Consider the following 72,089-nt stretch of genomic DNA (forward strand, 5'->3'; position numbering starts at 1 on the left):
GGTCATGCTGCTGTATTTTAAACACCTAATTGGCTTAGTTCAGCAGCCCTGTGCTACCAGCAGTGGGTGGCTGTGTAGGTTGTAATCTAGACATGTTGTTAACTCTTTCTGTTATAGAGAAATGATATTACTCTGGAGACTCTGGACTATTATTGTAAGGTCCCTCATCACCGACAAGAGCTCTGTCTTAAAATCTTGTTGTAGTTTCCATCTCATATATAGATTGTTTGTGTAGAGACACTAATACACTGCATCTAGTATTTTGTGGCAGTGTAACACCTTTGAATTTCAATTCATCCTGAAAGATTATCTTTGTTTTGTATATATATATTTTTTTGATTAATCTTAATAACTATGATGAATCATTCATCGGTAATAAGATTTTTTTTATTATTCTTAATTGTTCATCTTATGCTTCCAGCATCAGCTAGATCACTGTTCCATCTCGTTAACACTTCCTTAGTGAAGTAGAGATGGGCAGGCCTCTGCATAACCATGTAGATACTGAGTATACATATTTCCTATTTTTTAAAAACAAATAAAATATTAATGATAAATAAGTAAATAACCAACTGCATCATTAAACCAAGGAGACTGGAATAATCATGTTTTGTTGGCCGATCGTATGTGCTTGATGTCAACGGGGTAAACGAAGAAAGTTGAGATAAAAGTAGTAAAAATAGCAAATAGTAACAAAGGAGTGGGAATTGCTTTTCAATTAAGGAATAAGATATCATTTTTAGCGTTTCTTTGGAGTATGACATGAAGTCACCTGATCAAATCCTATAATGCCCAAAGGGCATTATAGTAGATTTGATCAGGTACCGACTTCATGTCATACTCCAATGAAACCCTACAAAATGATATTTTATTTCTTATATTTATATTTTACTTTTTTATTGGTGTTACAAAGAAATATAGGCACTATTTAGACTTTGCTATGGAAATGCAACATAATGTACCTACGACGTCATGTGACATCACAATCGGAACTTTCCAAATGACTCATGCAGTTTGGTTTCCAAACGAAAGAAAGTCTGATCATGTGACCAACTGCATGTCATTAAAAATTGAATTTCAATTTAATTAGTATTGTTATACAAGGAAAGACATTGGCAAATGTAAATACTAAATGTTGAACATAAACTGTAGATTAAAAACAAAATTAAATGGAAAGGGTGTTTTGGGGGGTGTAAGAAACTTTTTAAGAATAGTAAAATGTAGATTAGATGTTTAGTGTTTTTTGGATATATGATATTGTAAATTTTTCAAGTAGCATACTGAAAAACTCATACTCAACATTAAGCAACAATGTAGATTTGATAAATTATGTCTCCCCTTCAAATGGGAAACATTGTTTTTGTCAGTTTTCTTCTTATTCTTCAACCAAATTTTGTCCATGCTGTAATTGGAGATAATTTGACATTAAGAAAAATACATTCATGCCATAAAACAAGTATGTTTTGAAATTAAGATATTAAACTGAAAAACATGCAGAGGTTATATAAAGGCGAGGTGCACATCACCAACACTTTTGACCTTGACCTATATATAAAGCCATAAGCCATGACTTGAGAACCCTTTGATATTAGGATTTCAATTTTAGACATAAAAGGATGTCATTAAGACAATTGAAGGTGAACTACACAAAATCTGATGACCCTGGCCCATTGCTTTGTTCAAAGTCAAGTTAATAAAAACTTTAAGCCAGGCAATAACTAGAGAACCTTTTGACACAAAGACTTAAAATCTTGGAACGTGGAGAGGTAGTATAGAGGAGAGGTGTTCACCACTAAAAAATTTAAATTTGACCCATTTATAAGGCCAAGGTCAATCATTAAAATCAAAATATAGTCATAAAATATACAAATATAAAATATAACATGAGAACCCTTTGACAATAGGATTGCAAACCTGGAACATGGAAAGACATGCAACATTAAGTTTACATACACTGCACAAAAATATTTGACCTTGACCCATTCCTTCTTTTAAGGCCAAGTTTAAAAAAGAACAATGCCAAACCATAACTCAAGAATTTTTTGACATGAAGACTTGATGGAGAAAACAAACAAGAATGTAGACTTGCTCATTACCCACTTCATCATGTTGCACTCTTTAATGTTGCCCATAAAGGGGAGACAAAAACAATATACACTAGTTATTTTTAAAATATCAATACTATACATATTTCAATTAGCTCACTGAAATACTGCCAACTCAGCATTAAGTAATTAAAATTGTCAACATAATTGCCCATCATCATTATCAGAAAGGATTCTTTCCGTTTGGAAGTTTGCCATCGAATTAGCGAATTCTGTGATATCTAAGTAGCTAGAATTTGCAGATGGGTTTGAAAGTGATTTTAAATAAATTTGGGGGTCTTGCCAAGAAAACGTACCTGTATTTTCTAAGGCTTGCACTCCACTTCCACCATAAGACGGGGGCTGATGTCCTGACTGTTGCGCGGAAGACAACTGTCCGAGAACGTTTCGGATGAAGTTGTCTGATGATTGGTCACACAGTGGTGCCGGAGCTTGGGTTGAGGCGAATTGATCTGTCGCGGACGGTCCTGGTGTGCATGGAATACTAGGAGTTTCACTGGGTTGGCTCGTCCCGGCTGCGGGTCCGAGTGGAAAAGTGTTTTTAACACAGTGTAAGACCAGATTCCTCTGGCCTACCGGAATCTCGGTTTGCAACAAGTCTTCTTTTGTCAGTAGAGATAGGGCCTTAATACTATCGTATCCGATCTGGATGAGGGTGGCGGTAGTCCTACTTGACAATTTTTTGGCCGTAGCCCACTTGCGGACGGCTTCTTCGCCGATCGTGATTGAAACTTCGTTTTCTCCCTCGGATTCCATTTTGTTACGTCACCGGAAGTTAATAATCACATGAAAACACAGCAAAAACGTGATAATCACAATTAATGAACTTATGCACTCCTGGGATGCCTAGGAATACAGGCGGGCAGTGGAATAATATCCTCGGGATCGCAGAAAATACATCCGTTGCACATGGCGGAGCAGTCCAGCGCAATGTCAGATAAGGCTTTGGCAATGTCGAAGTCACAGTCTACCAAAATGGCGTGGATGCGCATGGCCTCATAGTCGTAGAGAATGTACCACGTCAGAAGTCCAAAGAACTGTACGACCCTGGTAGTTACGGCGTCCATGGTAAGTCACAATGGCACGATTAAAACATGTACTTGATCGGCCTTGGACGGTCACACGGAACACACACACACACACACAAAAATTTTTTAACAAGTTTAAATCACAGAGTCAAACGACATGGATTCTGCCTCGGAGGATTTTCTAGGAAAGTGATGCTTACTGGCCAAAACATGGGTTGAAATAGATGAATAAAGCGATTTGATTGGATGAAACAGTGGTTGGATTTAAAAATAGTGCAGCCCGCAATTTGATTGGATAAAAATGACGTAAATAGGTGGTGCTAGTTAGCCACCGATAGAGGGGGTTTAAACAGAAATAGAAAACCCCAGGATATGATTGGATAATTAATAGGATCGTCCTCCGGGCAGAACCCATTTTTAAATTTAGCAATTAGACCCTTCCAGTGGAAGATTCCATTATGGTTAACGTAAAATAAACAAAGAGCAAGTAGATACTGAAGAATACAATGTAAATTAATAATAATTAAACAACTTTAATAACACAAGGAACTCGCATCAGGTGATAGTCCCTATAACTCCATGCATGCAGGTTTGTTTTAGTAATTAATTGGTCATTATAAATTCTAGCACAACAAACCTGTCCTCACCATTTCTGGTAGATAAGTATTCTAGTGTATAAACAAAAAAGTGTTTGTATAATATATAATGTATCTTGCACTAAATTTTAATTCTCAAGTTTATAGGTACTCGCCTTTAATCTTCTATATTCTTCCATATTGAAATACATCATGGTGATTTGACTGTTCCTTGTGTGGGTTTTAATTTTCTATACAACTTTTGGACACTACATCTAACATGGGTCTTAAGTGACAGCGTTAGCTGTTGCATTATTGGTTTGCGTAGCTGTTTGGCTTTGGGGAGAAGTTTGACGTATGGAGTGCATTAACAAACGTTTTTATCCCACAGGAATAGTGGAAGGCAAGTCGTCTTCTGATAGCAGTGATAGAGCCTCCATACTGTCGTATCCAAGTTCTATTATGATATTTGCAGTACAGGTTGATAATTTTTTTTCGATCTGCCCACTTTGCTACTCCTTCCTCGCCGACGATCAATTCAATTTCACCGTCTGACAACATGATGCAAGGTGATTTCAATATAAACAGATGAAAAGTCAAATGCATATAAACAACAGTCTAATACAATCTACTGCAATTGCTGATTGCGCAGACGGCACACAGGAATTTGAACAAAATCCTCAGGGGTTGCAAAATTGCAGCCATTGCAAAAAGGGGAACAGTCCATTGAAATGTAGGACAGAGCATCGACGAGCACGTGATTGGCCTCCTGGGTAATTGCAAAAAGTCTGTCAATTTCCTCATCAGACATAACATACCAGGCTGGAATATTGAAAAACAAATGAACAGAAGAAAGCCTCAGCACCATGTTGCAAGTATTCACAGTCCAACAGGAAATACCTGAATTTTGTCGTCTAAAATTAGAATGGAAATTCAGCAAAAAAATTTTGTGGCCTTTCCCCTTTGCCCTTTTTCAAAAAAGTGATGCTTTCTTGTAAAGTCGGGAATAGTAAATCTGTAATTGTGCTTTCTGATTGGTTATTAAAATTTGGTTATTTAAAAAATGGTTTTTTAAAATTTCCTAATTATGAGCCCTGAATGGCTTAAAAGGCTCCAGCCCACAGGAGGTGCCTGGTACCAGGCCATTGACCCAATTCCCTAGAGGGTCCCCCCTATTGCCTTATTACATAAACAATCTGATTTACACCCTAGATAGTACCCCTCAATTGGTATCAATCATTGGGGAAATTGACCTGCATTTCATAACAAGCAAAATGGCGTCAAATAAAACTAATAAAAATAGACACAATCTAAGACATGCAAACACGTATATTATTGCATAAATTAATAACCACTTACACTGCATATACATATTTCATAATAAGCAACAGCATCATAAGAATACAAGCTAATGGTGACATAGACACAAAAGCATGAAAAGTAGGTTACATAAATTAATAACAATTAAACACTGTTTAATAATATGTTTGAAAGTATTTGAAGGTCTTTTAAATTCTAGTCCTGGTCATAATAAATGGTATACTAGGCATTTCGGAGGGTCAGGTTGATTTCCATGCCATTGTATAAGACGGCAGAGCAATTCTTGAAACCATTTATTCTCTTACTTGTTTTCTTGCATAGCTAATTTTTCTGTGATGGCCTTTTTCATGAAGCCATCTGAAGGATCTTGTATGCCATTTGCCTTACACCAACACCTTACATAATCTAAAATAGAGAAATCACGAATTAATGGTATTTTATGGGTTAATTGTTTAAATTGCATTTCAAAAACTTGACTTTTTGAAAATATTAGTTAATTGACAATGTCTGCTCTCTCAGCACTATAGAAGTCTTAAAATTAGAACCATAATGATATAAGATGATTTTAACTTAAATTACCTTTTGATGTAGACACCTTTTCTTTATCCAATACAGGCCTCAGGTCTCCCTTTTTCTCGAGTCTGTCTTGGCCCCGTGATTGTGCCATTTCCTCTGTTTTAAAGAGTCAGAGAATTGGTTTCATTGTCAAGGTGTAAGATGCATTAGTTTTGGAGACCTTAATTTTGTAAGTCTGCTTGCTGATGCCAGGATTTCTTTTGGTATCTTTACATTTCTGTTTTCCAGTAGTTCACTAAGCCATAAATTATGTTTTAAAAAGATCTATTATATGAATGTCTTGACTTTGTTTACATTGTTACTTTATTGGAGGTGTTCTTGCAGCTCAAAATTCACCTTGAATTATGTCAATTCTTCAATTCATACAAGTTCTTATTTTTTTAATGAGTAAAAAAGAAATTTCTGAAGAAAAAAAAACATGAAGGAAAAAAACTGACGCAGAATATGTATATAGAACTAATAATATTAGCAGTAAAATATGATATTAATGTTCAACCTAAGATGCATCCTTGTCATGTGCTTCACAGGAGTTAGGCAGGTGTGACTGCAGGCTGCTGTCGTGTGTGTGTGTCTGTGGATATGTTGATGGAGCTGGTGACTGTAGATATGTTGAGGAAGGGTATGTTGCTGAAGCAATCTTTTTCCTGGGAGATTTTGTGCTTTAGGTGAAGAAATGATTTGTTGACCACTGGGTCATATCTCTGAGAAACCCTTGGTCTTAAATGGACCATTTGTAGGTGGGGGATATCTGTGTCCCAGTGAAACTTATGTAGAGATTGCAACTTTCTATACTCCCTATCATACAGGAACACTGACCTGGTGTCATGGACTGATAATAATTGGTAAACCCGAGTGGTATAAGACAGGTAATCCAGGAGACTTGTATGGGTCAAACTACCCCCTTGCAGCAATTTATTCATGATAGCCAAGTTGGCAGTGGACCATTGGCAAATAGATGTACTTTCTAATTTTGGCTTAGCTGGGCCAGATTTGTATATCAATTGCCCCTCACCATCTTTTGACACCACCCTTTCTTCAGTTGCATGCGAATAGTTAACAAAATCTGTTATATCTAAATAATTGTTGTCCCCCAAACCCACAGAATCTAATGATTTTAGATAAACCTGAGGATCTTGCAATGAGTACATACCTGGAATGCTCTGAGTGGCAGACGCTTGATCTTGGGACTGTAGATTTCGTAAGACATCATTCACGAACTGATCTCTGTCACCCATGTTTAGGGGCTGCCCTAAGTCCTCGGTAGCGGGGTTACTGCTATTGATGTCGATCGGCTCCTTGGTTTTGGCAGCGGCGGCTCCCTCAGGAAATGTGGATTTAACCGCGTGCAGTAGGAGTTTTTTCTGACCTCTAGGGATGTTGGTATCATGCAGGTCATCCTCCGTAAAAAGGCTTAACGCTTCCATCGAATCAAAACCTAATTCGAGAAGACTTTCAATAGTTTTTTCCGATAGTTTATTGGCTGCTGCCCATTTCTCCACTTGCGTTTCAAATCGGACTTCTTCGTCTTGTCCAGGCATCATTAATAAGTCTCAGTCACTGCTTAAAGTCAAATGGGGACACCGATCAAAAGTCTAATTGGATCTGTGTGCAGGTAGCGAGCACGCGCACATGGGAGAAACAGGTTCACAAAAAAAACATCCTTCACAGAAAGCTGAACAATCTAAGCTGATATAAAATAACACTTGGTCTCGGGCTCCGTTGCACTCAACAATGTAAGAGTCAAAACGTTTAGCCTCATCACTGTATATCACATACCAATTGGGAATGTCGAAGAACACTTGGAGATGTTGGTAATCCGCCATTTTGAATTCGAGTCAATGTTTTTTCCAGTCTATAAATGGCACAGAAAGTTAAAAGGGCATTGAAACACGTCACCAGTTTCACTTTCGATTTCCGATTTACATTACAACATGGGTAAGGTTAGTTGGTATAGTTTACATATTAAAAATACGCGACAAATGGCTGAAAAATTTTAATGAAGTCTTTTTGGGCAACGAAAAATTTTTTGAAAGTGACGCTAAAGTGGTAGGTCTTTCCTAATCTTACGAAAATACAGCAATCTCATTGGTCAGAATTTAAAAGACGGTCCAGCGTTAATTTCATTGGCTTAAGGATGTAAAAAACAAGATTTAATTGGCTGGTGCAACTTGTTTTTCTGAGGGCACTATTGCAACCCTGGAAACCAAATAGGACTGGGGCTTACCCCTAGGGGGCACTACTGACCGGAAGTAAACAAACAACAAAAATAGCAAAACAAAATGGCGTCGCTTCAGATTTGATTAATAAATATTAAATTACTTTAATCTATCCTGAATCTCATCTTCTCCATAATGAATGAAATTGACTCAATTCTTTGGCCATTTGTAATGAGAAAATACTGAAAAACATCTTTCCACACCTAACATCTTCATGCATGATAGCCTCTGCATGATTGCATCTGCATTGTGTCTGACTGTATATGCAGTGATGCGATCACTACCTAACATATGCTAAGGACTTCATGAAGCTAAGCTGATGACATTATCTTTGTATTGTTTATATCTTCAAGCAACACTGACAGCATGTTGTTGATAATCTTCTGCTTTTAATCATACACTTGTGGTGAAATATTGTGCAAGAAGTTTGCCAACAACACTTACCCATATACAGTTGAACTTTCCCACCATTTCTGTAAGCTCTGAAATGTTACATGCCACATTTTAAGTCTTGCTGATAAATTAAAAATGTTATTCCCTCTGATCTGTGCATAGGCACTCCCAAGCTTAATTGTTAAAAAAAATATATCTACTATACTATATACATAACATAGTAGATATTTTTTTTTTAACAATTAAGCTGGGGAGTGCCTATGGATCTGTGGTATAATCACCACAGGTCTGAAGCAATGTGTCATGAGATCCTAATTTCAAAGCAAACTTCTGCTCAGCGGTATAAAGAATTTAGCAAGTAGATTGACTTTTCCACAGATTTGGTTTCCTTGTAAAAGTCAAAAGACTGTGGAACTGGCATAAGAAATTAGATCTGTTAAAATGAATTTCTGTAAACCACTCTGCCACTTAAACTAGTTGTATAAACAACAGACAATCAGAATTAAGAATCAAATATATTATTGAGTCGCCCGTGTGGCGCAGTGGTTAGAGCGTCTGCTCTAGAGTTGCGGAGTAAAGAGTTGATCCTTACGTCGAGGGGAGACCAGTCCCGTGTTGCAGTAGGTGCTGGCATGAAAAAGATCCCTCACTACTCAATGGCCGTAAGTGCCGAGTATAGGACAAAATTTGCAGCTCTCCACTAGCAAGTGGTGGTGTCTCCATATGAGTGAAAAATTCTCGAGAGGGACTTTAAACAACAAACAAACAAATATATTATTGGAATTGAATTAATATAATAGATGTTAAAGTTACAACTTTATTTTTGTTATAAACATGGCTTATTCTCATACGCCTTAATTTAATATCACTTTCTGGAAGCATTTTGGTTTGCAACTTTAACTCAAAATCTAAATATGTCCACAGAGGTTCCCAGTTTCTCACACACTGCACTATGTGGTACAGATGGGAAATCCAAACCAGGAATATGCTCACAGAGGTTCCCAGTTTCTCACACACTGCACTGTGTGGTACAAATGGGAAATCCAAAGCAGGAATATGCCCACAGAGGTTCCCAGTTTTTCACACGCTGCACTTTATGGTACAAATGGTGAATCCAAAGCAGGAATATGCTCACAGAGGTTCCCAGTTTCTCACACACTGCAACATGTGGTACAAATGGGAAATCCAATGCAGGAATATGCCCACAGAGGTCTTTAGTTTCTCACACACTGCACTATGTGGTACAAATGGTATAATTGCATGTTGCTCCTCTTTTGACATAGGCCGACTAGGTAAGCGTCAACAACAGACACCTTATTAGTTAATACTCTTTTTTTTGTTGACTGATGTTGTTTGTCCATCATTCTATGGAAAAAATCCTGTTGACAGCCTCCACATTGTAAAGTTTTGGCCATCTTTGGTAGAGATTGATGCAAATGCAAAGAATTGTTTCTAAATACTTTGAGTCCCATTGAACATTCATTTAAAATTGGCATTGAAGTCATCAAAATTAAAACATGACATGACCAGAGTGAACCCAGATCAACAACCTGTCTGTCAGATGATGAAGAAGATGGACATTAGAAGTTGTGTATTTGTCACCATACAGGAATGGGACATTCAACACAAATTCCAACAGCATTCTCCTGCACTAAACAGACCCAAAGCAATGGATTCAGAAGTGATGGGGTGGGGGCACTTCCTACAAAAATGTGTCAAGCAAAAATATAAAAAGAAACCTAAACTGTTGTCCAAAGGGGAGGGAGGGAAGGGGGGGGGGGCAACTTCCTAAAATAATCTGACAAGCAAAAAAAAGTTTTTAATTAAATTGTCTACAGATTTCAATTCCCTGGGATGTATGGGATACCTGAGGCTGAGGTGGGAAACCTGAATAAAACTGTGAGTTTTCCTTGGTTTGTTTAGAGGGAGGGGCATTTTAGGTCTTAACGACAGTCTGATTTTTGCAAAGTGGCTGGATTAGCTTCTGACCATTGAGAAATAGAAAGAGACTCAAGTTTTGGTTTTAAAGGACCAGACTTTAAAATCTTTTGCCCATCATCATTATCTGAAAAGATCATTTCCATCTGGAAGTTTGCTGTCAGATTTACAAAATCTGTTATGTCTAAGTAATTAGAAGTTGTGCAATAAGTGGGAAAATGTTTTTAAATAAATGAGGATCTTGCCAAGAAAACATACCTATATTGTCTATTGCTTGGACACCACTTCCACAATACAAAGGGGACTGTTGTCCAGGTTGCTGTGTGGTCACTAATTGCTTTAGAACATTGTGTAACGTTTTTAGGTAGCTGTTGTTTTTAAATATTCTTTTACCCGCTTAATGGATAATGTTACAGATATTGTTTGTGGGTCTCTTATGTCTGAAATTTACCCAGTAAGAAAAGATTTTAAGTTTTCTATAAATTTATTTAGAATTAAAAATAATGGGATATGATTACCATTCTGATGGGCTCTGATAGCTCCATATCTGAGTGAGCAGTGTAACACTACTCCCGTTTGTCTGTCTGTTTTATACCTTTCAGTGTACTGGATACTTAAGAGAGCTGTTGATGCTTTGGCAGAAAACAATTTATGATATAAAATTATTTCCCCAAGTAGTATAAACATCAATGATGTGGGAAAGATATGCATACAACTCCCTACTTTGATGAGGAAAAGTTTTGAACATAATAGTTTATATGTTGTGAAAGCCTTTACAAATTCACCGATGGATAAATTTCTGTTGAGACAATTGTTCTTTTCTTCTTTCTTAGTTTTTGGGGCTATATAATTAGACAGCAAGATATATATAAGTTTGTGTATGTTAATGTCCTTACCAGTTGAACAAATTTGAGTGTAATTGTGCAGCAGCTAATTAATCTGGAGATCTATCTGTGAATGGCATGTTGCTCCTGTTGTTGTAAAATTTTAGTAACTAGTAGTCCTCCTTCTCTCTCTCTCTTTATTCATTTGTTGAATGTATTTAGCAGTCTCCTGTAGCCATCAACACAGGATTTCCAGTGACTGCATTATTCTCCGGAACTGTAATACTTGCTTATGCATGCGTAGTTCTTGCAGTGTAGGGAGGAGCAGTCCCCACCTGTAGAACTTCTATGGAACTCCATGGATATACCATCAAAATCCATGGAAAAAAAGTGTCCATGGAAAAAGCCTGGAGTATTTTGACTCCTTTTCCAGGATTTATTTGATAAAATAAGGGTGGAAAATAACTAGAAAATGTCCATGGCAATATAGCAAAATATTGCTTGGACACTTTGACTAGACATCCATGGCATTTCCCTGGTAGTTTTTTCATGGAAAGTCCATGGAACTAGCCTGGAAATCAATACATGACAAGTCCTGCTTGACATTCTGGTACATAAATAGCAGTATTGTCCAAGAATCATACAAATCTTCTGTAATGATGGGAAAAAGAAACTCCAAAAGTTTAAATGATGTATTTTTGTATTCTTAAATTTTTAAAAAAATTTCAATATACAGTTTTTTTTCCAGAACATAAATATGCCAAATCTGAGTTTTATTGAAATAAAAAGTAAGCAAGCTCACATACCCCAGCTCCCCTATTACATGCCAATGCTACACATAATGAACGACAGGGTTAATGCATTAAATAAAATACACAACATAATTTGATTTTAAAATGATCATAACTCCCAAAAAAAATCATCACATCAAAACTTCCTCAAAGTATACGTTCTACACTTTTGTCTTAAACAACAACAAAATTATATATTCAAAAGTGCCAAACTTTGTAGAAACATAATGGAATGGGAATATCCTGGTTATTTGCACATCTACACAATGTGTCCTAATTAATACCTAAAAAGTTTCACAAAATTCTGTGCAGTGGTTTAAGAGGAGGTTACAAACTGTTCTTTACATGTACTATATTCAATAACTTCTTGCTAGTTCAAAGTTACAGACTTACACCACAGGCTGTGTACTGGCCTAAAAAGTCACTTGTTTCGGGAAGGCTTTAGTACATCTTGTATTTTATCCCAATCTTGAAGTGCTGAAATAGCGTATTTCTCAGTTATGATTTCTGCGGAAGGAAAATAAATAGCATTCATGGTAAAGAAAGAAAAATAGCCTAGTGTTTATTTTTAAGCTCCTCCAAAAAAAATGTAATCAAGGAGAAGAGTAGTTGATTTCTTTTTCAAACATGACACATAGAATGAAACAAATATTTATTAATATATAACTCTTACCATAAACGACAGTCAACTTTGAGGAGTCTTCAAAACCCTTTCGAGCTGAAAGGCCACCATTTGCTTTGGCTCCAGTGAGACACCTCTCCAAAGTCTCCTCAGTAGAGTTAAGGCAGCAAAACAGGAATTTCGCTGCCTTACCATAGTCTGAAATGGAACCGTCATCCAAGCATCCTTTAGGATGTGATGGATGAGGGTCATTTTTCGAATTAGCCGAAGACTACGAGGGTTTAAATGGAATATCATGTCATACTTAGTCCACTTGTACCTTCTTTTAAAGTGATCAAAATAAAAGATATTTTTTCTCACCTGAGTAGTTCTCCTCATACCTTATATATACATGTAACTGACCATTGTCCGTGTCTTTTTAAAGTAATCGCTAATTTTTTCAGGATATGCAGAGGGAACAAATAATACAAGAAATATTATATGAGAAAGGGAAGGTATATATTTTTAAACTCTCGTAGCCTTTCGGCTAATTCGGAAAATGACCCTCATCCATCACATCCTAAAGGATGCTTGGATGAGGGTTCCATTTTCCTTCATTGAGCCTCCAGGCTTTACTCTGGTTTAAATGGAATCTTTTAAGCTTTTCAAATTTAGAACCTGAAAAGAATTCTTATAACTGAAGAAAAATTATTTTACTAAATTAATAACCAATAAGACAACAATTATGCTTAATAATTATTTTTTCAAATACTACAAATATTCAAAACACTTTAACATATTACTTATTATATCATAGATGACAAACTTAATTTCATAAATTAGTGAGGTCCTCGTAAATGTCCATTGTCTTATACAACAAATGAATCCACCATTCACCACTGTGAATGTCTATCCAAGTTAATCACACAATCCAGAACAGAATACTCTAATTCCTCACAATCCTTTGATGCTACATCCTAGAAAAAAAATAATTTTTGTCCTTAATAAGGTATCAGAAAAAGAATTAACTGTTTCTTTCCTATAATAAGTATAAAATGTCTTTGCTTTAGCTCAATTAGCAGTTTGTAAAATCTCACTCAATTGAACACCTGTAAATGCTGCAGAGGTTGATGCACTTCTAAATGTGCAGAGAGAACTGATTCATTAATAATGGATCGTTTTAATACCTCTTTAGCCACCACCTGGCTACTGTAATGTTGAGATATCTTTGTGGGTTTTAAATGATACAGTGGGACTCATTATTACAATGTTCATTTTGGCACGGTAAAACATCGTAATACCGAGGGCAACGTAATAAAAGTTCCTAAGAAAATTCATATAAACATCGTTTTGAAAGCTTATGTTATCCGTGTATGGGGGTGTATTTTTTCCATTAAGTTTTCTTTTTCCGTTTTACCTTAAATATCTTAGTTTAAACACTTTGACACTTTAATTTATTGACAACTTACCTTGTATATGCATATTTCTTCATGCTGTTGAAATTGTTTTGCTTTATTTCTAATGCTGCATTCATATTTTGTAGTAAACACCGGCTTTATACATTCATTCCCGCCATTTTCTTTTACTTTTACTTCAATACATACTTTCATAATGTGTTCGTAAAAATTTAACTGAAAAAACAGTTTCGTATACAATAGACATTTAAAATAAACGCAATAATTGGAACTATTGATAGCCCCATTACTTTCTGAACTTCTTGCAAAGTTTTATCTCTTTGCTGTACGTTAGGGAATAAATTATTCCAAATCTTGGAATTTATCATTGGGGGAATCAGATTTTTGCAATTTTCAGGGATTTTTATTTCTTCAATGTACTTTGAAATGTTTGCTTTTTGTGTACAGCCCATTTTTATGAACTTAGACATGTTTTCTTAAATAGGTTCACAGAACTTAGTTTCATCCTCAAAAATTTTTGGCATGCTAAATTCAACTTTTTCATCCTCAAAAGCAACTGCAGGATCATTATCCGGTGAAAAAATTTCATAAGTTTGATTTTCATTCTCTGCGTCTGGAATTAATTCTTTCATAGAAATTTGCATGGTTCAAACCTGAAGTGCTACATTCTGCACTCTCTTATTCTTGAAAGTCATTATTGTCTGAATGACGTAACAACTTGTGTAGAAGTGAATAAATTTGAGATCGATTAAAATCCTCTTTTGTTTTTTATTTGATGTAAGAATATCATCCTTTTGGGGTTTTGTCGCTTTTTTCACCGGAGCCTTACTTTTTTTACTTTTCCCAGGGCATTTGCTCGTCAAAGTGGAAGCATTGTTACTTCTTGTATTTGGGCGGCTCGTATTTTCTCGAGCTGTTGCTTTCTTGTTATTTTCAAATTCTGATTATTGTTCAGAAGCAAAGAGCTGAATCACGTCAGCCTGAATAGTATGTTCGTCCTCTAAACTAGATTCTGATAATTTTGGCGTTGTAAAGATGTACCATGTAGAGTTTTTCAACTAAATATTGGTTGTTACACTCGTAACATGGAATATTATTTTCATTTTTCCAATTTTTAGCCCTTTCAGACATGTGACAAAGACAATTGTCATCTTGAAAAATCCGTGGGGAATTACCAAAATGTTTCGGGATAACTTGCCATAAATGGTTGTCCAAAATAGTTACATACTTCTCTGTATTTAAATTACCATGTATGGGGGTTAGGGTACCAACGCCAGAATAGGAAATGCAGCCCCAAAATGAGATGGCGCCGCCATTATGCACTGAACGCAGTCCTGAGCACTCTGGCTTCCACTTTTCATCCGCTTTCCTTGAAACGTACACATCTTGATCAGATCCAAGAACAACTTGCGTTTCATCAGAAAATATTGTTTTTCCATTGATCATGTAAAGTCCAATGTGTATGGATTTTACACCAATCGGTTCATCTTTTTCTGTTGACAGCTGATATGGTGAGGGTTTTTGCTACAGCGCCATAGCAAAAGTATTCGTGATTTTTCAAAATGGTGGCCGTAAACAAGGACGCGCAAAAAAACTAAACTATTAAAAAAGTATGAAAAACTGACTTACTTTTCTCAATATTTTGTGAGTTGACCTTTGGATCTTATTACGGCCTGGATCCGACGGGGAATCGATAGGTATAGGTTTTTTTTACATACTCAGGAGCGATGTTTTGTCAAATGTCAAGTATTGCATTAAAAAGTTCATCTCGGGATTTGATGTCTCTGGCCGTGTTTTGAAGTGATCGTTTTAATTTCAACCAAATATTTTCAATTATATTGATGTCCAGGGACTGTGCCGGCCATGTGATGGAAGGAATGCTGTTGTTTGTCTTATATTGACACGTAATCCTGGCTCTGTGCACAGTGCATTGTCATCTTGAAATAGGTAAGCTTTATTGGGAAAATGCCTCGCTATAACTGGCCACAAATGTTCGTCGAGAATGTCAATATACTTTTGAGCAGTTATATTGCCATCAACAAGGCACAAAGTCCCTACACCATTATGTACTGCAGATTTCTTTTTGAAAAACTAATCTCAGTATATCTCATTACATACACAATGTATTGACATTCACTCTTGTTATTGTCACAATTACTCACAGTATTACGACTTTAAAAGCATAATTATGAATTACTAAAATTCAATGTTTTCTCCTCAAGAACTTGTTTAATAGAAACAAAGTGGAAAGCTGTCTATGTGACAGAAAACCGGCTTTTCTTTTGTGTGAAGCTGAACAGTACTGGTAATAATATTTTCTTGCATAAATTATAAAAACCTTTCTGTTCTGAAAACTGTTGGAGGTGACATCCCAACAATATCAATGTACCCTAGCTATGAACATATTTTGCATTAAAATGATTTAATTTATTTTACTCATAAATTACCAAAATCAAAGTATTTTATACATCTATAATATATGCATAATTGATCTGCAAAATAAGAACTTCCTATCTCGAAAACAGTAGGATCGAGTTATCTGGACAAATGATGTACCCTATATGCAATATTTTGCAAAACAAATGAGCTGGTATTTTTCTCATTAATTACCAATAATCAAAATCCAAGTAATATGCACATGTCTGATATATGTACAATTGATGTACAAAATAAGAACTTCCTATCTTGGAAACTGTAGGAGGAGTTATCCAGACAAATGGGGTACCCTATAAGCAATATTTTCCTTAAAAAAAAAAAAAAAAAAAAAAAAAAAAAGGACCAAGTTTAAAAGCTGGTGTTTTCCTGATAAGCTGTCAAAAATTAAAATCCAAGTAATATGCACATTGCTAATATATATACAATTGATTTCCAAAATAAGAACTAATCCTATCTTGAAAACTGTAAAAGGAGTTATCAGGACAAATAATGTACCCTTTTGGCAGCCACCCACAATTTTCACCATTTCAATAACCAGATTTTTCCAGTAAAAATTTTTAGAATCGTTCATTTATCCTTAAATTGAAATTAAATATCACAAAAGGAAACAATCATTTTCTCCAGAATAATAAAGAAATCTAGATACTTAAAATATATGGTCATATATATCTAAAAGATAGAATAAACTGCAATTATAACTTGACATGTAATTTTCTCAGTTGTTGAATCAGTTAAGAAATTTTCTAATTTATATGTTTTGTTGGTACATCATTCCTAGTAATCGCAACCATATTTTGAAAATAGTGGTAAAAGGCACTCTAATAAACAACAAAAACTGGTTAAAATATATAAGTGTAAATAATGTTTCCAAGATTCAGTTAATCTTATCTGTTGGTGGGGGAAAGTGGCTCCTGCGAAATAATTTCAATCTGTCCCACATCTTGTTACGGATGTCCTTGATGGCCATCTCTGGGAATTTTTCTTTTACGATGGCTGAAATGATAGCATAAAGAAATTATTGAGTGGTTGCAAAACAAATTCATCATGCACAACTCAAAATACCTAATCTATAATTTGTATTGCGCATGTACCTTCTGCACACTGTCGTCTGCTTTCCTGCAAGCCATCCTTGCATTCCCCTTTGACAATTTTTTTCTCCGTAACACTTTATGTTGTCAACTCCTCAACCGAAAATAGAGCCTTAATTGAATAAACATTTAATGGTTTTAGTGGGGGATTTTTGATTTGCGACCATTTCTCCAAGTTGATGCTACAAAAAGAAGCAATAAGAGATATATAGACAATTTTACACTGCCAACTCTCATTCAAAATCCTTTCTTAAAGTTTGACTTTTCCTAAGTCTGAATATAAATTTATAACGGATTTCAGATGTAAAAAATGACACGGAATAAACTTTCAATGAACAACTGATTCAAATGGTTGGGGATGTAACAGTCTTCCGTGAAGGTTTTACAATATATTTCCTTGAATAACATTAAACTCATAAAAGTTTTAAGGAAACTTTTAAGCATATAATCTTTTCACACTTGGACAACTTGAACGTGATGCTACAACTTAAAATGGCTGTAGCAAATGACTACAAATTTTTGTTTGTTTGATTTGATGACTCAAATTTTGAGGGGAAAAACCCTTCAATGAAAAATCTCTTTTCTTTTTAAGCACAATTCCACAAGTCTGCCACAAATGACTTTTATTTACATTCTATGTAAACCTACTTTGCTATATCCATTGTATTTCACCCAGGTTTCTTCTGTGTCATCTGGGTTGTCCCTAAGACTCTTGTTTTTCTACAAAGTAGTTTGAGACTAGGTATGATATGCTATATATATGAATATTCAAGTAGATTTTTCTTTAAATTGAAAGACAATCAGTTTTAAAGCTTTTCTCCTCAACTTTACTTATTAAAGAATAGCCATGTCAAAGTGCTGATCCCCTTGGAAAGGTACTTATTAAGTTCGTAAACTTAAAAACTGTGTAATGAAGACTTAAATTGCCTTTAGTTTCCTCTTCAGTCTTTGCATTTCATCTTTCATTTGTTTCATATCATTTACCAGCTGCTTCACAGTGTGACAGCAGCACCCTTACAGAAATTTCTGATAAGTGACTTATAAGTGATTTATTCTTTTACTTATAAGTGGTTTATACTGGACTTATACTTCACTGATACATTTAACTTATAAGTGACTGATTAGTGACTCATTAGGATTTTATATGCAAATGAGGTGCTTGACTTATAAGTGACTTATAAGCCAAGTATAAGCCACTTTGCTTTATGCAAGTATAGTCACTTATAAGTGACTTATAAGTCAAGTATTAGCCCTTTATACTTTAAAGTATGAGTCACTTATAAGTCACTTATAAGTGAAGTACAGCACTGCCTCTAAGATCTTAATTTAGAACAGAGCTTCAAATCATGCAGGAGTTGCATGATGTTCAAAGTTTTTTTTACATATATACATATGCATCTTCACCTAAGATGAAATAATTAAGTTAACACTTTATGAAAAAAAATTCCCTCTCATATGACATTCTTTGATGATGCAAACTTTATATATAATTTCAGTTCACAAACAAAAATGTTGGACAAAAAGAAATCAATTAAGATTTAATGACCTTGAGGTTTCTTCAAATTTATGAAATCTGAAAGCAACTGAGTCAATTGATTCAAAATTTCAGGCAAAGGAAGCTAAAATAAAAAGATAATGTGAATAGAACCTACTTGTTGAACCTGATGTGAAGGCATACTCAAAATAAATTTGAAATCTCCAAAAACATCCTTTCACAGAGACTAACTTAGTTTCAAATTCTTGTTGTTTATCTCTTCAGAGACAAAATTTCTGATTGGTTAGCTTGAATACCCACAATGTAACTCCAGAGAAGTCTAGTATAGTGTAAAAATTCTAAGTCCACACTTATTCTGGCTAATACCATACTGATCTTCACTTATAAGTGAAGTATAAGTGAAATATTCACTGATATGTGGCTAATCTTCACTTATAAGTGAAGTATTAACAAAATCTGTTCCTCACTTATACTTACTTTGACTTATAGTACACTTATAAGTAAATTCCAAAACTTATACGTGACTTATAAGTGGCTTATAAGTGAAGTATAAAACACTTATAAGTGTCTATTGGTTTTTTCTGTAAGGGCTGTGACATGACTGTGTTAAATTGGGCTCAATTTCCTCATTATAAAGGGTAGAAAATGCCCCTTGTACCAAACTTGATGTTGGGGCATCTAAATCAATATATGCTGAGCCTGAGCCTGTCACTCCAACAGTCTGTGAAGTTAGGGAAAGAGCTTTCTTTACATAAAGCATGTTACACTCAATTCAGAAATATCTAAGTCTGACCTAAAGATATATTAGCTACAGAGCACACCTCATGAAGTCAATCAATAATCTTCACCTACCCCCATGTAGTTACAGTCCGAGTCATATGTTTGACAGACAGGTTCACTGACAGTCAACCCTGCCTAAAAGAGAAAGTCCAATTTACTAAAAATTCTACACAGTTCTCAGTACTAAATGATGAGATCTTAGCTAAAGATATCAGCAATACTTTAAGCAAACTATACATACCCCTGAGTTAAAATTTTGCACTTCTAATCTTTGTGTTGATTCACTTGATAGTACTGAACCATATGTCAACTCTGCCTGAAAAGAGAGAGAAAAAAGTCTCATAGAATTTCCTTATTGCAAATGCCACTAGTTCTAAAATATTAGTACAAGCACCAAATGATGAGAACTAAAGGTATCAGCAACAAAGCACCTTGTAGAAGGCGGTTATCTTCTTCTATCAGACAAGATAACAGACCGAGATTTGCACAGAGCTGATTTTGACAAATCCACACTACAATTTACAATAAGCATAAACTTGAGATAAAAAATCATTTACCACAAAGACAAATATACATGTTTTCTGGATAGGCAAATAAAATTTCAAGAAGAAATTGTTGACAAATAATACTTTATAATAAAACAATTAAACCTTCATTTCTGGTTGATGCCTCACTTTCATCATCATGCAGATTTTTGGGACCATCATAATAAAAAATGATTTCAAATAATTAATAATTCATATGTTTTCAAAATATCCTTTCCCAGTAATACAACTGTTGAAGAAGCTTAGCTGACTGAATTAAGGTTTTGCCAAAGGTCAAGATGTCCAAAAATTTATTTTTACAATATAGCTCCAAAACTATGTGAGGTATAAAGTTAAAACTTTTACAGTTTATAAATATATCATTGATTAACAGATAGAAAGTATCATTTGAAAACAAATATTTAAAAAAAAATATTTTTTAAGAAAAAAAATTTCAAAAAAATTGCATATTTTAAAAAAATGCAACTGCTTAATTCTGTACTTTTAGTGAAAACCATCATTGCAGAAATAATATATGTATATCAATAAAGGGCAAGTTGGACGTGAATGGTCTCTGAAAGGCTGTCATTGAAAGCATGACATGTATAAAGACAAGACCCTTATAAAATTTGCCATTTGCAATGTACTTTGGGTTTCAAATCTTAACATTTGGATAAAGTAAACAGGGAAAGCAACTTTCTAGAGGCTATCGAAGTCCAACTTGCCCTTCATTGATAAACATGTATTGTTTCTGCAATGATGGCTTTCACTAAAAGTACGGAATTAATTAGGTGTTTTTTTTGAAAATATTAATATGCATTTTTTTAAAGAATTTTTCTCGATAAGTATTTTTTTTTAAAGTATTTGTTATTAAGTGATACTTTCTATCTGTTAATCAATGATATATTTATAAACTGTAAAAGTTTTAAGTTTATAAACCACATAGTTTTGGAGCTATTGTAAAAATAAATTTTTGGACATGTTGACCTTTGGCAAAACCTTAATAGCACTAATCCTATGTTTTGGTATATTGAAAACTCACAAGAACTGGCTTAAATAGTTATGCAGTAATTTCAGTAAAGGAACTTAGTTTTTTTTTAGATACCAAAATATAACATTATCTTGTTACCTTCTGAGAAATTTGTTGATCCTTTTCCCTGCAGAGTGCTTGGAGTCATTTCCTCTGAAAATTTAAGTCATTCAACAGGTTGGGCACAGTTCCTTTTTTGGGGAAGTATTACTATAAAACGGGATTATTCCTCTTTTCAGTAATAAAAAACATTACTGTATACGGGAATTTATACTCATTTACCCTCTATTCTCGTATTTGCATTGAATAAAAGATTAAGTGCAAGAATATTTTCACATCCTCTAAATATTTATAGTCTATTAAGTGTATGTATGCTCAAAACTACAATATTTATCGCTGCAAAATGCTGAAAAAGAGTGATGAAATATTTCTACGATATAAATTTCTTACGGAAGCTTATCTGTGTTAAAATTGTGAGACTGAATACGTTCAGCACTTGATAACTCGTTCATGAAATTATTCGTTATAATTTAATTTTATATCATTTCTTTAAAAGACATTGTAAAAATAATTTTTTATACCACTGCTTCTTTTACAGATGAAAATAATTATTTGAAATAATAAATTTTAAAACATAGTCTTTCAAAGATGGTTTTAGCATGAATGCCCTTATAAGATTCCATACTTTTCATATCATTTATCAACAGGGAAAATTAAAGTATAAGTCGTGGATTACTGCTGCACGTGAGTTTAAATTCCTATGCATGTTCAAAAGATGTCACCTCTACGAAACCAAGCTATGAAATTTTCCGTTTTTGAACAAATAATAATATAACTTATAAGGGAAATATTCACATCCGTTTGAAGAATACTCTGATGTCGTACGATTAAATCTTATCTTACTCCCATCTGCAGCACTGAAGGACCAAAATTTTTTGTCAGCGAGGTTGGTTTATTAAAGTGTAAACACATCACGTCATATTTTTCATGCACTTTTTATTTAAGAAACGGATTCGGGGCATTATTTTAAAAATATGACGAAAATTCCCGTATACAGTAATGTTTTTTATTACTGAAAAGAGGAATAATCCCGTTTTATAGTAATACTTCCCCGAAAAAGGAACTGTGCCCAACCTGTTCAAGATTTAAATCAGGATTTCAGAAATTGTACAGACTTGTCAAATTGTATTGCATGTTCTTGCAATAGAGCTTAGTGAAGTATTGGTGCCCTATCTTCTGCAAGCAGTTACAAGAGTATTACAGAAATGTATCTTTAACGAATGGAACCTGGCCATCCTTCATTTTTGACTTCAGATGCTATCCAATCATCTGAAGCTTAAAAAAAAAAAGACATTAATGGCTAGGAACTGGAAAATTCTAACTTTTAACTATTCGACAGAAAAGAAATAAATGTTAGTCCTAAAATACAAGTAAACTTTAGTGCAAAATGATTTTATAAATTGCTGTCATTGAAAGGAAAATTTTACAAGTAAATGGATATGATATTCCGATTTAGTTTTGAAATTTCAAGACTGATCGAAGGATATCATTATATGGTTATATCAGGGATTACGTAGTAATATGACCATTAAATGATGTCTCTGTTCATCATGTTCATCATCTACTCACATTTGACCCAGTTGGGAACTGTGGAAACAAAACTAAGTTTGTCACTCAAAGTTATTTTAAAATGTCCTGAACATGCAAGTACAGCTTGCAGTCGCCTGGATGGAGGTTTTAATTGGACCATGTGAGTGTTCGAAGAATTTCAATGATGCTCAGTTGCTGCATCATCTCTATCCATGATCTTTACCATAGCTACAAACAAATCATCCCTTTCGTCTACAGTCACTTTAACAAAAGTTATCCCTCTTCCAAAGGAAATTTCCTTAAATCAGATCACTGTATTGTCTCTTCTTGTGGTGGACTTGTATTCAACGCAGTGAACAACTTGTTGACGTGCTAGTAATCTTCTGAAAAAGCACTTAGATCTGTAATTGCCAGATAGTGTCAAAAAGGCTGCCCACTCCTCAAATTTCAATGCTCTTTTACTGTAGGCACCAATAACGATTTCATTTTCTCACCTGAATGTTTTTTTTTTGCAATTCACTGTCAGAGTACATGCATTTAGCTAACTTCATTTGTAAATTGGTCTGCAGCAGCAAATGGAATTAGGTTATGTTTGACAAGATATTCATCAAAAAGTACGGTACCTCAGCCTGGTGAACTTTTTCCTCTAATCCTTTTGATTCCGTATTTCCCACCATGGCCGAGTGTGGCAATAAGAGCAAAATGCATGTTGATCATCTTTTATTGCTTCTCTGAGTGAAATGAAAACTTTTTAACCATTAGTTATTGAACTTTGAATTTACTGAATGGAATTTTATCTCTTCCCATTTTATTGTGAGGATATTGTAAATAGGTACATTTCCAAAGATTGAGGCAGTGCTCACATTTCAAGCATTTATAAACGAAAGAGTCCTTAAAGGGGGTTATGCCATCCTTCACTGCTTTATGCCAGGGTTTGTAGAAACCATCCATTAATCTTTTAGCTATCTTAAGGGGGAGACAGGACACATGTCACATGACTGAATTGACTACGTCATAGTCACTGTTAATGTAGGTGCTAAATGTTAAAATCATCAGTATTTGTGTAATTTTTGTTAAACTTGTTAAGCTTAAACATTTAATGTAAAATAATTAAGAGTTTTAAATGATCATGTAAATATTTAAAAATTGAGAAATCGATTGATCCACGTTCCCTCTGTTTCTTTCCACTACAGTCTACCAAGTCAGTGACATCATATATGATCTCTCAGTGCAGTGAGATCAAGTTCAGGTTGATTACCTGGAAGACCTGGAAAGTTTTTAAATTACACAGAAACAGATCACAATCGATGCAACGTGATGTATTTTTTGAAGCAGGAATTACAATAATATTTTTTACATGTTTAGTAGCAGAGATTCTCTGAATTAATATTTCATTTCGCTTGTATAAGTTTTTGTGTGACGTCACAGTTGTTTTTTCCCCGTACTCAGAAAATGTAAACATGAAGCATATTTACCACACTTATGTCTTGTTCAACTATGTCCTCTGTGATAATGAGGTAAGCTTCACCTTATAATGTTGCTACAGTTGATTACTACGAAGAAGGACATAAGTTTAATCATAAATTTTTAAATATTTATCAACAGAATTATTTCCCAAATGATTTTTTTGTCGCTGAAGCTGTCTTGAAAAGTACGTAATTTATCCAATCCATATACATTGTGAAACAGGAAAAAATGCTTTAAGAATTTCAAATTCTATTTATATTCTGAAAATTGGAAGAGATACACGTCCTTATATGTATGTTTTGTTTGTGCTTAAAAATTTCCATTATAGACTCAGTAATGGACCTGTAAACACGAAGAACCAAAACTATATACAGACACTGTGTGGAGCGATGTTTGTATGGCAATATCTCTTAAATAAGTCAAGAAATCTGCTGACAGAATTGCTCTAAAATATGTAGGACATAATAAATTAAAAATATACAAAGTATGAAGAAAATTTTTTTCAGCTCAAGGCCCGGTTCCTCCTTAAATCCTGTTGGCTTCTTCTGTCTTTTCCTCTTACAAAGGGATGAGAGGATAGAATACAACCAAATGGATGAAACTGTTACGGTTGCATCTGGTTCCAAGAGGGAATAACCTTTTTTTGGACTTTTATCATTCTTTAGTTCATACTGTAAATACAATTGTATCATGAACCCGTGTTTTCTTCCTTTACTGGTAGTAGTTCATTAATTCTTGATACACCAAGGGGGTGGAGCATCCAAATGTACAATAACTTCCAATATCAGGAAGTTATTGTACAGAAAAAGTACAAAACTGTACAATAACTTCTTACCACATCAGAGGAAGCCCCAACTCCTTTTGAATAAATGAAATCAATTTTAAAAACATTTTTATCACTTCTTGTAACATTAAACTGAACTTTTTTTGCCTGTAAATGTTTTTACATTTCACGTACTTTATTTTAGCAAGTCTTCATTCTTAAAAATTGAAAATGTTATGTTTTCCTCATCCTGTGGCATAATCGGCTCAGCTTGCTCAATTGTCCTCCCAAACCCGCGCTTCATTTTGCTGTCAAGAATTTTCCGGAATTCACTAAACATTGGGTCATTACTGTCCGAAATATTTTTGTCGAAGATGTTTTTATTTCCGAGGTGGTGCAATATCCCACAGGATATGAGGTAGAGAGATCGGGGAGGGTATTCAATGCCATCTTTTCTCAGAGTTTCCACAATAAAACGCCCCAAGTAGAAATTCAACTGCTCTGCCGTCATTAAATGTAAGAGTGGTATTTCATCAACGGAATTACCATTACATTTCTCCCACCATTCCTGGAAGACCTTGAGAGCCCACGTGGTATTTTTCATGGTGTTAGCATTCTCGTTCAACGCAATCAATTTTGAAATTTCATCATCCATCACCGGTTTTCCAAACCGTTCACAATTATCACCGGGTTCCAAGCTACTGGGTCCACTGTATCTAGGTTGAAAGAACCAAACTTGATACCAATTTCACTGTCCATATTTTTGGCACGATTTAAATTCAGCTTTTCACACAGACCCTCGGATATGGCATTTTCTTCTTCAATTTCATCACACACCTGCGAGAGTTCAGTATCTTCTTCGGTAAATCCGCATATGTTAAAAAAGTCTAAAACACCTAAATCGCCCAGGTTAATGGTCGACAAATCGTCTAATACGTCCATCCTCCTCAACTTCATCGAAGTAAATGACTAAGTGCGCAGAAATATTCCAAGAATATAACGAGGAATTAGCGGGAAATTACTACGAAATGTCCCAATAGTCTATAGAACCAATAATATGCCAGTTGCAGAGCGGGAAAATATAACGGAATCTATCGATTGCTGTCAGCTGTATTACAAAAAACCCCGATATTTTCGCGGGTTATGTACAGAAAAAAATGATACATTCCCACGTTGTTTTATAGAAAATTTTCGCCCTAATGTTCCGAGCTTTCTGATTGGTTCTTTGATACAAGTCAGTTAAATTACATTTTATCTCGTGAATCATGGATAATCAAGGGGGCGGAGACTCGTTTTCTTCGCAAACTTGTCACTGCCCCCTTGATTATCCATGATACACTCGATAAAATGTACTTTAACTATAACTAATCTTAAAAATGTAAATATGGTGGACACAGCTTTGATTGTAGCGCATAATTGGTTTATGAGATTGCAAGATAGCTTTAATAAGACTTTATCCAACCTTGGGAAGGGCTATATGTTTAGCCTCCTCCCTCCAAAGTTGAAGAAAATTAAATGAGATGGTCATATTGGATCCAGGAAGTCAACCTAAGACTCCATAACCATTGTATCGTAAATGTGAGCTTTAGTAGAGCATGGTGGCAAATCAAATTTGCAGGGGTTGGGAAAGTTTTCACCGAAACTTTCAGCATAGTTGAGAAGCCATGCCATGGCTGCCAGGCTCTTCATTGTTCTCTTCCTTCCTCTGCTTTCTTCAACTATTCTTTGTTTACTTCTTTGTAAAACAGTGCATGTTTCACATTTTATTAGTCCCCTACCGGTGAAACCGGAGGGGACTATAGGTTTCCTCTGAGTCTGTCCGTCCGTCTGTCCGTCCGTCTGTCTGTCTGTCTGTCCGTCTGTCTGTCTGTCTGTCCCTCTGTCTGTCTGTCAGTCTGTCCCACTTGGTTTTCCGCACTTTTTTCCTAAACGCTTGCAGATATTGAGCTGATTTTTGGTATGTGAGTGTATCTTGATGAGTTACAGATCAAGTTTGCATTTTGTTCTGCTTCATTGATTTTTGACGGAATTATGGCCTTTTCAATTTTTAGGGGTTTTCCGCAATTTTCTTCTAAACGCTTTCAAATATTGAGCTGATTTTTGGTATGTGACTTTACCTTGATTAGTTATAGATCAAGTTTGCATTTCGCCCCGCTTCATTGATTTTTGACGGAATTATGGCATTTTCAATTCTTAACGGAAACCAGATTACACTTGCAGGTAGGGGACTAGTATTGCTAATGCAATACTTTCAGAACGCTTGTTTAATATACATCTTGACTAAGTTATCCTCCATGTTTGTACTGATTAATCTGAAGCTGGGGGTATAGCATAAGATCGTCTCGATTTTGTAGAGGAGGGCTAAAAATGTTACGCAAAACTTTTTGTCAAAAGAAATACACATAAATACGAATGCTTTAGCATCAACTGTTGAAAGATATGAAGTTATAGCCAGGTCAAATTCCAAAGTCAAGTTCATGAGGTCAAAAGTGTTGGTACACATCCACTTCCCCCTCGGAGGCAACAAGATATAATTTAAGCACTATATACTTGAGTACAACTTCCAATTGCATAGAAGGTTGATTTTGAAATGCCAGGAATGGTCCTTAATGCAGTGCAGCACACACTTGTAGTACCAATGACAAACAGACAAGTCCGTGTTTTTGTTTCATCATTGAATCTTAACGAGTACCTCAGAATGAGTTCACCTTTAAATGATGTTCTAGGAGGATTGTTCAGGTTTTCCCTATCAACAAACCATAGATTTGCATACATTTTTATCTCCCGTTGCACCAACTTACAACTTGAAAACACAAAGGTCCATGAAGAGCTGGGGGTTGGCATAGTAATTGTCACAGTACAGATATGGCCCTAAAAATGGTTCTTAAGAGGGACATTACTAAGTCATAAGTTCATCCTCTATGAAAGGGTATCAAGTTGCTCCACTTTTACTAGGTCATAAGTTGCTCCTCTATTGGTCATAACTCATAAGTTGCTTCTCTATTACTGGGTTGTAAGTTACTCCTCCATTACAAGGTCATAAGTTGCTCCTCAATTACAAAATTATAAGTTGCTCCTCTATAACTAGGTCATAAGTTGCTCCTCTGTTACTAGGTCGTAAGTTGCTCCTCCATTACAAGGTCATAAGTTGCTCATCTATTACTAGGTCATAAGTTGCTCCTCATAGTATTTCCTAATCTTACATATGTAATTGTACATGAACTATCTTAATCAGGCTGTTCTGTGGTTTTCGTTCTGTCTGCTTCCACTGGGGGCACTAATGGGGTTGTTTCGGCCTCTGTATGGATGTCTGGGTATGGTGTCTGTGGTTTTGGGTACTGGGCCCTGTTGTAATAGTGCTGATGACATGGCTGGTCTGGCATATGGACTGTTAGACTTCTGATGATATTTGCGTAGTGGCATGTTTTGCCTACAATAATCTCTATACGTGAAAGTTGTTGGGTTTTTTTTTAATCTTAAAAGGAAATATTGTGAAAAGCAATTAAGGAATTAACTTTTTGCTGGATTTTCATATTATTTTTCAAATATTTCCTTGCTCTAAACAATGACTTGAACAAAGGCTTTGCAGCATGTGCTATACTTTCCTCAGGTTTTGTGAAAGGAAATTTTTTTTGAACTTGGACATTGTTTTTTAGCCATCCATTAAAAACCATTGCAAAATCCTGAGAAAGTAACAAATTGCAGATTTAAGCAAAAAAAATTTGGAACAGTACTGCCCATCTTACAATTAAAAAGTTGACTTCTATTTCTTGATGTTTTCCTACTTTTCAGCTTTGCTTCATCATGATGTAAAAGGATAACTCCTCCGAAAAACAAAGGGTTGCAATATCGCAATGAAAGGTTAAATAATAACTGCATCTGCAATTATGGCGCATATCCGGCAGACTGGGATATGCAGAAATATACAAATGTGAGATTTTGCATCAAACAAATAGGTAGGTTTCTTGGAGACAAATTACTTTGCATTTTATCTTTTCCGGCTCCCTCCCCATGTTCTCCACTCGTTTTCAGAAATGCAATTGTGTGCCAGCATTCATGGCAGTTGTAATTCCTTTGTATGGGGTCATTTCCTTGAATGTCTTAATTTCTACATGTATTGTAACTTTCGGTATTAAATAAGGTATTGAAAGAAATCGCTATAAACAAGATCATTGCAATTTAACATGATTCATTCAGTTTCCGGAATATAACAATGAATGTTGCATTCATATCAGTTTTCATATGTTCTATGGCAATCACAGAATGATGTAGATGAATTGAGAGTCAAGTCATTACTACTTTTTTCCACTTGGTTTGGCACACAGGACACAAAGCAAATTTCATCATTTACAGAAACGTTTACACACACAGATTTGTTATGTTCTACACTGACACAGCTAGTTATTCAGCATTTGATGGTGGTTTTAAGGAAATCATGTGGTTTGGGGATGATTTCTGATTGCCATCTATAACAGTACAATGTATTAGATTTGTCCATGGGGCATATCAATGCACTGCACATTCCACTGTACTTTTTTTTACTTTCACCATGGTCTGAATAATGCAAGAGTTTCTTTTTTCTAATAGCTGTATTGTTTCTCCTAGTGTTGCTCTATATTTCACACTGTGGAGGATTTGACAGATGCAAAGTTCCCAATGGCCAATGTAAAAGCTGTTTACTCTTCTAGAGTAAAGGGACTGTTGTAGTAATGTAATTAAGCCCCAGTTATATACACACTGTCACAATGCATTCATTTGTGGGCCGTGCTTTTTTTTTTTGGTTTGTCTGACAAAGATGTCCCTCTCACTTTGGGAGAGCATTGGTGAACACCAACAGCAAACCCTATTTGGCACAGGATGTGCTGTGTTTCATGAAAGAGTCGTCTTAGCTGGCCATTGAAATCTTCAAAGTAAGAAGCAGGGAGAAGAACACAATGGACCAAGATCTTCTACTCTGTCAACTATGTGGAGGAGGAGGAGGTGAACATTTGATGTGGAGTATCTCTCATGGTACAGAACAGGGATGTTTAAAATGAATTCCAACATCATCTGCCACCATTGGATTATATATCTCTTGTTAAAATCTTGAATGTCCTGCAGAAGCTTAACAAGGAGGGAGATCCTCTGACAGAATTCCAAATGGGCATGGCAGACTAATACAACAGAAAGTTTTTACTAAGTAGATGCACAGTAGAATTCTCATGAACATTCATGTCTTGAGCATGAAAAGCATTTTCCGTATAACCTGCCAAAAAATCATGGCGATGGAATGTCGATGATGGCAAACTGTCTTCCTCTGAAAATACAATGTCTTAACCCTTACAGATTTGCAGCACGATTGCAGTACATATGCAGCACATTATCAGTATAAAATCCCAGTAGACTATCAGTAGAGCTACAGTTGTGCTGCAAATGTACTGCAGAGCTTTTAAATGGAAAAATACAATGAAGCAGCAGGCTTGCAGTATGTTTCAAATATGTTAATTAAGATTGCAATTGTACTGCAAAAAAGACTGCCTGACAGTATATGCTGCCCTGCAGTGGAATTCTTGAATATCTGTACAGTCTACTGGCCTGCAGTACTAGTGCTTCTAAGCAGTAGACCTGTTGTGGTGTGTTTCAAATACCTGCTGCACAGCAGTACTGTCTACCCAAATATGGAAGCTTTTGTTGGCAGTAGAGTTGCAGCATGTTTCAAATATTTAAATTAGTACTGCACAGCAGTACTGTATACCCAAATATGGAAGCTTTGGTTGGCAGTAGAGATGCAGCACATTTCAATTATTTCAAGTACCTGTTAGGACAGCAAAATAGGTGACGTATAAAATATGGTTGGCAGACTTTGTAGAATACAACTATTAATAACAACTAATGTGAATTCTTTTATATCACACACACACATACACACACACACACACATACATTAAAAAAAAAAAAAAAAAAAAAAAAAAAAAAAAATATATATATATATATATATATATATATATATATATATATATATATATATATATATATATATATATATATTGAAGTCTATTCTACATTACAAGTCTTTATAAATGCTGCACAATTTTCTTGCTTTTGGCTCTTGCCAAGGATAATTTTGCCGCCATCAATTGCTTGGTGAATGGACCCTTTAGTGGTGCACGACTTCTGCGCTGAAAAATCTGAAAACAAATTAATGAAAATAATAGATATTTAAATTAAAACATCATTAATTTAAAAGATGTCAGGTCTAAGGTGTTTCTTAAAACACAGGTCTATTAAAAAATTGTAGTTATACAGAAAGATAGGGAAAGGAAAAAGACAGATGGAGCTCTTTTATAAATGGAAGGAGGTATAAAAAGGGTTAGATGTACATACACTGATATCCAATGGTCAGACAAGAGAGATAGATACAAAACTTCTGTCTTTTTTTTAAATTCCAGATATGTTACTATGTTAAAAATAATGACAATTTAATCTGTATACTTTGTTAAAAATAATGACTATTCAATTTGTAAAGCCATAATGACGACTGACATTTGAAAGAACAATATAAATGAAAACATACTGATACATGTAATCGCACTTGTAATGGTTTCATCTAACAGTAGATGGCCCTTAGCGTTGGGAGACAGCTTGCAATCAGGAAAGTCTTTCTTGGTGAAGAATATATTCATGAGGAGTTTTTCCATCTGTTTACCATAGGCAGCTGTTCCTTGGGCTGAAGGGTCTTTGCACTCTTTGTACGTGGTCAATATCATGTTGATAGAGGTACACACCTGATCCAGGTGTTATAGTCCAACCATCTGAAATAAAACTAGTATACTGATTAGTCTGTATTTTAAGATGTAGTCAGAAAAAATCTACATTTAATCAAATATCATCAATGAAATTATATATGTCTACACCTTGATTGAATATCTATAAATCATACTGTGGCCCTTGTCTACACCTGGAAAAAGTCCCTCAAATCAGCAGATAATTGATTATGAAAGATATCATGATGAATAAACAGTACATGTGTCAAATAAGCAAAACCTTTTGCATTTTGGGGATAAAAAATTTCTAAAAATTCAATTTAGTAAATACAAACAAAAGCCCATGCAAGCTGGATTTGAACTCAGAATGTGCAATTCACAATTCCATACATTAACCACTCGGCTATGGAGTTCATTGAACAAGACAGTCATTAAAACCATTTTAACAAAACTAAAGGCTTTTCGAACAAGGTCAGCCATATTGGTCTAGACTTCCCCCTTAAAAAAATTATTATTTGAATCATAACAGCTAGTACCTAAAATACTTTAAATCATCAGTTACCTTGTATCTTTTTGCCACATCACTTGAAAGTTTACCGGGCTTTGGCATGGTGTAATCCTCTGTAAAATAATTCAATTTTTTAAAAAATGTGGGGTTTCAATGACAATTGCAAAGTTTCTGTTTTAATTGATAACACATTGAAACTATTAAACAACTATTATGTGTTTACTTTATACATGATTACTTCAGTCTTATATAGTTCCATAGATTCTGAACCAATATGATTTTAATAACAATTGAAACTTGCATTGTCACACTAATATAACTGTAATTAATGACAGAATGAGATTTACCATTATTTTCTTTTGACATATTCCAGCTTTTCAACTTCTCCAACTCTTTGTATTTCTTTTGACATATTCCAGCTTTTCAACTCCTCCAACTCTTTGTAACCCCTGCGAGATGAAATTCATAACTTCAGGAACTTTTATGAAACTTCATGATATGCAATATTCATGACTGGTTCATAAAGACAGTTCATGAATTTTATTCATGAATATATTCATAGAATGTAGTTCATGAACAAATGATGAATATATATATGAATATTGGTATTTCTGGGGGAGTAAAAATTTATCAGAAGTTCAAGGGAATGAACATTCATGAATTTTCATGAAGACCAACTTGATTTTACATGAAATTAAATTAACAAAGTCTTCATGAACATTCATGAGTATTCAAATGCACACACCTTTATAAATGTGACATACTTTTTTAAATAAAAATAAAGCAGTACATGTTATTGCATTATTATTTATAATAAAACATTTAATATACATGTATGTGTTTATTTAAAGAATAAATTGTGACATATATTGCAATATGAGATCCATGATTCCACATCTTAATTTCGTAACAATAACATAAGAAAAAAAAGAAATCTTTCTTATGCTCTTTTTAACACAGTCCTTAGAATCTAATACAAATCTGGGGTTGGTGGTATTAAAAATATTCAACAGCATTCATAGTCATACTTCTAAATCTTGAGGTGATCTCCAACCCTCCGCCAACAAGTATTGTTATCATCCTAAAGATGCTATCCGTCATTCAAACATTATACATGAAGTGAAATAAAAAGAATTTATAATTATGATATCCATGCATTTTACACAAGTTAATGCAAATTTGCCCATGTTGGATATAATGGAAAAAAGATAGACGATCTATGGAGATGTGTTGCATCCATGGCTCCAGCGATTTTTTTCTACCCATTGGGAAAGGGTCCAGTACTGGTTCAATTGGGAAAAATAGCATCGAAGTATAACAAGGAAAATTTTCTGTCATTAAAACAAATGAAACATATTTTGCCTCTATTCCAACCTCATTACCTATTACTCCATGTTTAAAAGAATAATCAACAAGTATTTATTGTTTTTCATTACAATGTCCCTTGTTTTCACATTTTCATGCTTTCAATTTGTCAAAATGTAAGACACTACGCTGTCTACACCACATGTCCCCCCATATTACGACTAATCTCTACTTTCAATTTAAGCGGAAGTAAAACAATTAGTCAACTTGTACAATGTTTCATATAAAAAGAAATACGATGTCATCGTAGTCTGTTGCTTGTCCATTGAATTGGGAATTTTTAGTCTCAAAATTGGGAAAAATTAACGTTTTTTGGCATTGGGAATGGTACCGTTTATCGGCACCAGTTATATAAGGAAAAAAAATGCTGGGCTCAAACCGATTGTTCTCATGCTGTTGATTTCTGTGAAACCACTGAGCCATTATAAAACTTTGTTGAATAACAATTAGAAATGTAAACAGTAAAAGATTTAATAATTCAAATTTTCAGGGTAAATGAAAAATTAACAGTGATCCACAGATAAAAATACCAATTTTGTACTGCATTTCAGTTACTGTGTTTTTTCAATTCTTCTTAACCCATTGTGCACGGCATCTCAACTCAGCTGCTCTTATCAGTATATCAAGTGGTCAGTCTCCTGCTGACCAGATAGATGCCAGTAGATAATTATGCTAATGGCTCTTTAATAACTAAAGCAATGTAGATAAAAGTATACATTTTCTGAAAGCTTATACTTTTTTCTTTGCAGCAATATAATTTTCAAACAGCTAAGTGGAATTTAACACCCATTAATAGTAGATAAATCTTCACAAAATAAATAAACAAAACTTGAGAAAACATCTATGTTTTAATTCATTCCATTTTTCCTCATGAAATTGTAATGTAAACCATATAAAATCTTTATAGCATATTTAACAATAATTCTTTTTCTTTCAGATGCACTTTACATAATAAAAATATTCCAACTAGAACAAAAGATATTTGTGTTTGAATATTACCAGGTAAACTGACAAAATAATTCAACATTATCAACTGCTTCATACCTGATAATTATGGAGTTTCCAGAGTTTTTTTGATACACAGTCCATGATGAAAACATTTTGAGAAGAACAAACTTGAATTTTGAAGAAATACTCAACACATTTCATAATTTGAAAACTTTTAAACTTTAAAATGTCTGCAGAAATTTCCCATATATGGGAGTTCATCGAATTTCACACTTACTTGTCATTACTGCTGCAACATTCTCATTATGTGTTTTGACTGACAAGCCAAATGAACAGGTATATTACACTGCCTGCATCCCATTTTTGTGACACCTTTCCTTTGTCCAGGAACTCCAGAAAGGGAGCACTCACGGCACACTTTGTTTTTTACATACAACTGTTCAAGTGAATGCTCTGTTGCTCATCCACCACAATCAACTTTGGGAGGTTCTCTGTTTGCGCGCGTGTCTCCAATTAGATCCTCCAACAGATCCTCTATGTAGTCCTGGAATTTTGGCCAGCGTTCCTTGGCTACTTCAGGATGTACGTCCTTCACGATGATGTAAGAATTGTGGGCTGACACCATCATCAGGTAGAAGAACAGCCATCTCCACCATTTCCTTGACCGGTGGTGTAGCAGATAGTAGCCAATCATTTGGTCGCAGGTATCTACCCCTTTCATGTACCTTTGGTAATCTGCAAGCTGCTTGGGAACTTCCACAGCATTTTGATCAGCTCCTGTCCTGCGGTTTACTTGGCCGACATGAAGTGGGTCTTGGAAGTTGGAGAGAACAAGCACAGCCTTTGTGTCCTGCCAAATACAGAATGTTAGTTCATCATTTTGAGCCACTTTATATTGGTGTTTTTGTAATTTAACTTGCTTTGGCAGCAAGTCCTTGGGTAGGCTTTTCCGATTTGACTGTACAGTCCCACAAGCATATATACCTCTGATATGAAGATCCCGTAAAAGGTCAGCACTTGTGTAGAAATTGTCCATGTAAACACATAAATTGCTTCCAAACATTGGTCTACATAAGTCCATTACAACTCTGTATGCCAGTCCTTTCTCTTGTTGTCCACATTCTTTGCCAGTATAGACTTGAAAGGCATGCATATATCCAGTATCGCTTTCGGCCATGGTCCACAGCTTTATGCCCCATTTTATCGGCTTGGCTGGCAGGTACTGACGGAATCCCAGACGCCCCTTGTACTTTATCATACTTTCATCTATGGTGACATTTCCATAGGGAATATACAGTTCTTGGAATTTATTATTCAAGAAAGTAATAAACCATCGTACCTTCCACAGTTTGTCTGGTTGATTTGGTCGATTCTCGTTGTTTTGTAAATGGAGGTATCTCCATATTTGCATAAAGCGGTCTCTGGGCATAATTCTCCCAAATGATGTTGTCAACAGCCACTTTGTCTGTCTCCAATAGTCATTTTTGTAGGGCATACGCATGATTCCCATGGCAAAGCACAGGCCTATAAAGGCCTTCAAATCAAATACATTGACAGGGGTCCACTTTGCAGCATATGGTGGGGGTGGGTTTTTCTCTCTCTCCTGTTCGGCATATAAGTTGGTCTCACGCACAAGAGTGGTCCACATTTTGTTGTCCCAAATGAGTCCAAAATATTGGCCGGCCCCTGCTTCCTCTGGGTGTTCAACTGTGGCACCCCCTACCTTTTTGTAGCGTTGTTGGATACGTGGCTGAAAATCTTCCTTCATCCACGTATTTTGAAAGCCAAGAAAATCTGCGTCGTCGTCCGAATCCTCCTCAAATAAATTTAAAATCCAGTCATCTTGGTCTCCTAATTGAACTTCTTGATCTAATCTATCAATATTTCCACCATCTAGATCCATTTCATCGTCTTCCTCTACATAATCTGCCTCTATATCGCTACCTTCACTTAACTCCGCTTCTCTCGCCGCCATTTTGATTCTGTGTAAACTTAAACGCATGGTTTTCTTTGTTTCTCTCTGGGATTTTCCCTCATGAATAAGTATCTAGTTTCATTTTTAATTGTGCATGAGCAGTAGAAATCTATTGTAATCTTACTCCTACAAAAGTTTTATTCAAATGCATTCATATAGAGATTTTCCAAGCGTTCAAATGAGAGGGTATGTTTACTACGACGCCAGTAGTATCCCGCGTGAAAAGGTAGACTACAACTGAGGTCGTATCGCGTGCACAATGGGTTAATGTGCAAATACATGCACCGATACACTCATTTATGCGAAATGCTCATGGATATATGCTATTTTCAAAAATTTACTTAAAAATAGCATGTCCATGAGCATTTGGCATCCTTACAATGAACTTATCAGTAATAGTGTCAGGGTTGGCGTCAATTACTTTGAAATGTACGTAATTAAATACTTTCGAATACAATGAAAATTTTGTCAATTACTTGCAGTTACAATTACATTGATTTTTACAAATGTAATTAATTACACTCAATTACTTTGAAGAATGTAATTAAATACATTTCAATTGCTTTCGTTTCACTTTCAAAAATTTTGAAGAACAAATACATGTAAATTTAAGGTTAGGGGGGAATATTTAAAATAAATGATGTCAGGTGCCTGTCATGTTTGTGTGTTTCATCAACATAAGACCTAGTCCTACATGTACTTTTATCAACTGACTGCCTTTATGAAATTTGATTAAAAGCGAGTTTGTGATGGTACATATTGTCATTTTGTACATATTGTCATCGGCGACAATTTGTACCTACCCATGGCAAAGTGGAAGGAAGTTGCTTAGCAGTTTCTTAACCTTAACAGTTGAACCATCTTAGCAGCTTATAAGCAGTTTCTAAACCTTCTCTGCACTGCTTAGGGCATGTTGGGCCCATAATAAACCTTTGAACAAAATAAGCGGTTTTCTAAGCCTTAACAGTTGTTAGGCAGTTTTGCGCAGTTCGTTAGCAGTTCATAAGCAGTAATTTTGAAATATTTTTCAATACTGGTAGGGCACAGAACTGCTCCCTTCAACATAATTGTTTATGTACTGCTTAATAAACTGTTAAGCTACTGTTTAAATACTGCATAATTAACTGTTAGGCAACTGCTAATGTACTGTTAAATAAACTGCCAAGCATTCTCTATTTGAGGACACATATTTCCCCCATCCTAATTGTAACTTTTAACAAAAACAATTAATTACATACATTTAATCAATTTGCACAATACCCTCACTCAGGCCAATAATAAACATACACTACATATCACTGTATAATACTACTATCCGATGATAACAATCCACAGTATGAAAATTAAATGCATGCATGTACATGTAACAAATAATAAGCTACAATGAAAATCTCATTATCAATGGAGATCGATACACAAAAAATGATGAAGTAGTTGGAATACTTATACTTCCAAATGAAACAAAAATTAAATCTTTTACTACAGGATGTTTTCATAACAATGACCTTAATATTTACAAACAAGAAGTAAGAATAGAGTACACTGCAAGTTTGTAGTAGTTAATTAATAAGAGGCCAATTAATCAGTATGGCCATACTGTTCTTCATCATCAGACCCCACCCCCAACTATTATGTAACTATAAAACTTTAGTTGGCCATTGTGGCTCCACTCCACAGGAAGAAAGGGGGCTCATGAAATGAACAAACTACACTAGTCAACACGAGGGTACTTTCACAAATAATACTACTCATGGCTTTGTTATTCTTGAGATTTTAACTTGAATATTTTTATATCTGGCCCTTTGATTCCTACCTACAAAGGTAAAATTAACAAACTTGTATCTACACTATACAATGATTTTTTAAAGTAAAATATTTTTTTCTGACCAACTGGTTCTTGAGAGGATTTTTGTAAGATACCATCAATTTTGTAAGATGTCATCAATTTTTTTTTCAGTATTTCTTAACCCCCCCCCCCCCCCCCCAAGGAGGGTGTTTCCCTTCATTTTATCAAAATTCTCTCTGCCAATAATGTTTGATATTGGCCCAATGGTTCTGGAGATTAAAATTGTGACATTTTTTTTGTACACTAGTGATAGACAATGGACAAGTTTTCATCAAAAAAAGTAGCATATGCAATGGCCCACAACTCAGGTGAGCTAAAAACTATGTTTTTGCTTAAAGATTACTTTAGTACACAATCATACACATACTTTACTTACTGAGCTGAACACTTCCAAATTTATATGTGCAATAATCCAAATGAAAATACTGAATATGATTTCACATATGATGAAATAAAGTTTTCTTTAACAAATTATACAGCGATATACTTTCACACAATGAAAACTGTTCACCGTTTCAAATCACAAGAATCTTTGTTTGAATCTTCACCGGAATCACAAGGAATGGTACAAGTACTAGTAGGTGGTTTGGAAGAACAGTTCTTGGTTGAAGTCTTTTTTTATTTTAATTTCGGCTTGTTTGATAGTTTCCCATATCAAAAAATAATACATAAAAGTATATTTTTAATATATTTTTAATACAATCATTTTTGTATTGTTTAAAATTAATACAGAAAAAATATATTATTTTTGTATCACCAAAAAATAGGTAGCTTATTTTTGTATTAAAATCTTTGATTTTTTACAGGGTATTATTTTTGTATTTTTTGGGACTTAGATTATTTTCAGTATATCATTTTTGTATTTTTGTGGACTTAGTTTTTTTCAAGTGTATTTTTTCTGTATTAAAATTGAACTTAGTAATTTTACAGAAAATTACATGCAGTTAATCTGTATTATTTTTGTATTAAAATTGAACTTAGTAATTCTACAGAAAATTACATACAGTTAGTCTGTATTATTTTTGTATTATATTTGGACTTAATAACTTTTCAGAAAATACTATACAGTTAGTATGTATTTTTTTTGTATTTAATTTGGACTTAGTATTTTCTTTCACTGAAATTTGTATTTCTTTGAACTTAGGAAAATTTACAGAATGTCTTTTCAATAAGTCTGTTGGAATTAATATTTTTTCTCAGATTTTATTAATTAAGACCACTGCTATAAAAGGTTGCTTTTATACTATTTACACTTAATTGATATTCAGAACAGAAAACTTCAGTAGTTTCAATTTGTTATCTAAACAATTTCATATTTCTTCATTTGTTAAAAACATGTCTTTACTAGGTGTGAAATTGTCATTTGGAAAGGGATAGATACGTCTAAGGGGACACCTGTGCTGTACATGATACTTGTAAACACGCGGTAAATTTTGAAGTTTCAGAGTTTCAGACTTTCTTCTAGTGTCGAAAATTTTACAGCGGGTTTACAACCGAGTGTTTACAACTATCGCCAACAGCACAGGTGGCCACCTGCAGGCTAACAATAGACGAGTACATGTTATACTACTCATGTAAACACATCCCCAAAGAAAAAAAAACCTGGCGAGTTCCACGATGTTTTCTTGACTATACACCTCAATTTAGTATACATTATTTTTAATTCAGTACGTATTACAATTACATGGAATAGAACTATTTTATTATCCGCTTTTAAAAAAAAAATTAAAGAATTATTACGAAAGAATTTCATAAAATAATGTAGAAAATGTTGTGAAATTGGTGTAAAGGATAGTTGTTGAATTTTATTTCAATCTCTGGTACCGTAGGTATGAGTTAAGTTGTCCGTCAAAAAGGCTATATCTTATGTATCTCCCGCTCGTTTTGATCATTATATTTGAACTTTATGGTCTACTTCACAGGTCAACTTGAATATAAAATTGGCTGCTCTCAGCGGAAATAACGATGTTTTGTAATCGGTAAATCCGTAAGGAATAAAAGAATGATTCTGATGATTAAATTGAACATCGTTTTTTCTAACATAATTTTAGGTTTGTTCACTTGATTCAAGATATTTAAAACCGTGTAAATATGTTTTTTTCCAACTGTTCCGATCTCAACATCGGTAATTTTCGTATTATATATGACACAATACGATTGGTCAGATTTTAAAACTCTTCCATACTGTTCTCTGATTGGTCAACAATATTTCACCCACGCCATTTGGAAAATTCTTCCCGGGACGTGTTGAGAAAGCAGGGGGTGATTTTGAATAAACTAGCATTTGCTCGCGAGTAAAATGGATCGAAAAACGGAAGTTCAGCATAATCATGGTACACAGGATCATATTTATGAACCAAGAAAAGCGAATACATAAGGAGACTGACGTTTTTAAGGCATCATATCCGGACTTTTCTGGTGTAAACAACGGCAGTTGCGGTAAGATTATGTATAGTTTAGCACATAAAAGTTCAAATTTTTTAAAATAATAACTTAGTACAAAGATAGAGGAACAAAGAATGCCTGTTTTACCCATGTTGTAGTATTGTAGAAAGATGGAATAGTACGGTTATTGGCCATGTGGGGAACAAGGGTTTTTGTGATAAATTCTGATTGGGGGAGGGAGAGGTGGAAGATGGGGGTAATTTTCAAGCCTTCAGCTTCATAGTTCTAATTTATTCCATTTTTTTCAAGTTTACAGTCATTTATTTTCCCTTCAAAAACAATTATGTAATTTGATAAACTCAAATTTTTCGAGGGGGTGTAGGTTGGGTTCGGGGAGGGGGCAGTTTATTTAAACAACATTGGGGGACACATTTTGTTTACTCTTTCAACATTTTCAAGGACAGATTGTTTATTACAAATATTTTTAAAAAAAAATTTTTATAAATCAACCCCCCCCCTTTTTCTTCTTCAGATTGTCAAATCAAATGGTTGTCCCCTAAGAAACCCCAGATTAATTAAAAGTAATTTCAATGGTACAATTGTATGGAATTTGGTGAACTCTGCTGGAGCTTTTTGGAATTTCAATTTATATTTATTAATTTTAGCTAGCAGAACATTTATGAAAAGCTTATTAGTCATGGAAGAAGAAGATCCCTCTCAAGAAAGTATTGCAGGTGTGTGAGCTAAACAAAATCTATAGAGAATTATTTTGGATGTGAAAATGTGTGTTTTGTTGAGGTAATGGTTCATTAAATTTTTAGCATTATTATATCATTCTGTTCTATATTTCACAGTGATGAAGTCAGATGAGATGACAGGTTGTGTGATTTGAAGATTGACTTCTGCAACAAAGTAAACACTCCTCTACCTTTTCCATACAAAAGAAACAGCAAAGCAGAGAGAAAATTGAAACATTTGGTAAAAGTACAAAGAAAACTGGATTAGTTAAAACTTGTGAAAAAGGTCAAGACTATTGAAGAGCAGATTATATGTAAAAAGAAAGATCAAAACTACAATTGGTAGCTGAATCAGTAGCCTGGCCACATTAATTACTTTCTTAATTAGCTATTTGTATATTTAAGGTAATCGGACTGAGTTTCTTAAATTGTTATTTAACAAATATTTCGAATAAATAAAAGATTTTTTAATAACAATCAATGGATGTTGTTAAGAACCTCGATCTCCAACCCCTTCTCTTCAAATGACAATTTTTACCCATGATCATTTTTGTAGTTTTTAAAACTCTGTTTTGTATTATTTTAAGCATTTAAATGTATTTTTTGTCTATCATTATTGTACTTTTTTGATATTTTTGAAATGCAATCCTTCATGCTGATAAAAATACAAAAACAATACATATTAATAGAAAATTAATACATTCTGTATTTTTTTCATACTTTTTTTTTGTACTGTATTATTTTCATATTTTATATCTTTTTTGTACTTTTAATTGTTCCAGATGAAAAAAATACAAAAATAATATATGTGATACAAAATTAATATATTCTATATTTTTTTGTATTTTAAATCTTAAAGGTGAAAAAATACAAAAATAATATATGCTAATACAAAATTAATACATTCTGTATTTTTTCCATACTTTTCTATGGACTGTATTATTTTTATACTTTGGAGAGGAAAATAGAGAAATAATACAAAAGTACAAAAACAATACGTTTTTACAGGTCATGTGTATCATTTCTGTATTATTTCGAAAAAATAAAGTATATTAAAAATATATTTTTCTGTGTTTGGCTTTTAAAAAGTCTATTATTTTTGACCTAAATTGGAACCAAGATTTAGAGGGTTCCAAATTTGGTCATTAAAAATATACTTTTTTTTGTATTATTTTAGTATTTTTTTCTTGTATTATTTTTGTATTCATTTTCGATATGGGTTTTTCCTGGTGTTTGTTACCTTGTTGGTTACAATTTCGTTAAAATCTGTTGCAGAGAGTTCATTCCAGTTGTTTTTCTTGCAATGATGTGTGATGTAACCTGCATAAAATCAAAAGGAAACATCTGATCAATACATGTACAATATTTATTTTATTTTGGGATTATCACTGTATCTTATCTTTCAAGATTGATACTTCCAGCTCATATCAATATTAAAATTGACCATTTAACTACTTAATGACTAATGGCATTAAACATTTTGCAATTGATCTGAAAGTAATATTGTTCTAAATATATATATATACCTCTTATTGCTTCAATCTTAAATTTATAAAGAGACGGCTTCATGTCATCTGTTGTTTTTCTCAGTCCTAGGCCTGATGACTGTGAAAGTTCATCATCATCTCTAAAAACACAGCTTAATATTCCATTTAAAAGGGCCATTGCAGGTTTTTTTTTGCTGTTTCTGCCTGAAGAATGGCTTGCCTTTCTTTAGTCTTATCAACATGTACTGTGTCGAACTTCCCTGGATTTTTGGGATCTACTATTAGCAATCCAAGGTTTTCCTTTTCAAATAAAAGCAAATTATTTTTTAAATGCAATACAAATTTATTTTTAAAGTAGGATCAAATTAAACACCCATATATTTATAAAATTTGTTATTCATTTTGCATGTATATACACATCACATCTTTATAAATAAATGACAATGTATTATGTAAAGTAATTGAAATGTAATTGAAAAGTAATTGAAATTACAGGGTATTTTTTCAATGTAATTAATTATATTCAATCACAAGTAATTGAAAAAATGGTCAATTACAAATTACTCCCAATTACTTTGAAAAATTTAATTAATTACACTCAGTTTCAATTACTTTTTTCAATTACCCCATCCCTGAATAGTGTTATCTTTGACATAAACATACCACACATTTTCTTCAAGTTTAACTAGTATCAATTCACACATTTGGTCAATATTTCCAGATGCAAAATGTTTCCCAACATTCCTAATACCATACTCTTTCAGTTGCATTGGTAGTACAAGAGCATACACAAGTTCAGTTTTTAAATGTAATACAAAATAAAGAACAACTACTACTTTTCTGCTCTTTGTTATAAAGGCACTGCATGTTCTCCTCTTCATACGAGAATACCCTTACAGAATTATCCTGAAATATCCTAAGAATTCCTGGGAAATTCCAAACTTTTAATCCTAGGATATCTTGTAAAAAAAAAAAAAAAGGATTTTTTCTAAGATATCCTGGGATGTTTTTGGGATTTCCTAAGAATATCCTAGTAGAATGGGGCTTCATTTTCCAAGGTTAATCCCAGGAATCATAAAGCCAAGATTTTCTAGGAAGTCCCAGGAATAAAATGTCCCAGGAGTCTCTGGGATACCCTAGGACATTCACTAACCTGGGATATTCTAGGACATCCACTAACCTGGGGTATCCTAGTACATTCACTAAAAAAAAAATTGTATCAAATGATTAAAACAATACAGTTATTATTTCTGTAAAAAAATATTTAATCATTGCATAAATTCCATAATAGAAAAAAATGCAACAAAAATTTTGAGTTCATACAGAAAAATGCTAAAAAAGTAAATATATAACAAACCAACACTTTCACAATTATCATATAACACTGAATCTGAATCAATAATTTCATTTCAAGGTAACTGTAATAATATACCACAATAAAATAGATTTTCAAAACTTTCACAATTATTGTTATCATATTTCAAGAATCCCTCCTTAAACGTTCACTTGATAATATTTTAATTAAAATCAACAAAATATATACAGTGAACTCTGGGTAAAAAAATGCAAGGAGCATCGATTTGTATCTCATTATAATCAATATTCTTCATATCCTATATCTGCATTTGACAAGGTAAAAGTTAATCAGTATTAAATAAGCTCCAACAGCCAGATGAACATTAGCTTACTCCAATGGTTCTAGTCCATCATAAGCCCTTCGGATGAGCTTTAAGCGGTCTCTGATCTTTGCTCTTACCACTGTAACCTCCTTAAGAAAATGTTTGCACAGAGCTTCTAAAAAGTGAAATAAATTTTTGTCAATATAAAAGCTTCTTCAGATAAGCAAATTCTCATCAATGGAAAGAAATGAAGATTTACTGCAAGTAAAAATAAAATGGATAAATATTTTTCAATTACTCTACAGGACTTTGGATTTATAGGGTTCTTGAAGAAAATATGGACTAGTGGTGATCTTAGTCCAACTGACCATTTGACACTGTCAGTTTTGACGAATGATCAATACCCCTGAACTGGTAGGCATTTACGGTAAAACATGCTTATAAGAGTTGCCAGGGGTGGACATTTTCGCTTCTGGAGAAGACGATGAAATTATGAAAAGTTAAGAATGATGACAGCGACAGACAACAGACAAATTTTGATCAGAAAAGTTCATTGAGCCTTTGGCTCAGGTGAGCTAAAAATGACTCAAGTTCCCAAAAAGAAAGCAAAACTTCTGATTCAGGAGACATAACAAGTATAAACAGGGAGCGCAAACTTACTTTCAATTCCGGACCTCCTTGTAGCATCAAGGCCCTTCTTATCTCCAGCCTTGGCATTCTTATGCTCCATAACAAAGGAGTTTATCAACACCTGAATGGAGAATGTCTGCATAAGCACATACTTAACTGCAGATGTTAAGCATGGTGCTTTGCTGATAATATTCTCCACTTCTTCCTCCTTTAAAAACAAACAAAAAACAAAAAAAAAGAACGTTAAAGCCATTCCAACTAGAGATGTTTGTGAAACACTTCTGCAAAGAAAATGAAGGGAAACTGCAAATAATTAAAATTTTTCTAAGTCCAAGGGGCATAATTCTGTCAAAAATTGCTAGATCATATCCAAAACAGAACCTGACTTAGATATTCATATGATGGGCAAATGAGCCTCTTGTACACAAGTAATGCTAATGCTTTATGGAAAGTTTGGTTGAAAGTGGTTTTGGAGAAGTCAAAAATCTTTAAAAACTTGCAGATTGCAGGAGTAATAATAAGAAAATTTCAATAGAGTTTCAGCTCAGGTGAGTTAGAAACAACTACTTGTGTTTACTGTAATTATATTCAGTATATGACATACACACCCAAGATGCTGTGGATACTTCAGGCCGTTCAGGGATTGAATTATTTGGGGCTGGAGCACTTGGAGCACTGGTACTGACATGCTTGCTCTGAAACAGTAATTATAGCCTTGTTAAAAAAAAATCCAATACCATTTTCAAAGATAAAACTTAGCAGCCCCCCCCCCCCCCCTAAATGAGATGTTGCCTTAAATAAATTGATTTCTAAGAAACTTACACTGCATTTTATCTTTTCTAACTCCCTTTCCAAGTATTCAACTTTCATTTTAAGAAATGATATTGTATGGCAACATTCATGGCAGCTATTATATAAGGTATTAAAAGCACTGGAAACATGACTCTCTGTCCATTCAAAGGAATTATCATATTCTGGATATTTGCAACTGTACGACATCATCTCATTCTGTCGATTCCCATATTGATATTCAAAGGAACAGACATCATTTGCTACAATTCAATCAAGATTCAATCAGATTCATTCAAAATTCAAATAATTTTGAGGTATTTCGATACTCTATTTAATTAATGTGTTTACAAACCTGGAACATTGAGTGATGATACAGCAACTGTGCTGGAATTGGTGTCAACTAAAGTGTTACCACTCACAGCTCTTGGCTTTAAGCTCGTTTTGTCAGCTGAAAACACATTTCTTTCTCCACCAGTCCTTGCTTCTATAAAATTTTTTTTTTTAAATGCAAACTTCTATGTTATTCCATGATATGCTACTACTTAATTAAATAGACTCTATATTAAATTCAATTAATTTTGAGGTCTTTCGATACTGTATTTAATTAATGTGTTTACAAACCTTGAACGTAAAGTGATGATACAGCAACTGTGCTGGAATTGGTGTCAACTAAAGTGTTATCACTCACAGCTCTTGGCTTTAAGCTCGTTTCGTCAGCTGAAAACACATTTCTTTCTCCACCAGTCCTTGCTTCAATAAAAAAATTTTTTAATGCAAACTACTATGTTATTCCATGATATGCTACTACTTAATTAACTCTTTCAACACTGAGTAACTTATATCTCCAACCCCTGGTACACTGAGTAACTTAGGCCATCAGTAGTGAAATTGGTCACCATCATAAAAAGCTTCATAACATCTTTATTTGTTTGACAATTTCATTAAGTGATACGTCATTGGAAAGGCCAGATAATTTGCTTTCAGAATATGTAATTATAAACAATATTTATTAATTCTTATGTACAATAATATGAAAGAAAATTTTTAAAAAACAAAAAAAAATCAAATTTTGACAAACTTTTAAGAATTTGCTGCTATGAAGTTTCAAATTGATTAGAATTCTTACCATAATTTTAAAGAGGAATATTTTCTGAATAAAATGATATATATAATGATATAGTTATATCAACACATATAAAAAATCCAGATAAATCACGTAGTGTTTTTTTTTTCTTCACAAATCAGTCTCGTTTTTATGATCACAGCTTTACAGAAAGTTTTCAATTTTTTGTCTTTTAAAGGTCTCATTTTTTTCACTTTTCAACATGTTCATTGCCAAAAGTAGACTTTAGTATGGTAGTCTTTGAAACGTGTTCCTCAAATTGCAACACAGCGGGACATTACACTTTTCGCATTTCATCGTCGTTTTAGTTCTCTTGTTTGGATTTTCTTGAAGTGAACAGCCAGGGTGGCTGTTTCTATATACAGTATGCTTTTTATTGCATACAACACACACTGTGTTGGTACTCTCTGTTGGTCCAGGCCAGTGAGACTTCTCATCAAGTCGCATTTCCGGTTCAGCATCAACAGTTCTTGGGCGCTTGAATCCTCTCCTCTCCTGTCGATAGGCTCCAATCAACTGATGGGCAACATCAAGATGGTAACTGAGTAGATCCCTCTTACGTTTGTTCTGTGGATTGTGTTCTACAACTGATCCCTCAAGAATGTAGGAGTTGTATAAGGCAATTTCTCGCAGCCTTATTTCGATCTTCCTGTACCATCTCAGCGATTTTTATACGCCTGTCTTAACTCTTTCCCACTCAGAGCTTTTAAGATAAGGCCTTACTGTATACTCCCGTAGCAAGCCACTGCTGCAGCCTTATCTCCACAGCAGTGTAGCATCAGTGATAACCCCATTTACTCAGGCATTTTCAGAAATAAAGAAAAAAATCACAGTGCTTTATATTTATTCTTAATACTCTCAAATTATTGGGTAAAAATATATAAAACCAAGTATTTTTATTTTCAGCACAATCTCATCTTTACAATGATGATAATTTAAAGCCAATCCATTATTTTCAAACTATGAAAAAGTTTGGTAAATGTCAAGAGTAAGTGTATATACACACATTTTTCATGACAAAATATTTAGAACTTAATCATCTTACAGTCATTAAAAAGGTTTCAATGTCTATTTTGGTATGTGAAAAGATCCACTTTTTGCATAGATGCACACTGCAAAGTTTACACACAGAGATAATCTTTTTAATTTCTTTTTTTGGCCAAGTAAGCCTTCTTTTCTGCTTCAGTGATTTTATACCAGACACGGTTTTCCTTTCCCTTCTGTGCATTTATTCGCCGTGCACTTTTATTCTAGTGATGCACATAGTTTGTAATAATGTTTGGATAAAACATATCACCCAAGAAATCTTTTGTTGCAGTTGTTTTCACACAAAAATCGGCTACGGAATACTGGCCATGTGACTTTCACACGCTAATCAACTCGCACGCCATGAAATGTCGAAGGTTTTCTGGTCAATTATAATGTTCCGAATTATTTTTTTCTGCACAAATGAATTCTTTATGAATATATGTATTCGATTCAGCATCCTAAAACCCATAAAGTTTATCTAAATCGTCGCGTGAATAGAAATAATCTCACCGTACATTGTTCGTAATCCGCCATTTTGAATAAACAACTTTCGTTTTTCCTACCATACAAGGTAAAAACCATCTTTATTTATAGGTACACGTGAATTGATGACAGGCACATACTTTATTTTTGTAGGCCAATAATAACGCTTCAATTTGATACCTGCCCCAAAGTTGTCGACGTCATAGTCTCGTTTTCACATAGTCTTAAAATAACAAGACGTCAAAAGGCGCTTGTGCGGAAATTCTGTATAGGCGTCGAGAGACGCTAGTGCGGTAATCATGGATGGGCGTCGAGAGACGCTTGTGCGGAAATCCTGGCTAGGCGTCGAGAGGCGCTTGTGAGTGGGAAAGAGTTAAGACGGGATGTATTTGTTATAGCCTTCATGTCCGTCCGTTCGTCCATCTGTTAGCTTTTTTGTGTCCGGCTCATAACTTTAATACTATTAGGCCTAGAATTATCAAACTTTGTCAGCTGATACATCTTGGGTAGAAGGTGTGTTACGCATTAAAAGTAGGTCGCTCTGACCTTTAATTAAGATGCTATGGCCAAATATGGAAAAATCCTGTCCAGCTTATAGCTAGAAAACTATTAGACTTAGAATCATCAAACTTGGCCAATTTATGCATCTTAGGTAGAAGGTGTGTTGCAACCTATTTCAAGGTCACTGTGACCTTTAATTTAGTGAAATTTTTTTAAAAACTGTGTCTCTATACTATTAAATTACACAATCCCCAAAAATGTAAGAATGTTGCAGTACCCTTATTAAAAAATGTTAAATCAAGAAAATACTTCTTTTTTTTCATTATGTACTTTACAACAATCTATAACAAATGTAATGTTATAAGAGAAATTCCACCTCTCCCATGGGTGTAATCATCAAGCACTGGTCAATGAGAATTTTGATAACAGAAAATTACATGTCAAATTAGAGAGAAATTAATGAGTTTAATGTGAGGAACTAATTGGTAGAGCATCTCTGATCAAGCAGGTGTTATCTGTATCTCCTGGGAATTGGGCAAAGGAATCAGCATTGGACTAAATGAATCTAGTTGGCTAGCCTTTTAACTTTTAAAATGAATTTGGTGAAAAGTAATTAAAACTAACTTGATATTGTATAATAAACTAATTTGATATTATATATATAATATGGGGGGTGGGGGGGGAGATTGGAATCAGAATGTCGGGTTGTCTGTTTGTCAATATGAACTGCAGCTTAAAACCAGTCTGACATTAAATCTCAAAGAAATCATCAAGTATTTTTTTTAAAAAAATGTTTTATGATAGATAGTTCCTACAAATCTAAGTCATGCAGTAAGCTTATTAAAAATTTGCATCAAGTTTACACAAGTTTTTGTTTCTTTTTATAAATCTTTGTAACAAGTTAAAAAAAATCTCTGTTTTCAACGGAATGACATAAATATGCATTTTTATTACAATACAGACTATTAAAGCAGATAGTGCAGATCCATTCATCCCTTGTGAGTAATGAATGGACATGCATCCAGTTAAAGATTATAATTAATGAGTTCAATGTATAGGAAGGCTAGCTGTCTCAATCATTTTTGTTACAGCATCTCTGATCAAGCAGCTCTTATCTGTATCCTTTGGGAATTAGACAGAAAAACTGCTTGTCAGTTTATAGCATATGTCATTTGATGGCCAGCCTTTTATTTTCAAAATTGATTTGGTATAGATTAAATTGTTAAGACTATTTTGATATTGTTTAATATGAATTTTTATTTAACAAATAAGTATGAAAAGGGGGGGGGGGAGAGAGAGAGAGGGAGGGGGCTGCAGATGGGCATTTGTCAAGGTCTAACACAACCAGTTGAGAAATTAATTATAATTAGTGCCTGCACTACAGGAAATGTATAAACATCAAATATTATAAGGAATGGAAAAATCATGGAAATCTTTGAATTAAGGTTGACATGATTTTCTTGCACCCTAAACTGTTTATGATAATTGAACAATATTTGATGGGCATATCATGCTGTGGCGGGCACTTTATTTCGATTTGTTCTTGCGAGACATTTGGTCAAGTCTTTCAACTCCATGCATAGCTTTTTACTGCTGGAGTGACAGGAACCTGTGTTTATGTCCCATCCTTGTTCCTCCTTGTTGTCGCAAGGTTATCATCTTCTGGCCAATGGTAAAATGACAGATAGTAATCAATGCGGTTGTCCTTCCAGTACTGGGCAAACAGTGGACCACACATTTGCCAGTCTGATGTCCCTCTTTGCATTCTCCTGGCATCCCTAGCTGTTGGTACAAGTTCCTTTGGATAGCCTTTTCTATTCGGTCTCACAGTTCCACTTATGTAGGTGTTTCTGGTATATAAATAATCGACTAGGGTTGGACTTCTGTAAAAATTATCAGTGTACACAACATAGCCCTTATTTTCCAAAGGTTTAGTCATACCAATCACAACTCTTGATGCCAATCCTAAATTTCTATTTACAACTTCATTATTTTTGCCAACATATATTTCGAAGTTGTAGCAGTATGCTGTAACTGCATCAGCAGCAACCCACATTTTTATTCCAAACTTCACGGACTTGTCCTTCATGTACTGTTTCATTCCTAACCAGCCTTTGAAGGGAATCATTGCCTCGTCAACTGAAACATGTTGATGTGGGACATACTCATTCTGGACAAGAATCAATCGTACCTTATGTACTTTGTCATCGTTTTGAACATTATGGTCATCACTAAAATGAAGATAGCGCTTTATTTGGATGAAGCGGTCTCTTGTCATCGCTTGTCCAATTTTTGAACCAATTACCCAGTACTTGTCGCTATTATACCAGTAAAGTTCGTCTCTCTCAAACCACAGGTACTTGTGGACAGGAACACCCATTTAATTGCCCTATTTAATTGCCCAGGCATTCCATAATAATCCGAGTATTCATCGTCAAACGTGAAAAATGCTACAAGATTTGGAAATGTCAAAGTAGAAATTACCGAAGTGATGCAAAAACGACACCTAGCATGTAACTCTTGAGTTCCGAGTGTTATAGAACTAAGGGAAAAGTCAGAGGTCTACGAAAAAGTTCGGGAAAATTTTGATAAAGAAGTCGAAATTGATTCATTAGAATTAAATTCTGCTTAAGATTTTCGAGATGAGTGAGGGTAGTCGTCAATATTCCCTTTAAAGGATGTTATCACTGATACCAAATAGCGGTTTAAAAATCGCTTAAACATTTATTTACAACTTATTTACAACTTACAAGACATGTAACCCCCCCTTCCCCTTCTACATGGACATGCTTGCAATTAATTCCGATAATATCTATAACACTTGGAACTCAAGAGTTACACACTAGGTGTCATTTTTGCATCACTTCCATAATTTCTACTTTGACATTTCCAAATCTTGTAGCATTTTTCACGTTTGACGAATACTCGGATTATCATGGAATGCCTGGGCAATTAAATAGCACGATTAAAGACAAAAATATCTACCGAAACAAGATATCATGACACATTTTGGTGACATATATTAGGTAAATGATATTTCGGGCCTGATATCCAAGAGGGGTCCAGTGTAAACAAATTGTAAATGTGTACTAGAAGAATAATTTATGAAAAAAATACATAAAAATATTTTTTGACCTGGGGGGGGGGGGGGGGGGGGGTCCTGTCCACAAGTACCTGTGTCTCAAACTGCATAACTTCCATTATGAGTAGAATGCCATAGTATGCCTTCATTTCCTCCAGTGAAACATCAATCGAAACTCCTTTGTGTTTTTCTGGGTCAGCTGCTCGTAGGGCTGCAGAGTTGTTCGTATATTCTACATTTTTTTCAAAGAAAGCATCTGTATAAAATATCTGGAAAAAGTCTAAAGCTTTGCAGGAAGCATTCAGAACTCTTACAGGCCCCGTGCATTCACGAAATGAGTGGATATCCCTGTTATTCTCAGTCTTGTCCCAACCTTCAAATGTTGGAGCTAAGTACGCATCCTCCTGTTTGAAGCCTTCAAAGTCTGAATCTTCATCTTTTTCTTCGACTATGGCTCGAAATTGTCGTTCTAGTGCATCTTGTCGTCATCTAGGTACATTTATAATGTCAAAATTCCCTATATTATTGAAGTTTTCATCGCCAGAAATGTCGGACTCATCAGTGTCGCTTGCCATTTTACTTTCTTCTTTCTTGTTTCTGAGATTCGTCTCAAATTTCTGATTTACTTAATACATATGCAAACTAAAATCCCCTTAAATCTTGGGGATAAGAAATAAAAATGTTACTATATTTTTTTTTATGAATAGTCCAAAAACAGTGTCAGCTGTTGTCCCCAAGATGATAGTTAATCCTCTCTCCTAAAACTGTTGCTTAAGTATGCATTACTAACAATAGCGACTCAATCACAAGAGAACCATGTATATAATATGGGTATATAAGAAAGTATGCAAGTACTTTGATGTAATGTGTGTAAGCACAGGTAAGTATATGATGGCATGCAAGTACCTGTTTCTGTGGATAAGTAGTACATAAGTACTTGATGTAATTTGGGCGTAATCACATAAGGGTATATGTAATGAAAGTACGTAAGTACTTGAAGTAGTTGTGCGTAAGCACAGGTAATTATATAGTGGTACGTAAGAACCTGTTTCTGTGCGTAAGTAGTACGTAAGTACTTTATGTATTGTACGTAAGCACAGGTAAGTATATGGTGGCACGTATGTACCTGTTTCTGTGCGTAAGTAGTACGTAAGTACTTGAAGTAAGTGTGCGTAAGCACATAGTTATATATATGAAAGTACGTAAGTACTTGGAGTAATTGTGCGTAAGCACAGCAAGGTATACGTGGTACGTAAGTACCTGTTTTTATGTGCGTAAGCACATCTATGTATGAATGAGTACGCAAGTACTTGCTGTAAATGTGCATTGCTGTAAATATTGTCCACAATGTACACAGTACTTTGCTTGTATGTGTTGTATCATGTAGGTATTGTAGTACTTAGACCATTGCTGTGCATAAACATATTTTTACTTCTGTAACATGTAAGTGGCTTGGATATTTATACAGAACATACTTCACTCCATCTGCTAAGTACAATTGAAAGTAAGCTTACATGTGCAATGCCAATGTACAAAAACATGTACAAATAAAAGAAATATATTTACATTTCCTTCTTGAAATTATCTACATAGATATATATTTCATATACAACACAAATCAAATTTAAGTCTTTAATCCTTAGACATAGCTATCTGAGCATCTCTAATAATCTCAATTGGGGTTTGTATATATGTTGTGTAACAGTCGGATGACCAGCGACCAAGGGTCTTCAATAAATGATCTTCCAATCTAACTTTTGACCCTGTGGTTGCTGCCCCTATTCTAAAAGAGTGGCCATTGTACTTTTACTGTCTAATCCAAGTTTATCTAACAAAGTTTTTACCTTCTGGATAAAAACATTACGAGATAATGCACTATTGTCACTTTGTAAAAATAATGGTTCTTCATGTAAAGCCCTGATGCTTCTCATTTTTAAATATTTGGTCATGGCTTTCACTGGACATGTAATAGCTTGATTTGCGAAAATTGGAACGGAAACACCCTTCCTAAAAGGGTCCGTCTTAGATCTTTTAAGAGTCAAAACCAAATGATCTTTAAAAAGTGTTAAATCATCAGTACATATATTATTTGTGGCAACAAATTTTTCATCAATGGTAAATTCCCCACATCTTAAAAAACCAAAGAAAGCTAAAATACAAACAGATTTAAGCATGCTATCTGTGAAAACATCAAAAATTCCTTGATCAAGTAACATACACATTTTTGTTAAAATATCTATGGTAATAGGCAAGCGTATTCTTTTGTCTCTATTACATTGTGATTTCTTTATGCCTGACAAAATGATTTGTAGACCTTGTAATGGTTTCCCATAGCTTTCTAGGGGGTTAAAACCACCTTTTCGAAGGTACATGTATCGTATACCACTTAAGGTATGTCACTCGTGAAATTTGTTATATCAAGGATTTTTTGAGAGGTATATTTTGGATAAGTACTCATATAGTATAACTCAAAATCGCAGAGAAAACAGGGGGTCAGTGTGCATCTGACTGAGCTACGGTACAATTAAGTTGACCTTTTTGCACTTAAATTTTAACTCTTTGGTTAATCACTTTAACCCTTATCATATTTTATCAGATGTAACCATGGCAATTAATATAATCTTATTTTACGTAAAAGAGTTTGAATAATATTTATCATTGAACAAATCTTGCAAATTAATGCGCGTAAATTATTGTGTGACCTTTTTGCACTAAAAAAGTAACATATTTGGGGTATTAAAAATCTAAATGGGCAATAAAATATTTTCTTGTATCAAACTTTTTACGACTTGAGTGCTGATCAGTCACAAGTATCGAGTAGTTTTAAATAATGAAAGAAAAAGTTGGGGTCAGTGATGTAAATTTTGAAATATTGGTCAAAATATGCGATTTTCAGGTCAAAAACTGTGTAAATTTTATCTTGACTTCTTTAATATATCTTCATTTCTCGGCAAAGTTTGTTGAGGGAAGGTGTAAAATTTGTTATAAAAATATAAATTAAGACCTATATTTAATATTCCTAGCATATCATAACGGAAAATATTCTGTGAGTAAAAGTATGTGAGGCTAAAGTTCCAAGATATTAAATTTAATAAATGTGCAGGTTTGCAGAATTTTCTGCTTAATATCCTTCCACCACAAGAAATAGTCCCTCATAAATTTTGCTTCTTTATGAATTTTTGAGCAGTTTTTTCATTGAATGTTGAACAATTTACATTGTTTCATTTAAATATGTTATGAAAATGGAATTTTAATAAATAGTTTTGAAGTAAGAGGTTCTGCCTGAACTTTTCTAAAAAGCTGACGAGTGACATACCTTAAATGAAGTTTGATAGTAGAATAACTTAGTTGCAGCTCAGAATAACAATAACTAACATATTGTATAAACACTTTCTCACTAACAATCGGCAAGCCATTGCTTGAGTTTAAGTTCATCAACGATACAAATCTTAGGAAACTCTGGAAACCAATCTGGTATTGACGTCTGGTCTTGTCGCCGATGGCTCTGTCCCAAAGTTCATCACTACAGTTTGAAGTCCCATAAAACTTGGTGTAACTGGGGACACTTGGTTGGATTCATGTCTGCATTTGGAGCTAGTTTGCGAAATCGTTGAAACTGAAAATGAGAAAGAGCGTCAGCTATTTCATTGAAACTGCCTGGAACATGTTTGCTATATATTACAAAATTATTTTGTACAGAACGCATAACTAAACTACACATAAGTTTCATAATATAAGTTTCTTTGGAACGTCCCTTTTTTATGATTTTAACTACTGCTTCATTATCACACATGAACTGAATTCGTTTCCCTTTCCAACTATGTCCCCAAAGAATAGCTGCAACGACTATTGGATACAGTTCCATAAATGCTATGGACATTTTTGCATCTGTTGATTCCATTAGGTCAGGTGGCCAAGGTTCACTGAACCATTTTCCATCGTAGAATCCTCCAAAACCTGAATTCGAAGCCGCATCAGTGTAAAGATGGAGGTCTGCATTGGACGTAAGATACCGCTCATAGAAAAGTGAAACTCCATTCCACTTTGATAGAAAAGTAAGCCACATTTTCAAGTCATTTATGCACTCTTGATTTAAGTGCACATAATAGTGTAATTCCTTCACTGTAGTGGATAAACTTGTTAGATAGCTTACAAATGCCCGGCCTGGTAGTATAACTCTGGTGGCAAAATTAAAATGCCCCAACAATTGTAAAAGTTCTAATTTTGTGCATGACTTTTTCCTTAAAAGATCATGAATAAAGTTGGCAATGCGCTTTACTTTCTCTTCTGGTAAAATGGCTTGCATTTTCTCTGTATCCAGAATAACACCGAGATAAGTAAGACGAGTCGACGGACCTTCTGTCTTTTTCTCTGATATAGGAATTCCCAGCTTCTTAAAAATCATTTTTAATATCAGCATAGTTCTTTCTCCATCTCCTTTGGGCCTGTCAATTGTAAGAAAATCATCCAACAAATGCAAAATTGTATGGATACCATAGTTGTGCTGTGCAATCCAACACACTGCTTGAGAAAGATTATCAAATATCTTAGGGCTAGATCAAGATCCAAATGGTAATCTTACACAAAAATAGTAGTTCTTGTTCCATTTAAAACCCAGAAAACGCCACTGTTAGGTAATACAGGAATTTGCTTGAAAGCGTCTTGAATGTCTGTTTTACACAAAATTGACCCTTTTCCGTATTCTTGAATGTGTCGAATAGCATCATCAATTTTAACATACGAAAGTGAGCATTTCTCTTTGTCAATTAAACTGTTGATGCTTTCATGATTTGGGTCATTATGGGGTGAAGATAAATCTAAAATAAGCCTTTTCTTTCCTGAATATTTTCCAACTGCTATTCCCACAGGACTAATTCTATGTAACATGAATGGAGAAGATGTAAAAGGGCCTATGACGAAACCTTTCTCCACTTCAGCCCTTATGGGACTATCAACTGTCTGGGGTCTTCACGAGCTGATTTCAAATTCCTACATTCTTTACTGCTACAAATTTCCTCTTGCTGTATCAGAATGTCAAAACCGTTGGTTAGACTATCAATCAAATAATGTACAAAAGTTTTATCAGGATGTTCTTGTAATTCACTGCCCAACCGATGAATATTTATTGGTGTTGAAGCTTTGAATTCTAGTCATTTTGAAGGCTGTAATTCTGCATTGTTCTTTCCACTGCCATGAGGTGAATTTTCTATTTTCTTCCTTTTACATTTCATAGCACTATGTGCCTGGAAGCAGATAACACAGACATGCTGGAACTTGCATTCTGTTCTCAAGCAGCCCTTATCGCTGTTGTAATTGTTGCAGAGTTCTTTGCCCTGGTGATATCTTCTACTCCTTCCATGCATGTCGACATCTCTGTTCATTGTCCTTTGAATTTTCTGTTCTTTAACTCTTTTCCCCCTGAAGCAATACATCCTTTACCCCCTGATGCCACCATTTGACGCTATGCCCCATTTCCCTGTTGACGACTTTTGACGCATGTATACAACAACCCTAAATAGCTCTGCAATTTCCCCTATTTCTAAAATAAATTCAGCTCTAAATAACAGCCAATCATGTGTATTAAACATGAGGTAATGTTACTATATTTAGTGAAGTCACATCTGGTGTGAATTCACGTGAGATTTACCTGCATGTCTGAAAAAAATGGCGTCCTGTCTGTTTACAAGAAAAATTGGGCCTTGTTACAAGTAGAGTTTGGCCTTAATATTGCATATTATGAAACATTCCTTGGGTTTTATTAGCATTCACAATGTTAACATCATTTCTAAAGATTAATTTAACAGAAATAAAAATTTACAATGAAAATTAGAAGGCAAAACTTCGGAGAATCTTACACAATAACAACAATGGGGCCACAAATTTCCCATGTGTTTTACGCATGCTAAATTCAACTATCAGCAAAATTTTACATCTGAGCATTGCTTTAAGTATAAATTTATTTTCCCCAAGAGACTTCTGCAAGACATGGTCAGCAAAATAAATATCTAAACATTGTCTGCATGAACAAGATCGCGAAGTTTAGCAGAATCTAGTCTAGATAATTACCTACCTTTAGTGAACTATCATGATAATATTAAACATTCAAAAAAAAATCTAATGAACCTTTTAAATAATAGGATATTATATTCTATGTTTACAGTTATGTTTTAAGAAAAATGCTTTAGAAAAGTTTGCTCTCAAAGTGAGGATATCAAGATTAATTGTAGAAAAATTAATTTCACCTGGTTTCACCTATATCGTTAATTGTAAATGAATAATTTTTACAAAATTATGTGACCATGTTAAAGTTTAATCCATTCCCAAAACATTGATATATAATATGTGACACTTTAATGATATTTAAGTACTTAATTAGCATGTTCTAAATGTAATGGTCAGTCATTTCTAATCAGCCAAAATGGCTTCAGGGGGCAGCCAGACAAACACTCTAGGGAAATGGCAAGTGCGTCAAATGGTGGCAACGGGGGAAAAGAGTTAACATTACACATCAGTGTGCTATGAACTGTCGAACCACATCTTTCACACTTCGTAACGCTAGATCCTGCACAGACTCTCATTAATAGGTGAGGGTCCCCCAAAGCCCAATCTACTTTAATATGGTACTGTAAGAGGGCTGTTGAAGCTTTGGCAGAGAACAATTTATGATACTCGTAAAATTGTTGCCCCCAAGTGGAATAAACATCAATGATGTGAGATAGATATCCATCTAATTCTCTACTTTATTGAGGAAAGGTTTCGACCATGATTGATTTATATATGGTGAAGGCCTTTACAAATTCGCCGATGGATAATGTTCTGTTAAGACGTTCGTCCTTGTCTTCTTCTTTCTTTGTTTTAGGGGCTACATAATTTAACAACAAGAGTTTACACATGTTAACATCCTTACCCGAAATGATTTCTTTCCGGATTGTAGGTGATACTGCCATCACGTGCTGTAAGTCCGCAGAAGGGACGCCGCTCGCACTCGTTTCTTTCATGGTACTTTTGAACAAATTCGGGTGTAGTTGGGTAGCCGCTAATTGGTCTGGAGATCCAGCTGCGAACGGTGCACTACTTCAGTTTTCATAAAATTTGCGTAATGAATATATAGTCTTCTTCTTCTTTATCTTTATGCGTCTGTTGTATCAATTTTACTGTCTCCTGTAATGCAAACGCTGTCGCCATCAACATAGAATTCTCACTATTTATGTTTCTCTCCGGATCTGTGTTAGGTTCCATTGGCGCATGCGCATTTACATTGGTGTAAGGAGGGGCCCCTCCATGGGGTACAGAAGTTTCAGCAAAGGCTGAAGCGGATAGTTCGTCAATTCGTTCCGTTATATTGGAGGTACATTGAGCTATGTTTTCATCCTCATTCCTTCCTGCACTTGGTCTCTTCTGAGCAGAGTCAATATATACTGTTTCCCCATCGGTACATAACTCTTTCTTGCCTTTGTTATCTAACCATAGTTTCACTAGTATTTTGTGGGGAATAGAATGGTTAATATCGATGCCACACAGTTTTAGTTCATTTTTCAATTTATCAATTGTCCAATTGTTAGGGTCGTCAACGTCTACTGTTGCTGCCCTTCGAATCCTGGATCGTGATCTAGTGCGTTTCATAGTGGGGTCAAAGTCCAAAGACACGGATCATTAATTCATAATCACAACAATAACACATGGTAAACACATGTAGTAGTCACGTAAAAAGTCCAGTAAAAGCAGTTAGTCCAGTGGAATGAAAACGCAAGAAATAAAATGAATGTCGAGTGAATAATTTTTATAATAGCTGTTGTAAAACTAATGGAATCGAGATGCTGCCAGCTATGGCGTTGGCTTTAGAAAGAGGCTGGGTATTTTCCCTCCGTAATATTGGCCATCTATGGGGCCCCCGCAGGGGAAATCTTCCACCAAGGGGCCTCATTAAGGAAGTGAATGTGTTTGTTTCCCTGGTATAAACTCAGTTTATAATACTTATAAACTTTAAATTATACACTTCCTAAGACTTTAAATACATGTTAACTTTTAGTTCATACCTGAGACTGCTGCAACGGTCTACTGTGTTGAAAGGAGAAATTTTATATGACCGCTGTGGCGGCCTACAGTGTTGAAAGGGTTAAATAAATTCTATAAATATTAAATTCAAATAATTTTGAGGTATTTCGATACTGTATTTAATTAATGTGTTTACAAACCTAGAACCTTAAGTGATGATACAGCAACTGTGCTGGAATTGGTGTCAACTAAAGTGTTATCACTCACAGCTCTTGGCTTTAAGCTTGTTTCATCAGCTGAAAATGCATTTCTTTCTCCACCAGTCCTTACATGTACTTTTAGCTTGTTTCATCAGCTGAAAACGCATTTCTTTCTCCACCAGTCCTTACATGTACTTCAATAAAATTTTTTTTTTTAATGCAAACTTCTATGTTATTCCATGATATGCTACTTCTTAATTAAATAAATTCTATAAATATTAAATTCAAATAATTTTGAGGTCTTTCGATACTGTATTTAATTAATGTGTTTACAAACCTGGAACCTTAAGTGATGATACAGCAACTGTGCTGGAATTGGTGTCAACTTGGTAAAGTGTTATCACTCACAGCTCTCATCTTCAATATTGCATCAGCAGCTGATCTCTCAGGACATTGTTTTTCATTTGTCTTTGCTTCAAGAAAAAATTTATCTTCTGACATTATTCTATTGAAGTAGGCAAAAATTTATTCATCAATTAACTATTTTAACAACTTACCTTTCTTGGAAATATTCTCTTTATTTTCATTTTTCTTTTTTCTTTTATTAGTATTAATCTTAGGTAGACACTCTGAAAAGTAAACAAAAATAGGTTAGTAAAAATATATTGGATGAGGAAAACCACCCTGGGGCCCGTTTTACAAATTAACTTACGACTAAGAACAAAAACTTCAGTTGTTTGTAAAACTTTGCAAAACAAGTGAGTCTGTTTAAAATCTCTAGCATAACAATATATATACATATTCCTTTTAAAAACATTAAAATCATTTTCAGTTAAATGTAAATTAGAAAGTTATAAGCAGAACTAAATTTTGGTCTTAGTCGTAAGTTCTTTTGTAAAAAGAATTGCTGTAGCCCCTACTACTCATAAAAAAATATACGAAGTGTTGTCCAACCCTCCCATACATTTTTTCCTGGAATAGCCCTAACCCTGATCTATTTATATTGTATTTTATTTACATGTACAACTATATTTCTAATTGTTTCAACTTTTTCTGATGGAACATTTAGGTGTATCAAATAACACAAACAACTGATGAAAGTTATAAGATTTTTGTCTCAGAACATCACCAATTGAACTATTAAGCAGATGCTCTCTGTGGTTGGCCACTGGACATTGATATCAACATGAAATTTGAACCAATTGAATACTAAAACTCCTTTAACTAAGCCTTTGCCTCAGGCAGGGCTGAGATATAGATTTTTTAGGCACTTGTCCAAGGGCAAGTGCATGGTCAAAATTCACTTGCCCTACCGAAATTTTTGCTTGCCCCACCATCATGATACTGTGTGATACACAACTAATACTGTTTATATATATTTCAAGAAATAGGAAGACAAATACTGAGTAGATCATGCAAGCTCCTGTGCCTAGCTTTAATTCTATGACTAATACATGTGGATTAAATTTTTTTTAGGGCAAGTGGTTGATAAAATTTCACTTCCCCACCCCTAAAATTCACTAGCCCCGGGCGTCAGGCAATGGGATTTGTCAGCCCCTGCCTCAGGTGATCTAAAAACTAAGCAGTGTCTAAAATTATATGCATTTTTATAAATTAATAGTTTGTTATAAGTAATCTGAGATGAAGTAATGAAGATATCATATAATGACAAAATACCTGAAGTTTCTTCAATTGAAAGGTTATCAGTCTGCAGCCTCATTACTCTTTCCATTAAAGGTTCCAGGTCTTTTCTGGAAGCTAAGAAAACAATAAAGCTTTCATTGAAATCTACCATATAAACACAATATCATACTTTGCTACAGAAGCATAACAATTTTCAATTTGAATTGAGCATTGATATTAAGGATAAATTACAATTATTACTCTAAATTCAATGTAATGGGAAAAAATTTATCTTTTGTTAGAATGATATCCTACAGTCATGATAAAATAGCACTCATTATTTAGGCGAATAACTGATCAGAATAACTCAATTAACCCTCTTTTGGTGCAAACTCAGATTTTTTACAAAACTTAAATCTTAATACAAATGTGAAATCACTTATTTTGCTTATGTTAAAGCAATCAATTCAGCATCGAGTGCATCTTCCTCATGATCAGAGTCATCAGCTCAAAAAAAAGAATGATTTACCGTGTTAGTGTTCTGTGAAAAAAAAATTTGCAACTGTTAATTTACCACACCAAGTAAAAACAAGTAACATATTATTCAAAATTTAACAGCAATTTGTTTTTAATTTTTAACATTGTTTTACTTTTAAATATTGTATCTCTTCATAAATATACATATTATTTTAAGATGAGGAGATATCAAACATTCTTAACATTGCAAAAAATTGTCAAATTCATTAATTGAAGTTGGGTTTAATAGCATGGAAGTACTATCACTTATGTTAGAGAGTGACTTGCACTCAACTATTTCAATGGGACTGAAGCATTTACTAATGTATTCTATCTGCCCAACTTTCCCTCAAGGCCATGCAGCAATTGCTTAGAAGAATACCATTCCTATGATGGGTGCTCTACTGGAAGGTGTAACTTGTCCCTGGCTCTTGATGCCTGGAAACATAGTAGATCCACCAATCACACTTACACAACAAGGGGACAGAACTGACCCATTTCTGTCTGGTATGTTGAGTCAACCTAGGTTGGCACATGGGGCTTGCCAACCCACATTCAATGCTACTGCATCACAGCCACCCAGATATGTTCTCATGGTAAGATCCTCAAATATATTGTAATCCCTGTCAACACCTGCATCAAACTTTGAATGTCATGACATTGTAGATTTTGTTAATCTGGCTGCTGCATCACAATCTGAAAGAGTTTTAAGCAATAATGAAGATGGGAAATTAGCTTTTAAATCAGGGCCCTTTAAACCTCAGCTTGAAAACGTTTCCCTATCCTTGGGGTCAATTGCTAATTTATCAATCCTAAAAAAATTACTGCAAGAAAACACCTTGTTACCAAACAGTATTGTAGATTACCGTATAGCGGGTTATTTTAGCGGGGTTCTAATTTTGGCTTATTTTGGCGTTTTGGTAGTAGTCCGCTAAAATTTTAATTGCTAAAATATTCAGTGTTCTTATTAGTGCTATTTTGCAATGAGTTGGAACCCTGTGCCCGCGAAAATAAATTACACCAATTATTATTGGCATACCCTTAGCCATGCAAAATGCCAAATTTTACACCCGCCAAGAAAACCCTCCAAACGGTACCACCAGGGTGTATCAACTTTAAGTTTCCTGTGAGATAATATTGAATCATTTTTTTTTCTATCATAGGGAATACAGGAAGCTACAGAACCTGCGAAAAATTTAGGTGGGGTACAGAAGAATGAAGAAACCTAAATATTAGGGATGTCAAATCGGTCAATTTTTGATAATCGGTTACTCGGATGTTTTTCCGATCAAGTACCCGGGTACTCGGTACATGTAAAAATGTAAATACAAGTGTGTTAATTTTCTTGAGCCACGTTAAGCTTTGTCAAACCCCAAAGCTGTTTTATCACGTTTATAAATGTATACATATAAACATCGAGTCCAATGGGATTGATTTTTTGGTACTAAATTTATTTATCAAATAAACACAAAAGACACAATTGATACATCAAAAATTACAAATAGTTTACAGTTCTTGTTTAGGATCTATTTCATCAATGCAAAAGGAGAACAATCTTTTAAGTGGGTTTGTGATGAATAGACTAGCCAAAGGGAAGGGACGGACGTTGTTGGAATCGCTAGTATAAGATGGTTGTTTCCCCCATATAAACTTACTACACAAACTGACTTTCAACATTTTTTTTATTCTTCAATTATTTCTAAACATTTCTTCGCTTTTGAAGTGGGTAGCGGCATTTCTATGCATGTCAGATTTCGCTGCCAAATATTAACTAAATAATTTAAAAATGATTTGAAGATAATAGACCATACTTAATCGATGTTCACTGAAAGCAATCATTGAAGCCATCCAAAAATTAAAGACCATAATAGGTCACTAGTTACTGTATATACACAGCCACAGGCGATAAAGGGTGATTTACAGGTGTACATGACGACACGCTAATAACCGTATACAGTTTTAAGTTATTTTTTTGATAATTTTTGATAAATATATGTACATTGAAATAAGAAAAAATACACTTCCGAGTAACCGAATACCATTTTTAGTATTCGATACTCAGACTTCGATTGAGTACCCGGTTAACCGGGTACTCGTTGACATCCCTACTAAATATACATGTACATTTGTATATATATTCCTCAAACAATGAAAAAATATTGATTGATTGTATATTGTTTTACGTCCCATTCAAGAATTTTGCACTCATATAGAGACGTCACCATATACTGGTGAAGGGCTTCAAATTTTGACCTTTACTCGGCACTCAGGGCCATTGAGCAGTGAGGGATCTTTATGTGCCAGCGCCTGCCTTGACATGGGGCCTCAGTTTTTAAGGTCTCATCCGAAGGACCCTAAATGAAAAAATAAGATATTGAACAGTACATGTATTTTTCCTTCGAAGAAGTAAATGGTCGTTATTTTACTTGAGCTATTACAGGATCTTTGTAATGAATAATAGATATGTTCTTCTGTAGGACGACAGCCAACAAACCACATGTTCCCTGGGTGAAAAAAGGAGTCATTGATTGAGACTGTAGATGATACAGCTGGGAACTAGGGGATGGAAACTAAGAAAAAAAGGTGGAGAATTTAGAATACTTGTGATAAATGTTTTTTTGATGTTGCTTCCCACAATCTTGCATGGTTAAATTAAGGAATAATTTCCTTATAGATTTTATGATGTGATCAGTCAGTTTGCTCTCATTAGGGCCCCGCAAGGATTTGAGGGTGCCCTATAGTAATCACTCTGTCTGTCTGTCCGTCTGTAATTCTTTCATCCACAAATTTTCTGTTCTTTTCTAATAACTTTTTTTATACCCCCCGCAAACGAAGTTTAGGGGGGGGTATATTGGAATCAGCATGTCCGTCTGTCTGTAGACGAGATTTTGTCCGGACCATTTCTTGGAAACTGTTGGAAGGATTTGTTTGAAAATTTGTACACTTATTATTCACCATATGAAGGTGTGCACCTGGTATTTTCATTATGATTGGATAATTATTTTGCATTTTACAGGTGTTTTTTTTCATTTTTATTATGTGGTTTTGTCTGGATCTGTTCCCAGAGACTATTGCATAGATTTGTATGAAAATTTGTACACTTATTATTTACCATATGAAGATGTGCACCTGGTATTTTCAACATTATTTGGTAATTTTTCTGCATTTTACAGGTGTTTTTTTTAATTTAATTTATTGACTTAGTCATTTTGGGTTCATGTCTAAGGTTTGAGACATAGAATCTAGAACATCTGTACAAAAATGTGAACTACAGCTTAAAACTACTCATTAGAACTAAAAAAAAAAAAACACAAAGTATTAATCAAAGTACTCAGGAGTACAGAGAGCCGGGCTTATTTACAAAGCTGATTTTTTTTTTTACATGAGCCATACCTGTACATTGTATTAACAGCTAAATAATGAGCTCTGCAGACATTGGAAGAATATGTACAAACAATTATAAAAATAATAATAAAAATAAGGGTTCAATGACATCTTATTTGAAAATAATTGTTAAAAATCTTATGAAAAATTTATTTTAAAATATCAAAATAAATGATAAACCAATTAGTTTTTGGGACCTAAAACCACAGTCCGAATTTATCAGGGTCAGAGTTAACGTGGCACCGCCGAATGTATCTGGTTCCCTCTCCTGCTTTTCTCCGTCTTTGTAGAGAACTAGGCTACGACAACATTGACTATTAAAAAACATTACGCAGATGAACTGTGGTGTTTGCCTTTAGACTGAAGTTTTCAAAGTCATTACTACTCATGTTTATTTGTTTAGATAAAACTTCGTTTCATTTTTGTTGCTTCATTTAGCATTTGTATTATCTCAAAAGTGGTTGAGAATAAGTACTATATTTTTACACGTAACTTTAATTTGGCGACTATGGGGTCAACACTTCCTGCATTGAACAGGCTGACAATAGCCGGCAATTGCTCTTTGAGCAATAAGCCCGGCTAAAAACAGTTTTTACATTACACAGCAGATAGTGTAAATCCATTTGTCCCTTGGGAGTAATGAGTGGACATGCATCCAGTTAAAGATTAATTAATGAGTTCAGTGTGGGAAGCTGTTAGGGCATCTCTGATCAAGCAGGTCTTATCTATATCTCCTGGGAATTGGGCAGAAAGAAATAAAGATCTCTGTTGTCTAAGTCTCTTAATTGTAATTTATGTCTGTCAAAATACATAGTTACTAAAACCAGCCTTTTATTTTTAAAATGAGTTTGATATAAAGGTATTAAAATCAATTTGATTTTCTATAATTAATCATGATATTCTTTTTTTCAACAATCAATTTGCAGAGTGTCATGTCTCACAAAGATGGCAGATAGTTGCAAACTATTTTTTCAATGTAATAAAAAACACTGTAATTATTAGTGTTGATGTTTTATTAGGCTGCACCTTAGTTTCATTCATTAAATAAAGTGCCCCACCACAGCATGATATGCCCATCAAATATTGTTAAATTATCATAAACAGTTTAGATTCAATTGTTTGAATGACATCTTAGCGAGACAAGGCAGTCTGCAATTTGTTGTAAAGATATAAAAATTCAAATAAAAAATGTACAATAAATAATTAGTTTAAATTATATTATACAATATCATATAACTTTTAATTATTATATACAGTATCAAATTAGTTTTAATTACATCAAATTTATCTTGAAAGTAAGACTAGCCAATTAGAACAATTCAATACAACACAAGCAATTAATTAAGAGACTGATTCCTTTTGCCCAATTCCCAAGAGATGTAGATAACACCTGCTTGATCAGAGATGCTCTACCAGTTATCTCCTCACACTAAACTCATTAATTTCTCTCTAATTTGACATGCAATTTTCTGCTATCAAAATTTTCCTTGACCAGTTCCTGATCATTACACCCATGGGAGAGGTGGAATTTTTGTTGTAACAGATTGCTGTAAAGAACATAATGAAAAAAATAAGACTAGTATTTTCTTGATTTAACACTTTTTTAATAAAGATACTGCAATACTCTGACATCTTTTGGGATTGTGTAATTTAAAAGTTAAAAGACATAGTTTTTTGATTCTAAGTCTAATGGTTTCCTAGTTATGATTTTTCCATATCTGGCCATAGCATCTTTATTAAAGGTCAGAGCGACCTGGTTTTAATGTGCGACACACCTTCTACCCTAGATGTATCAGCTGACAAAGTTTGATAATTCTAGGCCTAATAGTATTAAAGTTATGAGCCGGACATGAAAAAGCTAACGGACGGACAAACATGAACGCTATAACATAATACGTCCCGTCGTAAGACGGACGTATAAAAATATATAATGAGTAATTAAATTTTCACTGTAAATGTTTAAGGAAATTGTGAACACCTCTCACATCTAGAAAACATTAGTGATTTGGTACTTTCTCTGAAAAACCCAGCGGGGGGTATTTGTCCCTTTTGGACAGTTTTAGTTTGTAGTTGACCAATTAAGTTCAAATTTGGTATGTTGGTTGGAGAGGCAGTAAGACATATTTTGATGCTAAGTTTGGTTCTCTATGTCATCCAGTTTGGAGCTGGGGTGGTGGGGTAGATTCCTTAACTTTACATTAGAATGAATGCCAGGGCAAAGAGAGATAACTGCTGAGAATGTTCCTATTGTAAACTATGAAAGCTGCAGCTAGTCCCATGGGATTAATTAACTTTCCTCTTGAAGAAAATCCAAAGCATTATCTGTGTCTGTCAAATTGAGATTAATTAACACCTCTGTCTGCAAATGAAGTTTGTTTTGAAGTTAGGTCAATTCTGAATGATGTTTACATTCTCTGAAATGTTGATTTAAATATTATAATGTTCATACTTTATTTTGGTAAAATACACAGAGTTATGATTTTATTGAATTCTAAAAACAAGATATACATGAAGGTATGTTTTTTTTTTACTTTTTTAGGTCACCTGAGTCACTCAGGTGACCTATTGCTATCCGTTTTTGTCCGTCGGCGTGCGTCGTGCGATGTGCGTTAACATTTGAACATTTTTAGCTTCTTCTCTGAAACCGCTCAACCAATTTCAACTAAATTTGGCATATAGCATCTATGGGTGAAGGGGAACAAAAATTGTGAATTTCATGGTCCCTGCCCCCCTGGGGCCTGAGGGGTGGGGCTAAAACCACCAAAATTAATGCAATCTTTAAAAATCTTCTTCTTTACTCCTGGACATCAAGCAGTCAAACTGTTGGCATCATTGTAATAAGCATTGAGTCCTCTACCAAAATTGTGAAATTCATGGCCCCAGGGTCAGGGGTTCTGGTGCTAGGGCGGGGCTATATAGATCATATAGTGAAAGTGCATTATTTCTTTGAAAATCTTCTTCTCTGCTCCTGGGTATTAAATAAACTAACTAAGTATATAGTTATGATGAGTAAGAGTGCCTCTTCCAAAATTGTGAAATTCATGGCCCCAGAGTCAGGGGTTCTGGTGTTAGGGCGGGGCTCTATTGATTATATAGTGAAAATGCATTAATTCTTTGGAAATCTTCTTCTCTGCTCCTGGGTATTAAATAAACTAACTAAGTATATAGTAATGATGAGTAAGAGTGCCTCTTCCAAAATTGTGAAATTCATGGCCCCAGGGGCAGGGGTTCTGGTGTTAGGGCGGGGCTCTATTGATTATATAGTGAAAATGCATTAATTCATTGAAAATCTTCTTCTCTGCTCCTGGGTATTAAATAAACTAACTAAGTGTATAGTTAAAATGAGTAAGAGTGCCTCTTCCAAAATTGTGAAATTCATGGCCCCAGGGGCAGGGGTTCTGGTGTTAGGGCGGGGCTCTATTGATTATATAGTGAAAATGCATTAATTCATTGAAAATCTTCTTCTCTGCTCCTGGGTATTAAATAAACTAACTAAGTGTATAGTTAAAATGAGTAAGAGTGCCTCTTCCAAAATTGTGAAATTCATGGCCCCAGGGGCAGGGGTTCTGGTGTTAGGGCGGGGCTCTATTGATTATATAGTGAAAATGCATTAATTCATTGAAAATCTTCTTCTCTGCTCCTGGGTATTAAATAAACTAACTAAGTATATAGTTATGATGAGTAAGAGTGACTCTTCCAAAATTGTGAAATTCATGGCCCCAGGGGCAGGGGTTCTGGTGTTAGGGCGGGGCTCTATTGATTATATAGTGAAAATGCATTAATTCATTGAAAATCTTCTTCTCTGCTCCTGGGTATTAAATAAACTAACTAAGTACATAGTTAGGATAAGCAAGAGTGCCTCTTCCAAAATTGTGAATTTCATGGCCCCAGGGTCAGGGGTTCTGGTGTTAGGGTGGGACTCTATTGATTATATAGTGAAAATGCATTAATCCTTTGAAAATCTTCTTCTCTGCTCTTGGGTATTAAATTTAGTAACTAAGTACATACTTATGATGAGCAAGAGTGCCTCTTTCAAAATTGTGAATTTCATGGCCCCTGGGTCAGGGGTTCTGGTGTTAGGGTGGGGCTCTATTGATTATATAGTGAAAATGCATTAATTCTTTGAAAATCTTCTTATCTACTCCTGGGTATTATTGAAACACATTAAATACATAGTTATGATAATCAAGGATGCCTCTTTCAAAATTGTGAAATTCGTGGCCCCTGGATCAGGGGTTCTGGTGTTAGGGCGGGGCTCTATTGATTATAAAGTGAAAATGTTTTAATTCTTTAAAAATCTTTTTCTCAGCACCTGGGTATTATTTAAACAAACTAAGTACATTGTTATGATAAGCAAGGATGCCTCTTCCAAAATTGTGAAATTCATGGCCCTGGGGACAGGAGTTCTGGTGTTAGGGCGGGGCTATATAGATCCTATAGTGAAGGTGAATTATTTCTTTGAAAATCTTCTTCTCTGCCCCTGGGTATTGCTTAAACAGACTAAAGTACATTGTTATGATACACAAGGATGCCTCTTCTAAAATTGTGAATTTTATGACCCCAGGTTTAAGGGTTCTGGTGAAAGGGGGGGGGGGGGGCTTATATTGATTATAAAGTGAAAAAGCAAAATTTCTTTGAAAATATTCTTTTCTTCTTCTGGTTAAAAAAGCAAAGAAGCTCAGTGTATAGTTATGATGAGCAAGTGTGCTTCTTCCAGAGTAGTGAATTTCATGACCCCTGGGTCAGATGTGCTGGTGTGAGGGTGGGGCTCTTGATAATTTAGTGAAAATGCATTAATTCTATTAAATAATCCTGTTTGCTCCTTAGTGTTAAGCTGATAAACAAAGTGATGATGAGCAAACATATGGTCCCAGGGTCAGAAGCTCTGGTGTTTTGGGGGTGGGGGTTGGGGGCTCTATTGATAATATAGTGAATCTGTAGTAAAAATGCATTATTTATTTAAAAATCTTTTCCACACCTGGGCATATCTGAGGCAAACAGAGTAAAAGTTTTTACAAGGAAGGGAATTTTTACCAGATTTTTGAACATCTGGACCATTTGGTCAAGTGTTCTGGTCCTGGCCAGGGCTCTATTAGTTTGTATTCTACTGAGAGGAGTTATTCCCCTTTGCCATTTACTTTTGATAATTTATCACTGTAAATAATATACTTGAAAGGTAAATAGAATAAGAGAATTATGCAAAAACTTTTATTGTATAATACAAAAAGTACTTTCATAGTTTTAATGATCAGATAGACTTGTAAGTAGTAGATAAATAAAAATGAGACAAAAATAACTTGTCTTATTAAATATTCATCAAAGACCAAGAGATGCCAATGTAAGAGATTTCAACAAAGGATTAAAATAGTACAGAAGCATTGATAATTTGTTAATATACTGTATAGTGATAGTGATAAATGGGGAACAGATTAGAACCTAATTTATGAACTGTAAATGAATATTAAGACCAATTATTTTGTTGATCATAATCAACCTATTTTTCTTGCTTTTGGGCAACAAAGCTTCACCTTTCAGTTCATTTTATACTCTATGCATCCTTGAAATTGTTGTATAATACTCAGGTGACCGTTAAGGCCCTTGGACCTCTTGTTGTTTTTATTTATTTATTTATTTTATTTATTTATTTATTTATTCATTTTTTTTTTTTGCTGCCATATGTAAATTCAAGAATACTATTAATTTTAACAGGTAGTCTGATAATAACTCATTCTATCATTACTGAAAAAGTTCTTATTGTAAACTTGGAAGAAAAGGATGAGAGAGGAGTACAATTAATCCCCTGGGATTAATTATCTTGTCTGGGGCATGAAATTTTCCAGGTTTATCTTTATTTGTCACTGTAAGATAAATTAACCTTTGTCTGCAACTGATTTTTGTTTCGAAGTTAGGTCAAGCCTGGGTGATATTTGCATTCACTGAAGGCTGGCATTTTATAAAACACATGCTTTATTCTTGTTTAAATATACATTTAATTGAGTTATTATAGATATGATGTTTTTTAATGCCTTATGTAAATACAGGGATATAATATTTACAGGTTGTTGGATATTAAGGAATTATCTTGAACTTTTATAAATACAGTTGTTATTGCATATTCTTATTCATATATTTTTTAATTTTTGTAATCAATTGAAATTTTCAT

The sequence above is a fragment of the Saccostrea echinata genome, unplaced genomic scaffold (assembly GCF_033153115.1).
Source record: "Saccostrea echinata isolate AGI-Se365-2 ecotype Australia unplaced genomic scaffold, CSIRO_AGI_Sech_v1 ptg000054l, whole genome shotgun sequence".
NCBI lineage: Eukaryota > Metazoa > Mollusca > Bivalvia > Ostreida > Ostreidae > Saccostrea > Saccostrea echinata.